General features: G+C 45.5%; 1 protein-coding gene and 1 long non-coding RNA gene across 6 annotated transcripts; one reads left to right on the top strand and one right to left on the bottom strand.

The window, feature by feature from the left end:
- Positions 1-26,121: 26,121 nt before the first annotated feature.
- Positions 26,122-60,234, top strand: FOXN2 (forkhead box N2). 5 transcript variants are annotated; one of them, XM_052805911.1, is made up of 9 exons: positions 26,168-26,257; positions 28,429-28,576; positions 40,796-41,346; positions 48,270-48,394; positions 53,264-53,328; positions 57,698-57,766; positions 58,229-58,745; positions 59,047-59,401; positions 59,948-60,234. In XM_052805911.1, coding segments are annotated over exons 3-8 (1,314 nt in total). In that variant the 5' UTR covers positions 26,168-26,257; positions 28,429-28,576; positions 40,796-40,809; the 3' UTR covers positions 59,048-59,401; positions 59,948-60,234. The 5 variants fall into 5 exon arrangements, with proteins under 5 accessions (XP_052661869.1, XP_052661873.1, XP_052661872.1 ...); XM_052805910.1 differs by having other exon boundaries at positions 58,229-59,111; positions 59,252-59,401; XM_052805912.1 differs by having other exon boundaries at positions 26,167-26,257; positions 53,267-53,328; positions 58,229-59,401.
- Positions 60,235-62,422: 2,188 nt separating this feature from the next.
- LOC128150070 (uncharacterized) lies at positions 62,423-68,722 on the bottom strand. Its single transcript, XR_008237926.1, has 2 exons — positions 67,624-68,722; positions 62,423-65,328 (listed from the first exon to the last, which is right to left on the bottom strand). It is a non-coding gene; the product is annotated as an uncharacterized LOC128150070 (long non-coding RNA).
- Between the last annotated feature and the right edge of the window lie 2,164 nt (positions 68,723-70,886).

The following is a 70,886-nucleotide window of genomic DNA, read 5'->3' as shown; positions in this document are numbered from 1 at the left end:
TGAGTGCAACTGAGCGCTGTACAACAGTAAATGTCATGAGAATAACAGAGACGTAATTCTATGCTGTCTTCCACCCAAAGTTCTCCACTAAAGTCATAGGTATGTGCAAAGTGTCTTACCTTCCTTGGTTTGGAAGGCTTTAATTTTCTTTCCATTGAAGTAAGCGAGGATCCTCACACTGGTGTCTTTAGAGTTTCCTCAGGCTTCTTCCAATCATCCTGACTGTCATTTCTCCTGAAGCCCACATATATGCCTCCTTTAAGATATACAAATGATTTCAGAATTTATTGATGAGGAAAATGCTTTTGAAGAGCAGGAGGAACCGTGTAGTGTTGGGAGTTGCTGGCTGGCTTGGTTTGGAAGGGAGCAGTGTGCTCTAAAGGAGATGTGTTCACAATGACAGATTAATAAATATGTCGAGATGTCTGAGCTTCCTCTAGGCATTCCCGGTTCACTTCTCAGCTGAACTGCAAAGACTCTTGAAAAACTTCACAGAAGTTATAAGTGGAAGGCAACGTGAAATCTGTTGAGCGGTGACCCTCTCAGCTATAGCACCAGCAGTGCTGAGGCCGTCAGGCAGCTGAAGCTCGTTGTAGCTAGTGGGACAGCAAGGGCTGGAGGATGGTGGCTTTTGCAGGAGCATCCAGTGACTTTTACCCCAGGCACTACTCGCCTGCTACTCCCTCCGTGCCCCATCCCTGAGATCTCTGTTAGCCAAAATTCCCTTGTACTGAGTCTTAAGGAGTTTGTACCTAAATATTCACTCCAGGCTGCTTTTATATTTCTGTTCCTTTTGTTTTAAATATATGAACTTTATAAAAGTATAATAAATCATGAAATCATGATTTAACCATATTGCATATCCTACAGTGAGCAGAACCTATTGCGTAGAGCACATTTATTCTGTATATATATAGCAATGTTTCTTCAGCCTTTTTTGCTGAACTTAAAAAACCGCTCCTGCTTCTGAAAAGAGGTTAAATGTAACAAATTGCTGTCTGAGTGGAACTATTTTGTCAATGCTTAGGAACCAGCAAAGTGAATGGTTATAGATGAGGCTGGAATGTAGCCTTAATAATAGGACATGCTGCCGGTATACACTGTCATACTATGAAATGGGTATATTTATACAGATATAGTTAAAACATCTCATGTGAGAAGGTGAGTTAGTGTCAGAATAAATGCTGTGATATGGTCTGAAGGCACGAATACGTCTTGTTTTGCAATATGTGATTATATATAAACACAAGGTGTTTACTGTCTCCCATATCAGAGAGTGTGATTAACGCGTATCTAGAAAACTGCATCTCTGTTTCCCACGTGGAATGATCGCCATGACAGATACATCTGTACGAGCCCGGCAGATCACATACCTTCAAAGAGCCGGGGCTAGCATTTAGAGCATGGCATGAAGCTGTGCCCCCCCCGGACGGACAAGAGCTCGTACCTTTATTTCCCACTGTTTCACAAGGCTGCCTTGGCTCAGCTCTGCTTGCTCGCGCTGCCGGCTCTGCCGGGCTGCCTTCTGGCAGATGGCTGATTACCATAAAGAGGAGCCAGCCTGTTGTGGCTGCTGTGTGCATATTCCGGCGTAACCAAGCACAAGCGCAGCTGTAGCTAAGCACGTGAAAGCGGCATTCGTCTTCCCGCCGACGCCGGGTTTGACCTTTCGAAAGGAAAACTGGTGGTGTCACTTGGAGCAGATGGTGAACAGGAGCTTGGTAAAACAGCTGTGATGTTGTTTTTAAAAAGTCCCGTCGGGCTCTTCGTGGGCTGGAGCCGTGGCACCAGGCTATCACCGATTCTCCTCGTTCAAAAGATGAGCTGCCGCTAAGGGCAGCATACACCAGATACGGGGTGGAAAATGCGACCCTGCTTCCACTTAAGTAATTGTCAGCACTGCTTTGTGATGTCCTGAGCTTAACAAATAATAGAGGTGAAATACAAACTATCATCTTCCATAACACAGTGTGCACTTTGGCGTTGTATGTGGCTGAATTATCCAGCAAAAAAGGAAATGTTCAAAGCACAGTGGTCACGGGGGGTCCTTTGTGTGTACTCAGGCAAGATGCTGTGCATGTGGATTACTCACTGACCGTGGGACAACTGCAAATGAGAGTCTGACAAACTCACACTTGTCAGGAGTTCAGTCATTCTCATGAGCCTCTTAAATCCATTGCATTGTATTTACCACTGTATTTAACAAATTCAACCTGATTGAAGAATCAAATGTGTTAGTTCTTCTACTTCATTTCCCAGAAGTAGGAGGTAAAGATGTTTAAACAGAAAACGGGTGTTGCTCTAGGATGAGTTGGGGAATCTGGCCGTAAGACTCCTGCCAGGGTATGAACCATTGCTAGGAAAATTGCTGGATCAACCGCTGTCACCTGTACATATCCAGGGACATTTCTGTGCACAGCTGAGGTGGGTCCTGGCTGCATCATGGCTTGCAAGGATAAACGGTGGCAGGGCTGATTTGGGCAGGGGATGGGACTTTCTCTACTCTGAAGGGAAGGGGCTGGGAGAGACAATGGAAACTTAGAGCAACAGAAGTGACAAGAGGAGTGTTTAGAGGGCTTTGGGGGGAAGGCTGAAACCGGTGGGAAGTTTTCATCAGTGCAGAGGGTCTCGTGTTGCTGGGGGGACTAAGCCAGGTGACAGAAAACAAGCCATGTGCTAATGGCCACCCTGCTCAACATCCCTAGACCCTGTGAATGACCAGGGACAGCATGGCCTTGCATTTAGACGTTTGTACTTCTGCTAGCGCTTCTCTGAGCTTGTGTTGGTTTTCCAGTTGTGTCATCGGGTTTGTGCGTTTGTTTGCACCTAACATACCGCTCCTGAAGCGTCAAGTCTCTTTCAGCCACCTCAGATGCTTTGGATTATCAGTTCTACCAGTAATCTTACACCCTCCAACTTTTCCTGGAAATCTGCCAGATTCCTGGAAATCTTGACTCTTAAAACAAGAGTGCCTCTTCATTTTGTGTGTGGTGAGCCCAGCATGCCTGGGCTGTGCACACTTAACATCAGTCTGTATGCACACAGCATGTGCAATTCCTTCTAAATGTACTAGGCTCTCTGTGTACACGCAGTGGGGTGCTGCTTTTCTGTCTGCAAATTTTAACAGGTATGCCTTAGGTGAGTGGCTGGAAGAGACCCCATTTCAGCTGCAGAGAGGACTTTGGGACTGGACTATCTCTAGCTGAGGAAAGTGGTGACAGACAGGCTTGTCACCAAGAAGCGTCCCGACAGGGACAGTGTTGGCAAGAGCAGTTATTCCTCCCAGCAAACCATGTGAGAGGCTGAGGAAGAGTCAACAAAAAGCACGAGGTAGCTGTCGTCACCCCTAACCATTAGCTGGTTGTTTTATTTCTCAAGGAGTGTAACAAGGCCATATTTACCTGTGATTTCTACGCAGCACCTCTGTGTGTTTCACAGTGGCAACCTAAAGTGACATAGGGATGTCCCTCTTTCTCCCTTCCCCTGGACACAAAGGGCCATCAAAGATGGCAAAGGGGTCCCAGCCACCTAACAGGTATTCCCTCCCTTCGATGGCTCCTTGGCACTGGCCCAGATCAAATAAATATAACCATGGTTGTAAAAATATGAATGAAGAGAAACATGAACAGCACATGGTGACAGTAACTCACTCAAACGCTGAATTACCTTTGTGAAGAGTAGGATAATGGATGATTGACTGTTTCGAGTACAGCACCAGTCATCTGCAGCAGTGGGAGTGGGATTGCTATGGAGTTAATTCATGGACTGAATCACACATCCCTAGAGACAGAGGTGGATCCATTCTGACGGATGGCATGAGCATCCATGACAATTTATTTGCTCCAGAGTCTCTGAGCCTTGCTTGTCTCACAGCCTTCCCTGTGCATGATGATGCTTCTGCCAGCTTCTTTAGCGGGGGACGGTTCGGGTACCCCGAGAAGCAGCAAGGTGTGCCAGGGACTTTGCCTCCCCCATGCCTTGCACACCTCCGAGCCTGCACCCAAATTGCCGTGTTCCCCTCGCAGCACCCGTCTGCCCCATATTTGCTGTTCTCTGCTCCACCTGGCACCTCTTGGCTCCTTCACAGTAGTGGGATGTCTGGCCCTTAAAACTGGGAGCATTAAAAAACTACTGGAACAGTTAAAATACAGCACCAGAACACCATGCTCACCAGACCCACTTTCGCCTATTTAGCTCTCCGTCACCAGTTCTGTTGCGTGCATTTAGGAAAGAGGTGTTTGTGTCTTCAGCATTAATTGTGGCTGTTAATCACCATTCTTATGTTACTCAATTAGCTCGACAAATTCTTGTCCTTAAAATGAGTTGGCTGTAGCAAGGTCTGCTGGAGTGCAAACCCGCCGGCAACAGGCACGGCTAGGAACTGCTGCTGCTTGAAGCGACGTAGGTAGTCAGCTCTATGTGCAATACTTGGAAGCGATCGGTTTTGCTAATCAAATATAAGGCGTTCAGGCTGATTGCTAGGTTTCACCTGATCACAAGGCAGGCTGTTATTAATCCCTTATCAATGTAGTGCTTTTGATTGAAATCTGTCTCTCTTTTTTTCTACCCCCCCCCCCCTCCCCTTTCCTGGCTGGACATAAAAGACAATGGAAGGGATAGGGCCAAACTGCTCTTCTGCAGACAAGAAGCTAATTGTCTAAAAACAACATGTCATTCAAGACCATGGGAGACTGAGGACAGTGGCAGGAGCATGAATATACAAAAGTGTCTACTGTTAAGGCCACAGCTTTAAGTGTTTAAATTCAAATCACATTCCCATTTGAGGTTCAAATTTATAGCAAGAACGTACACACAAGGGTTTCAGTGTTTTATATAAATTTCATCAGACTTCTCAGGGTATTCCTGATGGCAGCACATCAGAGCTGAGTGCAAGGGAGACTCGCTTTCCTTGCTGCATAAAGCAAAAATATTGAAGTAGGTTATTTTGGTTTGGTTTTATGTGCTCTGTGTTAGTAAATAGAGCAGCCTGTCATATCTAGGCTCTGGTTTTCTGATTGTGAGCTTAGTCCTTGGCTCGAAACGTTATTGTTCTTGGACCTTTGCCTTGAGCTGAAGAGCTCATATGTGGGGAGGAAGAGGAGGAACCAAGCTAAAAATAAAGTGAAACAAAATGCTGTTTATTGCTATGGAGTAGATAATGCTTTCCTAGATGTCTCGGCAGCCCTGTACTTGCAAGCAGTGTGGACTGGCACAGTTTGCTTTCACATGCAAGAGGTGAATATCTGTATCGCCTACCACTTTCCTAATACTTTGGTGTTTGCTCATGCCAGTCACAGCAACAGTGAGAGAAACAGGCTCCACTTTCCATTACGCGTCAAGTAAAGAACATTTGTATCGCAGATGTAAGAGGCAGGTCAAGTTCCTTTGCTCCTTCATGTCCCTCAGCGCAACCCTGCGGTGCCTGCTCCTGCCGTGGCCCTGTACCGATGGGAGATGCCGAGAGCCACATGGGCTTTTTGGTCAACCGCGGCACACGATACCTGTGCGTACACGTGAGTTCTCTGCCCAGAACAATACCTGGACTGAAAGCACTCTCTGTCTCCCTTTATTTACCCACCTCCACAACCGGGCATCCCGTGAAGCACTGAAGGCTGCAGATGTAAGGTGGTGAAGGAGGTATTTCTGCACCAAGGGCTGCAGCACTCGCCGCGACAAGACTTCGTGCACGCAGGAGCTGAGCAGATGTTAGATCGCTTATGGGAACAATGTGAATATCCCCAATTACATCAGATGAGCTGTAAACTAGATGTGAGGCAACTGCCATTAGTCAAGATTTAGAAGAAAGCTTCTTTGGGACAGGACATTCCCTCCTTATCCTTTTTTCAGGCTTTCAGTACGTGCCACTAAACCCTCTGCTATGAAACCCTGTCGGTGCTGGGTACTAGGCTAAAAGTGTAGGATTGACTCAGTGCACAAATTACCCTATTTTGAATGTAGATGCCACAGAGGCAGGTAAAATATTCAAATGTTCAAGTATTTTCCATGAAAATGACTCAGCTGAGGTTATCTTTGACCAGTATATCAACATCGACCATCACACAGTTAACAGTGGTGAAGGAAAGATCACAGAGGCCGCATCCTCTGCCTCTCCAGCCATCCTCCTCTTGCACTGATAAAATATTCCTGCAGCTTTACAAGTTCAAAGAAACAGAAAAAGAGTTTTTGTCAGTGAAGTGGTTTTAGATTGTTTTGTGTAGTTTATGCGCAGTATCAAGAGCATGAGGTGCTAAAATTTCTGAAATATTTGAACAAGCAGAACATCAGAACCACTTAATGTTTGGGTTTAGCGTCTCAGTAACGAGGCACAGTGCATTTTTAGACATTTTAGAGACCTATTAATAATAATATTCCTCTGTGTGAGTAAAACACAGAGCACTGATGATGCCTATGAGGTCCTTTCCCAACACGTACTGCTTGTGCTCATGAAGTGGGCCAGTTGCTATCTCCTGAGGAGCCAACCAGGGTATCTGCATGGAAAATTCCCAGGTCCGGCATTTGAGTTTGGGTATATTATTAGCACAATCTGTTTCTTCTTTTAGGGCAGTTAAATGAGAAGCTGCGGCAAAGCTGTCTTTTTCTGAATCCCTAAAACCTTGGAGGTCCCTTTCCCTTTGCAGGAGTAATTGATAACGTGTAGTCAGATTGCCTCTGAGAGCGGTGCGTTATTAAAAAGCAGGCACCTGAGTACTGGTTTTGTGAGCCGGAGTGCCGTTAAAGGGCAGACAGGCAAGTCCTTCGTGCAGAAACCTCAGGCTGGGCATGACTGCCCTGTTGCCAAATGCAGCCGTTTTGCATTTGTGGGTCTGCTTCAAGTATCTTACTCCTCATGACTAGGAAAAGGGCTTGTGCACCCCAAGGGGTGGATAATTTTCTTCCTGTGTGGGCGGTTGCTTTAATAAAAGATACAATCTCTTCTTACAAACTTTGTCTCGATTAGTGGAGAAAAGGCAACAGTAGTTTTCCTGTCATGCGGGTGGGTAAAGTGCAGGAATTGTCCATCTGCATCCCAGTCCTGTGTCTGTGCCTTACCTCTCTAGGAAATGGGTGGTGGAAAAAAAAGACCCCTGAAGCAACCCCTACCACCAGTTTTTTCAACAGTTAAGGCATTTTGTTTCTTTCTTCCTAGTGCATTTGGTGCCTCACTGATTACTAAACCTTAAACCACTTTCCTTCCCTTGGCTACTGTGCGTTTCATCTGTGCTGGTAGCAGCAAAGAGCTGCTGGCCAGGTGGGGTTCCCACGTCGGCTCCTTCCCCGCAGCTGCTGGAAATGCAGGTCGCAGGGATGTGTCGTTTGCATGTGACCTGGGACAACTCTCCAAAGACTTGTCTGGACTCAGGATGAAGATGCAGCTCATGCACCAGCCTTCCTCCCCACAGCCGTCAAGTTGCAGTGACTCACTCCTCCACCCCACCGCTACAAGAGAAGTGGCTTTTGGTTAGTCCTAACCTTGTCATTTGAGGGTTTTGGAAAAAAATATAAGAAAACAGCAGCAAGCCAGCCTGGCAGTGCCGTCTGTGCTGAAGGCTTGCCACCCCTCGTTGGCTGGGATCTGCGCTACAATCTGCAGCCACCAATCCAGCTCCAATCTGCTGGAGAAGCTTATGAGCTCCGGCTTCAATATTAAGGGGAGCAAATTACTATTGGAAGGCAAAATCCTGTATCAAACCAACCTGAAAACCAAAACAGGAATGAGGGTGGCACCTGGAAGCGCATGCTGAGCCTGGGGGAGCTGGACATGAGACATGCAAGCTGAACAGGTGGAATTGGCAGCGCTGCCTTCTTTGTGTGTCCTGGTTTTGGCTGAGATGCAGTTAACAGTCAGCTGAGGGTCTTGCCTTATCTGCAGAAAATGCAAGGACAGATCCATCTAGCTCAAAGTCTGCAAGATGTGACTCTTGAAAAATAACGGCAGCGGGCTTTGTTCCTTCCATGAAGTAGCTCAGTGGCTTCATTGCACCTCTGGAGGTACAGCATGGGTGAAGTTGGCTCCTTTGTTTAAAGTCTTCACCTTACCATCAAGACTATTATAAATCCCAGTGTCAAATTAAATGTTGTGATACTCTTACCCCGATTCTGTCTCCTCCAAGTGGCTGTTTATTTAAAAAAAAAAAAATCAATTCTGTCATAATTCTCCTTGCTTACCTTTCTCACAGATAATCAAATCCAGCTCCTTCCTCTGGTTTTATTACTGAGTGCTGCTACAGAAGGTGATTAAGGGTTTTTTAACTGGCAGCTACAGAAGTATCGCTTTCATTGCACAAAACGCGTGATGGATATCGAGAACACTTTCAACCAGTTGTTTGCCTTGTTTGATTTGTGTGGCACAACTAATGTAATAACATCTTTGCAAATTACATTAATTATGACTTTCCCTTGTGTTATGGAAACAGAAAGAAGAGCTTTTTTAGAATATAACAGCAGCAATCCCTCATATCCCATACTTTGCAATGTTCAAACCAATTATCACGTCAGTAAAAACATGAAAAACAGTTTCATTGTTACAGTCATTACTGAGAATACATGGTTGTAGTTGTTGAAAATGTGCTATCTGCATTAACACACATCTTAGCGAATGCCAAAAGAATTTACTTAAAAGAATCTTGTATTTTTCAAGCAACCGCAGTGTTAGTAATAACCACAGCAGTGATAAACAAGTGCACTTGCTTCTGTGGTCATGGCTTAAATTCTGCTTTCAAGATGAATATCTGAATTGGCTCCTGTTGATTGATACAGATTTAAAATCTGTATTGTCATAAATGTGAGTAAGGTTTGGCTTAGCAGCTGGGAAAACATATTTAAAGCTGGGGAGAAATTAATATGAATAAGAGGGTGTGTGAGGAGCTGTTTAATACTGCTGGAAGCAGAAAGATCAGGTTTCTTCAGTTAATACAAAGAGTACATTTGCATCCACATCTTAAGACAGGGACCGAGGATTGACTAAAGGCTACTGTATAGATGTTTTTGTTGGTAGGATTCTGTCAGCAAAGACTGCAGTAGAGAGCGAGCCTGTAATGATAAAACTAATCTTCTTCCTAGAGAGCTAAAATCCCCCAATCAATGTAACTAATACAGTAAAAAGACTCTACTGCTGCTGTGAGTTGTGCATGTGTCGGGGGCTATTCTGCCAGTGTTGCTCCACCAGTAGGAGAGCATTTTTCTTGTCCTTGTAGCTCATTGCAGAAGCCTGGCACTGCATCTGCTCAATCACACTGAGACCAGGGTGGATCTGAGTGGGCAGAGGCAAACGGCAAAGTGCTCGTGGCGAGAGTGCCGAGTGGCGTGTTAGACCGTGGGGCTCTTTGCCCTTGGTGTGATTGCTGGGGCAGGTTCTAGCCTTTTGGCCTGAAGCTCTGCCTAGTAACAAGAAAGACAAGTTCTCGGTCTGCAGTTTCACCAATACTGTAATCCGGCATCATCTGCCACCAAGAAAGGCGGTCCCGCTGCCCTGCCGCCTCTGTGCTCTTCTAACCCCTGTCTTTCACAGCGGTTGCGTCTTCAAGTCTGCATGGGGCCCCATCTAGATCAAAGACGATGACTTGCTCTCAGCCTTTAGTTAGGCTGTTTCCCATCGAGCTCTTTGCTGTGCTAAATTTATCCGAAGAAACTTCAAAACGGGGAAAGCTCCTCCAAGCAGGCTCCCGCCAAGCCCTGTTGTCCAGCGCACATGCTCCACCGAAGGCTGGTTTCCAAGTGTGGCTTTGACCATGGATGGAAATCTTCACCTGAGCAGCCTGAGGGTGGCTGGGTGGAGCGGCTGTATGGTCACGTAACTGGGAGGAAAATTTGGCTGCCTGAAGTCTGCAACATTACTTTAAATGCGATTAAGTGTTAAGCCTTGTTTTAGTTATAAAACTTAATGAAACACTGCTACAAAGGTGTTTCAGGAGTCCTGCTGGCCTCCCTTGTACTTTGTAAAGTTCCTAAACGATCCTCTGCCTTGTTTTGGTTTAATTCTCATGGGAAAAGCTTAACCTTTCAGTAAACGCTGACAGCTGGCACAATGTTGTACAAGACATGGGAAAAGAGAGCAGGAAAATTCAGAAGAAACGTAAGAGGGGATGTCCCCCCCCCCAGTAACCAGAAAGCAGCTCTAAGTGGCAAAATCATGGGACTTAACATCAACCTGATGTTTTCTGGATAACAAAATGAAGCTGATTTACACCGACGACCAAACTGTGTTTCTGCTGAGTCCGACTGTAAAGTTTCCACTTGCCATCAAATTCAGCGTCTTGGATTCGTATGTGCGATATCCCCTGAAGACGGGGGACCCAGCTAACTCACAGCAAGGTCAGCCTTATTTTTCTTTATGAACCAGCCTGTTGTTTCATGGTCACACTTACAGTGGTGCTGATACCGGTGAGGTTGTGCTGGCACAGTGATGCTGTCATCCTCCGCTGTGCTGTGACTCGAAAGCAGGCCTGATACGCGTCGATAGTGTTGACGTTGCGCCTGATTTGTCACATGCAAGTAACTCTGCCCTGCCCATCCTCGCATCAAAACGGTCTCTTGGAGTGACATTTCTGGACTCTTTATTTAATTTTGTCATCCACGGAAGGAGTCAGCAAAGGAAGGTGGGAGACAGATGTGCAACTGATACAAACACAAATCATTCTAATGAGCTGAACTAGTTACAACAGCAGAAAAAATTTCCCTTTCTTCCCAGGTCAGAAATTGAGACCTGCAGCCTGGCTCGCCTGTACCCAGCCTGACTGCTGTCATTTGCTTTCAGAAACACAATTTCTGTATTTTCAGAAAGGGACGGTGAAGGTGCTTGGCCCAAGGGAAGAGCTGGGGGCTCTTTGGCTGCCCAGCAGACGGGATCTCGAGTACCGAAGAGACGGAGGATGTTCATTACCCACCTTGCTGGCTGCTGGGTTTCTTCCCGGGCATCTGGGTGGCCCAGGGTGGCAGAGCGCGAGGCGCTGACCCGGTCTCCTTGCGTAGGGCGAGGATGCGCGTTGGTGACGCTGGGAGGTGATGTGCCCCAAAGCCAAGCGCTGCTGCAATGCTGGCGTGTGCAGACGTGGCACGGTATCAGCCAGCAAAAGCCTAGATAGGCGTAATCCCTTACATTTCATCTGCCCTCTTCTTAGCAGTCACTTTGCTTTTTTATTACATGGGGTAATAAATAAATTTATATTTTTATATAGTCAGCAACAACATAGCTTTAGGGACTTCCCGAGAATCTGAAATCTGATTGTAAAAACAGACAAAACACTCCAGTGGTTAAAAATTCAGGGCTGTTCCTTGAACTTTCACCTCATTTTTTAAACAAAGTCGTCAGCTGTGATTGCATCCAGTTTGAGATCATTGCCATAATTAATTTTAATTAAAATATATTTAATTTAAACCTTGAAAAGTTTTTTTAATGTTGCTGCATAGTGCCAGTATTCGTGTATGATAGAACATTACTCACATGCAATTTTGGAGTTCAGTGTTGACTCATACAACGCCTGCTAGCTTAGCCATGCTTTGAAAATTCAAAATACGCTCATGCAAGTAGCTTGCACCGAATGCCAATACAATGATTACATGAGACAGAGGAATCTGCTGTCATGCATAGCTGCAATTTTGTGAAATACCACATCACACGTGTCCTCACACATGCCAATAGGTTTTTATGGCATACTGTGGATTGATTTTTCTGTGCCCTTATCAGTCTATTCCCTGATCTTCTCAGTTTGAGGTGGTGACACAGGGTGGACAGGGCTTTGATCCACACTTCTGAAATCTCTGTAACACTGGCCATTTGACTGGCAGATTTTTCTCCTTCCCCAAACTGGAGCCATCCTTAAGCAGTCGCTGGCTCCCAGCAGCTTCCAGCCCTGACTGCTGCGGCATTCGCTTTTGGGAAGCTGTGAAAAACAATGAATACAGCTACAGCTGACTTGAGAGTCAGAAACATCTGGTATGGTGATAAAAATGTTCCTGGCAGACCAGTAGAGGCCAGCTTAATAGCTAATTGGCTTTATTCTCACCAAGCGGTATCTATACATTTCTTTGGAAACTGGCTGCGGGGTCCAAGCAAGTGATATTATTCCCTTCCCGCCTCATATAAAGCTGACACAGAAATCGGAAAGGAAGCAAGCGTAGAAAGGTGTGATGCTATTGATTAGCTTATGAAAATACCATTCAGATTTAGTAGAAAATGAAACAGAAGTATTTATTTTATACATTTGAAACAATCAAACAATTCTGTAGACAAAGTAAATTATTTACTCTACAAATCTCTGTATAAGCAGGTCACCGTGTCTAGGTAAGGCTGCGAATAACATTAATTGAAAAACGTATTGCGTCTCTTCCTGAAATTTTCTGCCACCTTGAATTAGTATTCTTCATGGTAACCGCTTGTCAAGCACACGGCCAATAAATAGCGCGGGTGGTGTAAACACAGTTATGTGATCGGGAAGTTAAAAAAGGTTTGGCAATGCCTTGTGGGGGGTCTTTCTGTTTCTCAGATGAAGAGTTTTTCCTATCCACAAAACTCTAAGTTATCTGTATAAGCCCGTGTTGGCTCAGCCAACAGTTCACCTCTGTTCTGCGGATTTTAGCCACATGAATCATTTCCAGTTCCGCTTTCCTATTGCCACTGATTTTCAAAAGGGAGCAAGCGCGATCAAGAATATCCAGCGTTACTATTGTTATTGCTAAACCAAATGAGAATAAAGTTGAAAAAGCTCTTGAATGGCCTCCTGGAAGCCAGTGTTTAACTCCTGGTGTTGGGATGAGAAATGCAGATTTTTCTACACCCTGGGAAGCATCCAATACTAGTCTGCATCAGAACTGCTGAACAGACTGGACTTTGAGATCGAGCCAGAAGATTAATTCCTACTTTCCTGTCACAGCCTCCTTCCTCCTGGAACTGGAAAATGAGCCAAAACCCCCTAAGCAGTGTGTCTGGCCTTTGCTGTTGGCTGCCAGGGCCCTGGGTGCATCCGCTGCCTTGCTCCTGGGACTCCCTTGCACCCCATTCCCATCCCTGGCTGCTCCTCGCTTGCTGGCCCGATATCCCCATCTGGTCATGGACCCAAGCTGCAGGGCCACCTCTCCCATCACCAAGCTGCTTCCTGGCACGGCCACCCGCCTTCATCTCTTGGGCAATTCATCCTGGCTTCCCTTTGTTAAAAAGCAAAAGTTTGGTTCGGATCATTCAGAGTACTTTATTTTTGGTATAACTGGGGAACTGGCTAGCATTTGTCATGTAGGTACAAAGAAAGATGTTGGACCTTTGTACAATGAACAGGGTGACCTTTACTCAAACGCTACCAAATTACACGTAGGTAAACAAGTAAACCAGGTTCAAGACAAAAGGAGGTGGTGCTCCATGAAAGAAGTGGTGGACTTTAGGAAGTTTTTCCTAAAGGGTACTGTTTGGATGTAAGATGTTTTTATGAGTTCAAAAGGAAGGTGGAAAAGTGCTTGGAGGAGAGACCCTTTGGTTACCAAAAGATGAAGTGCACCAGGCTCAGGAAGCCCCAGAGCTGAACGTAAGCAGAGGGTGGGAGAATATTAGGGAGCAGAAGGATCACATACGCTTGCGCTGCTCCTGCCCTCCCCTTGCTGGGTACAGAATGATGGGCCACAGGGATCCTTGGTTGAAGTGCACGTGGCTGCCTTGTCACCTCATCGGTGGCTTTCAGGAGCAAGACATAGCCTCTGGATGGTGGTTCACAGGCTGAAGTTACCCCTTGCTGAAGTCCTGCCTCTATAGAGGACAAGTTATTGCATTTCCATGCTTAATGATTTAGTCTTCAAAACAGTAAGGTCTGGGGCAACACTGCTGCTCTTCTCATGTGGAACCTGGGCAACATGAAGCAGTTTGTTGGTGATTGATTTGGATGGATTGCCTTATTGGTGCCTCAACCTTTGGGTATAGGAACAGTGAATAATAGCAAAAATAATTTTTAACTTTATTTGACTGACTCTGCTTAAACATTAAGTAAATTCATCATCTTAGTTAATTAGAAGTGATCTTTCAAAACTAACAGAGCAAGATGATTTTTTGTTGGTGGGTCTACTTGTAGATCTATGAATAAAGATCTACACAAAGGCCTAATCCTACTTCCATTGTAATTTTACTCATTTGCAATGTTTCTTTAGCTTAGAAGTTATACAAAATAAACTTGCTTTGTCTAACTTGTCTTTCATGAGTTTGCAGAATGATCAAATGAACCCTTAAGTAAGGGATCGCAGTTCCTATGCTTCCTCCCGATCCATTGGAACTCCAAAATCCAAGCTGCAGTAGAAAGAGGAAAAACAACAGCATGGTTTCACACCGCCTCAGAGATGCCAGTGGAATAACCTTCATTTGATCCACTTGATGATCTCATTCCATGTTTCCAGATCAAATCTGATTTGAGCAAGACATCATTTCAGAGAGAATTAAATACATTTTTTTTTATCATGATAATTAATTAATTAAGACTTGTATTTCTCTCAGCCAGCTGAGTTTGTCTCAGGTTTTTCTCTCTCGTGCACCAAGGGGGTCAGAGCCAGAACTGATGTCAAGTATACCAATAGAGCATGAAATGTTAACCATGATTTGCATTTTATTTTGTTTCTCATCAGGTTTCTGTCTCCCCAGTGCCTCTCTCAGGACGAGGGTGTGCTCTCCATGTGGGCTGGAGGCTTTCCTCCACTCCCAGGTTTTGGCCAAGGCAGCTGCTATGGCTGGAGGCCCAGGGCTCTCTGGAGGAAGGTGAACAATGCAATTGTTTAATGCAACATCTTTTATGTATGTATTAAACAGAAGTAGATGGGTCCTCAGCTATGGAAGAGGCTATCCCCATGCAGATGCCAGAAAGTATGAGTCCACTGGACAGCTAGAATCAGGTCCAGGCAGTGATCCCTGCCAGCTGTTGCACAGATGTGCCTGTTGGAAGCATTTATAGTTTGGGAAGGTAACAAGTACCATGTAAGAAAGTCCTCCTCTCTCTGCCCAGGGCACAGCCCTCCAGTGGGCTATAGTGCCAAACACTGTTGATTTCTAACTAACTCTCCAAATAATATAAATCTAAAAGATTTATGGCGATAAAGTGTAATGATCTATGGAGGTGCATAGCTGGTGCATGCCTCAGAGCCTGATTTTGATGTAAGTTACGCTGCTGTAAATCTGGAGTGACTTTGAAAATACTGAGGGATACGACAGAGAAAGGACGTGGAAAGCAACGCACCGAACAGGCAGAGCATGCAGGTTTGCCATCAGGATTGCTAGTAAGAGTGCAGGTGCTCTGCAGAGTGGGGTCACCATGGTGGTTGCTTCTCTGCAGATGAGTTACGATGGGTTTTATAGCAATTGTTCCTGTGCCGGGGACAAAAGACCTCTAAAAGGTTCTCCAGTAACCATGCTGGGAGCCCAGGCTCAGGCTGACTGGGAGAAAAGGTGCTGGAGCCTGAACAACCCTCTGGTCCCTTCTGCCTCCTTGGAAGGGGCAGAGAAAGCCCCCCACGTTGCGCTGGCAGAGGCAGTCCCTATCGCACATGGGGAATAGGTGTGCAGAAGGCGCTTTTGACTTTGTGCGCCCAACCGGAGATGTTCTCACAGACTCCAGAAAAGAAAGGAATTACTCTGGGGCAAATTCTGTCATCCTAAACCAAGCAAGATGCCCAGCAAAATCCTGGAAAGTTTACTCAAATGAGGATTACTGTGATTGAGCCCAGCCATTTCTCAGTACTCTTCGTCTTGCTGTACCTCAAGATACTCTAACCTGAACACAGCCCCCTCTTTTGCTGGACTCCATGCACACCTATAACAAAGTAGATTTACAGCCAATATTTAGATATAATCTTACACTTAAGTTATAGATATACAAAAATATACATATATATTCACATATAAAGTATGTGTGTACACACTGTATATAAATATATATATACACAAACATACAATAATCTAAACTTCATAAGACAAAAAAAAATTTAGGGGTGGAATACAATCAGTAACTCACAGTGTTTCTGAAAGACTTATATGAGGATACCCCTGAATATGTAGGACAGTCCAGCTCAGGAACCTCAACTCTGATATTTTGAGTGGCATATAGAGAAAATCTCTTGCAATGATTAAAGAGTTGTAAACTGCTGCCGAGTGGTAACCAATGCTACATGCAAATGTGGAAATGGCTTGTTAAGTGTAATGTTCAGTGATAAGTGTTTTGATTACAGTCGTTTTAGGGCAGTCTGATATATGGCAGCAGCGAGATCGAAGGAATGTTAATGCTACCTTGGATCATCTCAAACCTTGGGTCTGGTGGGAGATAGAGAAAACCTTTCTCTCCTGGATAGCTTTGAATTTTAGACAACTCTGAATTATTTGGGTTTTTACAGGTGAAAGAAAGGTCAGGACATCAAGGTTATTAAAGCCTGTGAAAGCCGGAGGGCAGAACCACCCCGCCGGCAGACACAGGCACAAAGGACCCACCACCAGCTCTCCAAAACTCGGTGGGCAGCCTCATTGGCTGAACTCTAGTCTTACACTAGAAAAACCAAATGAAATCCTGGTTGTAAAAAACGACTTTTTCCCAAGGATGTAGATGCAACATTTGTTGTGAAACTATTTTTTCTGAAGACACTGGAGGTGAGACGGGAAGAAATGGCACGGTGTTGGGTCTTCCTCCTCGGCACCAACTCTGTGCAAACTGGCCTCTTAAAAGTGGCTTTGCCTACAGATTGTGCACTGGAGGAAAGTCTATGTCTTATCCCACCTTGTCCCCTCTCCCACACTGGATTTGGGCTTAGGGGCCCCTTGCCAGGCATATCCCAGTTATCAGATGTGTTTGCAGTAATGATCTCTGATTCAGTCCTCTCCCCCCACCCCGCCCCCGATTCATACAAGGACGAAACACTTCATTTTTTAAAAGTACAAATGTAAAGTGAGTATCAGAATGTCAGAATGTGGGCAATATACATCACTAATTTCTGATGTTTTAATGAACTCTGCGGTCTCATCCCTGCACTGAGCAGCTCCACTCAAAGCAGCCAGCTCAGAGCAATGTCAGGCTCATAACTGAATCTCGTACAGTTTTTTCTGCTGATTCTCTCCATTGTGTGTTCAACACAGACTGTGCTCAGTGAACAGAACAAGTGGTTTAAGGACTATCTTTGACTGCTCACCAACATTTTGTCTGCCCAGAAAGAGAGCTGTCAGTAATAACCTGGGGAAGGACAGGGAGGAGGACTATGTGAAATTGTCTGAAATTGTCCCCATGTGGCTGAACGGGGAAGAGGGCTGAAGAAGCAGCTGCAGGAGGGAAGACGGATGGAGGACAAGAGGCTGGAGCTGTAGAAGCAGCAAGGGCAGATGGAGGGAGGGTGGACCATCAGGAGGGGGGTTGAGGAGTGAGATGCACAACAGCAGCATGCATGGCGCAGCTGGAGCCAAAGCCAAGCCTGGCTTTGACGTTCAGGGTTCCAAAGAACCTCTCTTTCAAAGTGTCACTGCTGTGGCTCAAACTCTGAAGTCTCTCTTTTGTTATCAGCATTTCAAGTTGAAATAAATGTGCAAAGTGAAATTCGGTAACATTGTTTTGCTTCTATTCTTCAGTTCCTGACTAAAACCAGCCTTAGATGGGGATCAGGACATTTTCTAGACGTATGTGCACAAAGACACGTGACCCTGCACGGAATTGCTTTCTGTCCTTTCCATGTTCAGCCCATCCACTATTTTAGCTGGTTTCTAACAGTTTGTAAATTCCCGTTCACATCTGGAAACATCCCTGGGGAGCTTCCATCTGCCACTCACACTGGGATGCCATGGTGATCTGTGTCTAAGAGGTGCTGTGCTGCACGCTGCTCTGCTGCATAGGGACCCGCCAGCTCTGCTCGAGCTGCTTCAGGTGCCAAGACTACCCAGCTAAAGAGTTGGAGATGCCGCCTGAGCATCGCAACGACCATTCCCCGACAGGATATATTAGCCTGCGTAGAGGTCTACACCACCGGTCCCAAAGGACGTCATTAGTAGCACAACTACCTCAGATACCCAGCAGATCCGTGATCAACAGGTTTAGTGTTGGCGGGTCAGCTGTCGGTGCTTTGATAGTGAAGTGGATTAAAACCTTGATAATCCATGAGCGATGGGCATTGTGAATGTGCCTAAAACGACTGGCTTCGAGAGAAAAGGCTTCCTGTACTCAACCAGGACCATTAGTGGCATACGGTTTGCTGGCCGCAACGAGTACACGAATATATCAACCAAACAAAATGCTGCATGATCATTATGCTGCCCTTAATCAACTGGAAGGCACCTTCCTGAATGCCACAGAGAAATGCACCAGCTGGTGTTGAATAGGCTTTCTTCTCTCCAAATAAGACCGTAATCGACAGGACATCTGAGTCCAGCTTATTTTCCAAGGCCTCATCCATCTCCTGCTCTGACTCATGAGATTATACCCAGTGTCAGTGCACTGAAGAGAACAAATTTTATTCCATAGCTGGGAGTTTCAACACAGTTGATCCTTCAGGCCAGCACAGCCTGCCCAGGCAATGAAAGGGCGAAAGAGTATGTTTTGTCTACAGAATAAAGAAGGCCATTTCAATCGCCCTCCTCTCCCATGCCTTTTATAGTCTGAGTGATAGCAAGGTCACAGGTTGATACTTTTATCTACTTGGTATGCCTTCATTTCATTTCTACACATCAGCCATGCAGAAACAGCTAGCAGGAGCCATGCCAGCTCCCAGACACATGGTGATAAGGATTTCAGTGTTCATTAGCTGAAAAAGAAAGTTTAGCGAAAATGTGGGTTTGGCTGTCGGAGGCAGTGCAGCAACAAGACACAAGGTCTTTGACCATTATCTTTCTAATATTTCCAGCCAGGGAGCCTGTTTGAAATCCTTGGCTGGAACAGGCTGTGAGTTTTCCAGCTTGGTGCTGGAATATCATCCACGTGGGAGTGACTTTTCTTAGCTTGCTTGAAAAGTTCATTGAGAATTGTTTTGCAGGTGCCAAACCAGCCATTGCTATTTGCCTCTTACAAGGACCGCGTGTCTTGAGTTTCTCTTGTATGAAGAGATTATCAAGCAACTTCATTCAGGCATGGATGTTCAGAGAGCATCTCCTAAAGCTGTCCTCCCAGCAACAGCCTTGGAAAGCTTGTGCATTCTTCTTGCTGTTGGGTTGAACATTAGGATGGCATCACCTCAGGCTCACTGGCCTCTGTAAGGCGAGTCCAAAAACATCCGACAGCAGAGCCACAGCATTTCTGCGCTGTTCCTAATTCAGCCAAAAACATGATGGCAGGATGAAAGCAAATCTCTTCAGGGATTATTTCAGAGTTGCTGAACCCCAGCCCACCACGGTGCATCAATGAGATGCTGTTCACCTCTCAGTCCCTCCCTGTATCAACCCACCTATCTGTTAGAGGAGATTGTAATACCAGCTGCCTCAGACGGTATTTTGAAGCTAAGTACTTGCAAATGCGTGAAGATATTTGGATTAAAGATAGGCTAAATAAAAGCTGATATGAGAAGTAAAGCTTATAATGTGTAGTAAGACCAGGGGCTAGATTTCAGGTTTTTCACTGGACTTTAAACCATACCTTTTCTTCTGAATAATAATGTAAAACCATAAAACCTTTGTTACTGAGAGGCACCATAATGAGCATTTTGCATGGAAATCAAAATAGTTTCTTTTAAAAATCCTCATGCTCTCTTTAAACTAAAAAGTCCTTAGTCAGATATTTAACCCTGGATTGGAACTTGAACTATTGCCATTTGCCTTAAAATTTTAAGCATCGGTATAAAAATAAACCACAAATAAATTCATTTTGAGTACTGCAGAATACATGGACACAACAAGTTGAAAGCCAATTGTTAAACAAGCAAGTACTCTCCTAATCATAACAAAAAGAGAGCGCCATAACACAAGGTGAAAATAACCAGAAAGCAAACAGAACACGCCATTGATTGAGTCCTTCATTATCTAGGATAGGTTTTAATGGAGGATCCTGCGTGTGTGTCGTTGCTCTTATCTCTCCAAAGGCAGTATGCACACACTGTAAAAATCAGTCTCTTCATTTTCTGCTTGAAAAGATCATTGTAAAAAAAAAGTGTCAGGGAGTGGAGGTCATGCTGATTTATTGGCAATTAAACCTGCGGGATTTCTGCACTCCTTTCAAAACACAGTATCTCTGGGTAATTCAGCCTGGCGGATTACATAGTGGGCTATCTACTAAAAGGCATGAATCTTTTTGTTTGTGCACAACAGAAACAATTGACTTGGTCTTATTTAGGAAATTGCTACTATTTTCTGTAAGGTATTTGTATCACCCATGAAGAGAGGGAGGTAAGTTATCTCTTAAAAATGCAAGATTCTTTCCAGTAGTAAAAATGCTGGTTTTATTCCTCATCCATTGTTGAGGATAGCAAATCTACAGATAAACTTCCTCCTGCTTAAGAGTGAATAGATGATGGTGCTAAATTTATAATCCAAATGCATTGCTGAGGAAGATCACATTTGCTTTACTCCATGGTTGATTTATCCATTCTTGAGTAGGTACTTCTGCAAGAGCTTTCAAACCAGGCTGCATTGGCCTGGTCTCTTTGTGATGATATTCCAGCTGTATCATTTAGAAGTCTGAAAAAAAGTCACCCTCAAGTGACATAGCTAAACTGGCAAAATGTTCGCTGTTCTGTTTTGGCAGAACCATCTCACACAGGTTTGGGGCTTATATCATTTACTGAGCTAGCATAAGCTATACCAAACAACCAGATGCAAGTATGATCAATATTCCCACCCAAAGTGTTTCCCAGCATAGCAATAATCTCAAGCTCTTTCTAACACAGATACCTTCTTACCTTTACAAACATTTTTGGATATCCGATATCATGGAGTCTTAATGTTTCGATGGTGATTCAATGTGTATTTCTGGTTTTGGACAGGCAACATGCAGCATGGGAGGAATACTGCAACCAGCACTGAACATCTTCCCCATCAGTGCAGTGACTTTGGTTGGGAAAGCACCTAATTATTAATTTTGCTGGATAATATTGCTCCTAAGACTTACTTTATAGTTACCTGCTTGTCTGAGCTCTGGATCTATACTGCAGAGATAGTCAGTGGGGAAGAGTGGGTCTCAGGCGATGTTCACAGACCCTCAATCTTAGGAGGAGCTGTTAAGGGGGAAAGAAAAAAGCAGGGAGCATATTCAGCATATGAGGGACTTTGGACCTGTCTGCATATAGCTATCTGAACAAGAACTTCAGCACCGGGTCTCATTCAGGACGTAGCAAGACATGACAGAGAGAGCAAATGTGGCAGGCAGCAGGATGGTGGGAGAAGAAATGCTACGAGTCATGCACTGCACCGTATCCCTCATGGCTTTGCCTAGGGCGAGGGAAGAGATCAAATGCTAGATGAGGCCGATGGTAGGAGAGAGCAAAGCGGGAGACATTCCCAGACAGAAACCGCAAGCAGAAAGTTATGGTGTGGGAGCTGAGTAGGCAGACACACCAACCTGGAGAAATAGGAAGTCCCTTTGAAGTTATTACTTCAAACAAGCTGCCAATGCAAATCGGAGATGCTGCTTGCAACAAGAAGTCCTAGAAGAAGCAGGTGTCCAACCGGTGCCAGACCGGCATTTCTCTCATGGCGTTCCTGGGCAGAAACAAAGGTTAGCCAGAGCCTGCCAACAGCACCCTGCTTTGCTCCTCCAGAGGAGACGGCGCCGTTCCTGGGTGGATTAACCTGACAAACTCTTCTTATGCCAGCTTTCCGCAGGGTGATACACCGGCAGTAGGTCACTGGAATCAAAGTGCCTGCAGTTTCATGATGCAAGGTGCTGAGGCACCGTGAAGCCCAGCCGACCGCTCACACACGTGGCAGAAATCCCAGCACAGTAACTGGGGCTCGCTGGCTCTCGTGTCACACGTCCATGCCACGGGACCCCCAGCACTTGCCCTTCTGCTTTTTTAGCAGTTCGTTTCTTGGCCTTCCCAGCTCTCCATGCTCCTAGGTCACACCGAAGAGCACTGATCACGCGTTGTGTTTTGGATGACAGGGTGGGTGAGTGGCTTGGGTGAGGAGGTGCTTTCGTGGCGCTGGGTGGCACGGGTCTGGTCCGGCTGATGTGGCCCTCGGAGAGTCCCTGCCGTGTCCTCTCCTCTCAGGAGAGGCAGACTGCAGCTGCTGGGAGGCAAGTTTCATCTTCCCAGTGTGTTTGTCCTCCACGTACCAGGTCTGGATAACCATCCTCTCTGCCTGGGGAAAGCCTTATCCCACGATGCATGTATAAATGCCGCCTACCATCAACACCTCGGATCGAAATAAGAGAGAAAGTCTGAGGATTTTGACCCTGACGTAGGGGAGGTAGAAGGGCCTATTTTCTGCCCAGAGCAGGAAAAAAACCCCAAACCACTTCTTTTTTTTTTTTTTTTTTTGCTTGCACTTCACCACCTGTGGTGAGCACAAGACAAGCAGAGCTGTGACTGTGCCCTGAAGGGGAGAGGACAGCCAGCCTCTGGCAGAAACGGTGCAGGAGCCGGGAAGGAGAGCTGCAGTGATGAGAGCGGCCTTGGCAAAGCAGGCACGGCGTGTCCTTGAGTGGGCAGTACCTTCAAGGACAGCCCTGGAGCTGGGCCAGGAGGCACCAGCAGCCTCTGCTGAGTCCGTCTTGGCTCTGAGCAGGAGGTGATAAGGGTAGGGTGGAGGGCATCTCCTGCCACCTCCTCAGCACCTGCCTCCGCCTCTGCAGCCTGCCTTCCCCGCGCTTCCCACCTTGGGGGGCTGCAGGAGATGCTGCACGGACACCCCGGGGAGCCCTGCGGAGACCCACAGCGTAGCACCGTGACTACCATCTCCCACCTATTTTAAAGGTCTGTGTTGGGAAACAGCACCACGTCCTTGTCATATTTATCGGATGAGTTCTGCTTTGCTTCATTGCCGGGTTGCTGTAGGTTTCCCTTCGGTAGCTCTGGTGCTTGTCCTGCGTGCAGCAGAAAGCCGAGATGGAGCAAGAGGGAGACCAAAGCGGCGTGTGGGCTTGGACTGCCAGCAGCCTCAGGCCTCCGTCGTGGGACAGGATAAATTGCAGGAAACAATGGTTTAATGCCTTCAGTCTGAAATTTGGGGAGCAAGCAGCTTTCAGGGATTTTGCAGAAAGCAGCCTGGCAGGGCATCCTCCACGCCGTGGGTCTCCAGCTTCTCAGGGGCGAGCAAACGCGTGGCAGGATGACACGGGTGGCATCGGCTCCGTCCGATGCCGTTGCTCCCAGCCCTCCACCACCCGCTCCCTCTTGCTCTCACAGTTCACATGCTGGATTTAGCAGGCAAACTGGATCACGGTAAGGAAGCAGGGACCAAACTGGGTGCAGACACCGGAGGACTGAGACAAACACAGGTTCCTCCATCATCCGGCAGCTGCCTGGGCACTAAGTGAAGGCATCCTCATGCTGGCTGAGGTCACTAGTCAGGAGTCAGCACGGGCAGGGACAGGCAGAGCAAGCAAACATCAGAAGAGGTGTCAGTGCCCCCATGATGACCCAAAAAGGCCGATGGTGGAGGACCATCCCTGCCTGTTCATGAAGGGCACGTACCCTTCTCTCCAGCTGCGTGTTTGGTGGGGACCAGGAGAGCCTGGAGCCCCGGCGTGCCCCAGCTCCTGCGTGAGCTCCGGGCGCAGATCCGGGCCGCTGCTGCAGGCAGGGTGGAAAAGCCCCAGGATGCAAACGGTGCTCCGGCAGGAACGCGCTGGGTTTTGTAGGGCTGCTCCTGGGGGCTGTGGCTGGTGGGAAAGCGAACACCCTTGAGAAGTGACCCTCCCACCGTTGCTGTAACACTAGGGATGCTGAATCACGTATCTGTGGCATGTGCCTGTCCCGAACCTCGTACCTGACCTGGCAATGCCCACTCAAAATGCTCTGTGCTCCAACTGAGCTGGGTCAGCTCCAGGTCCTCCAACACTGCACGGACGAGCTGCTGCAGAATTGCAACTGTACATGCACCTCTAGAAGACGTAATTCTGCCTACGGCATGTAATCGAGATGAGTATGATACGAGGCAGAAAGCTGCAGCCTTTCTAGGGATTGTGCTGGGCTTTCTTTGGCCTCCCCCGACCCCCTTCCCCAAATCCACTGCTGCAGCCGCCGGGCATTTCACAGGCAGCAGAAGAGCGAAGACAAATCTGGTTGGTGTTGGAGGTAAGGGCCTGACGCAGAAGGTGCTCCAGAAAGCTTCAACTCTTGGTTACTGCCTTTATTGATACAGAGTTGCTGGATTTTTAACAACGTAGTATGGTTTAAAGCCAAAAAACCCTAGCGCGGGCATTTTGAGTAGTAGAGAGGACCGAGGAAGATAAAGGTGACAACATTTTTTAGGAGGTGTAGAAACTTTTTATTTCTGTTGCTATGCCCTGGTTTAAATAAAATGCCCGTTCAAAGGCCAAGTTTTGTTTTCTGTTTCCGTGAGGGGGTGGTGACTTCGGGGCACTTTCAGCTTTTATTGTTTTAGGTTTTGTTTGGTTGGTTTGCTGGTTTTTTTTCTTCCACTAAAACGTAAAGGGTAAGAGGGAGTAAATTCCTGCTGAACTCAGCTTGTGTTTTTAAAGGGTAAATGGGAAAATCTGTGAGCAGCTCTGCTTTAAAGGCCAGGGTGCAAACACAATCAAGGGCTGAGAACAGGTACCACCCTCAGTGGCCCACACCGAACCTTTCACATAATAAATTGAAGCCGAAGGGCTCCCGGATTCAAACTTGCTTTCTTTCAGGTTGCCGCCCAGCCGGGCAAAAAGCAAAGCAACACACCCTGATTCCGACAGGCAAACAACGCTCTGCTCGGGCCCCCGCTTCCCCCTCCCTCTGAAGCAGCTGAGGTGCGGTAGCTATCGAGGCAAGCTGCAGCGCACGCTGTCTGGCCGGCCGAGGGACGGGAATTTAGGCAAAAGAGCCTGTTACGGGCCAAGTGTTGCTAGTACCAGCAGCGCTAAGTCTGGGTTTAATGGTTTAGGAATGGAGGGTGCTTTCAGCATTAGATGGCTTTAGTAATACATAATTAATATAAGTGCACTTCTGTTCTCCGCCAAAGGGTAGGAAGGGCCTGGGGTAACTTCTGAAGCTGTAAAAAGAAAAGGTTGAATGAATCGTAATGTATTCAATCAGTGGAAATGAGGTAGGAGCGAAATGAAAGTTGCAGAGAACAATTTATTTTGGTCAAAACTGTGCGGTTGGACTCCGTTTCTGAAGCCGGTCGTGCTTTACGGCGCAGCGGAAGGAGCCTGTACGTGCTGGGCTGAGCCTCCCTGCCGCTGGATTTGATCCTCTGCCCTTGGGAGAATATTCCGCCTGCTATAACCCTGGGCCTGATTCATCCTCGCTCTTAAAAAACCCCAAGAGGTTGTTCTCTGAAATTATTTCAGATTAAAAAAAAACAAACCAACAACTGGTTCCTGCTAACATGGGGTGGGGGAATTTCCTTGAAACCTGTTCCCGTCCTCCCTTATAAATAAAATTACTGCAATGCATCACGAGGCAGGCGAAAGCCGAGCGTCCTTCAGAAGGCAAGGAAACCTTGGAAGGGCGCACAAACTTTTTTGCAGCGGCAGATCGGCTGCAACCCAAAATTTCTCCCTGCGAGCGACCTCCCCGGGTCCTCTTTATTATGTTGTAAACCTGCAAGCGTACGCTGGACTGTAAAACCCCGCTAAGCAAACAGCAAAGTTCTCGCCCTGAAAAGCTTAAAGCCGAAGGCACGAGTGGGAGCACAATGCGCGACAAGGCAGAGCAAACACGGCGGCGGCTTCATCTTTGTTAGGAGGACAAAAAAAGGAGGAGGAGGTTTAATGTCATGGGAGAAATGAGGAAAAATGTGTGGAAAAAAGCGCGGGGCGGGGGACTAGGCAAAAATACACCGGCGCGCGGGTGAGAGAGGAAAGGGAAGTGAAACTAAAAGGAGGATTTATGTTTGAAATTTGAGGGGGGGGGGGTATGGAAACTTTTCCCGAGGATGCTCGGGGATGCGGAGACTGGAAGGTGCTGGTAGCCCCGTCGGTCCCGGGAGGGGGGGGGGGGGGCGGCGGTGCCGGAGGCACCGCCGCCCCCCCCCCCCCTCCCGGGACCGACGGGGCGGTACTGGGAGGCGGTACTGGTGCTGGGGGTGGTGATTGGGAAGAAGGGGGGGTTGTTCCCGGTTGCCATGGGGAGGCGGGGAGGGCGGTGCCGCCGCCGCTGCGCAGGGAGCAGCTGCTCCCTGACACATCCCCCCGCTGCCATATTGTGTCCGCGCTGCCGGCCGCACGGCTTCATGACCGCGGTGAGTAAAACCGCCGCCCCCCCCCTCCCCTTCCCTTCCCCACGCCTGTTTTTGTTGCTTTTTCTTCTTTGGGGGGTTTAGTTGTTGGGTTTTGCGGGGGTGGGGGGGGTGGGGTTTTTTTTGTTTTTCACGCTCTGGAAAGGGTTTGGTGGGGGAATGGGAAAGCGCGGGGAGCGAGGCGGTGGGTTCCGCTGGTGACGTGTGTGTGGTGGGGGGTGGCTGGTGCCCCCCCACCCCGGGGGGATGCTGCGCCCCACGCGTGGAGGCGGAGAAGCGACCCCCCCCCCCTTTCCCCCGCGTGGGAGCAACGCGCGGCGGCGGCGCTTCCTCTTCAACCGGTCTCGATGACGATGCGTGGGGATGGGGGTGGGCACGGTGCGTGGGGACCCCCCCCCCCCCCCCACGCCGTGGCCGTGCCGCCACCCCCCCCGGCCCGCAGCTCCTCCTCCCGGCGCGGCTCCGCCAAGCTTGCGTCTGTCTGTCCGTCTGTCCGTGCGCGGGTTTTACGCGGGTGAGCTCCCACGGCAGCGCAGGCCCGCGCTTCTTACGCGCTTCCAGCGGGGACGGGGGCCGCCCGGGGCAGGGACCCGGCAGCGCGGGCCCCGCCGTGCCCCCCCCCTAATTAAACCCTCAAGCGGCTTATTTAACTAAATAAACACCCTTTTGGGGGTTATTCGGGTGCGCCCCGTTGGCCCCCAAAACGGCGGGAAGCCCCCACGGGTGTGCAAAGGGTCTGTGGTTTGCAGAGGTGGGGGGGGGGGCGGGAGATGGCGTCACGGGGGGTCCCGCGTTTTGGGGTAAACCACTGGAAACTCGAGGCAAGGCTGGGATCCGCACGTGGCCCTTCGGAGTTTTCCGGCTTTTTCGGGGGGTTTTGGTGGAGTTGGGCGGTGAAGCGCGGCGGCGGCGGCGGAGCAGCATCTTGTTGCCCGCCTGGCTTACTGCGGCTGGGGCACACGCATATTCCTGATCTCCCAGTTTATATGGGAGCGGAAACCGGCTTTTGTTCGGAAAGGTTTGGGTTTTGACAAGGCCCGAACAAAGAGTAAAGAGGACAAAGAGTTAAACCAGAAAATAAAGTAACCTTGAGCGGGGCCCAATGAACTCACCTCCCTGCCTTGGTGCCCGCCTAGGGATGGTCGTTCTATGCAAAACGTAAAGTTAAAAATGCTGAATTACGTTGGACTTGAATGCTCTGAAGGTAACTCGATTAGGTTTGTGGCCAACCTGTGAAATCAAGATAATTTTATATATAATATACTACATATATATGTACACACACACACGCTCCGGATCTCGTTATTGGTGGACTTGCATTTAGATGGACTTTGGTAACGGTTGGGTTGTAATATGTTGACACGTGAATCATTTAACTTCTGTTGTGTTTCTTGGTTTGGCGTCTTTTTTCCCTCCTAGAAGGCTGGTGCGATGCTACATCTATGCAAGAAAAATTAAGCTGGCATTATCTTATGTCAGAAAACTTGAACTAGTTTGCAGTTGTGGCTTCTCTTTTTTTTTTTTTTTTTCCTTGGCAGGTGCCAACTCACATTTCCCAAGCTCTACAGAAGGCAGTTGGACACATCAACTCTGAACTGAAAGCTATATAGTAGCAATTAACACAGCACAGAGCTTGAGCTAATGAACTTAGCCGAGTGCCAGGGTATATTATTTCTGAGCGCGGCCGCGTGCTGCCGCAGCGGTTTGGCTTCTGCTGGGGCCCCCCTTGTGTCCAGCTGCATGCCTTGAGTTTTGTAGAAAGAGGGAGGAGATGGTAATTCTCACTTTGTATGTTTGAGTTGCCTAAAATATGGACAGGGCTTTTCTGTGCTCTTAGCTTTTTTTTTTTTCTTTTTAAACGCGCCCGTAAACGGAGCGGTGCCTCTGTACCCGGTGTTTACGCGTGCAGAGCGTGGTGGAGATGCTGCTGGCTGTAGCTCCGGCACTGCCCGTCGTGCCCCTTCAGGCGTGCGGCCCTGCGTGCTCTCGGGGATCTTGCTGGAATAAAATTGGGGTGATGTATTTGTTGGCAGTGTCTTGACCAGAGGATGAAGTTGTGAGCCCCTTTGGGTGCTGCTGCCAAAGCTGTGCTGGAGGAGCTCCGCAGGGATTGATTGCTCAGCCCAGAAGTAAGATTTTTTTTTTTTTTTTTTTTTTTTTTTAAAATCCAAAAGGGATACCAACCAAGGAGCGTGCTGCCTCAACAGCTCCAACCACCACAGGTTTTCTGCTTGAGGAATCTTCCCGTGTCCTCTGGGGAGCTCGGGATAGAAGGCACCAGCATTGCCAGCAGCTCTCTCAGTGTCAGGATGTGCCAGTCCAGTAAGTAATGGAGCAGATACAGGGACGTGTAATGGTGCCGTTGAACGAGAAAAAGGACTGCTTGGCGAGCAAGTGTAGTGCCTGGGAAAGAAGACAGAGGCTTAGGGGCAGGTCAAGCTGATTTTTACCATCTTTATTAACCACTGGCTCTGTCCGCCCAGTGCAGCAGACTTGAAAACCTGACACGTTGAGCAAAGGCAAACTCTTTCAGGGAGCGAGATAGTTTGGCACCTGAGGATCCTGTGTATGGATTTAGTTTAAACTGGTGAGAAAGCGATGCAGTTCCTGTGTGGAAATGTTGGTTCCCATAAGAACAGCAAGAGTTTATGCTGGCTTCGCTGGGGTTGTAATCCCACCTTCCTCCCCCGTCATCGCTCCTTGGCTACTCATTGCTGGGGTTAAAAGGAGCTGGTATTTATGAGAGAAAATACCACAGGCACTCAGAAGACTTCTTCCAAATGCAGGTTCACGTTACCTTATCGGAACGAGCCGGACAGCGGGATTATAGCCAACGAGGTGACAGAAAGTAGGGGCGTTGGGAGGAGTGACGGTGTGCCCACAGCCACCCCTGCTGTGCACCTCTTCTGCCGTTCCCTTCAATGGGGTACTCGTACCGCACTGCCACGGTGCAGAACGACCTGTGTGAAATACAGCTTTTCTTTCCTGGCTGTAAATCAATGAAAAGCAGCCTTTAGTCCCCGTAAGTAAAGGCTGTCAGCGGTACAGATGCATACTCACTACCTTTTAGCACAGGTGTAAATTCTGTCCGTTTTATTCCATTTGGCTCCTTGAGTTTTCTTTTTATGGCTGTTGCTCTTCCTCCCCCTCCCGTTAATGAGGTGTATTGTGTATAAGCTCGTATATAGGATGTCAGCGCATTGATGGTAACTTTTTTGAGGGAGGTAGATGGAGGCGGCGAGTGCCTCATCCTAGCGCGTGTGCCTCGCCGCTCGACAACTGAAATGGTGTTGGGCAACTTCCTGCGCCGAGACGCTGCTGTCAGCGGCACTCGGTGACTCACGTCAGCGCGCGGCTTCGTCTCTCGACGAGTGCGGGCTTGCAGGCTGCAAACCCCGTCCGCATCCCAGCGCAGCAGCTGAGAGGGTCGGCTTGGGCGCGTGTGGCGTGTCTCTTCCCAGATCCAGCAGCTTCCTTGTCTCCCAGAGGAGACACCCACAAGTAAACCAAGAAAACCCTGAGATGCTGCTTCACTTTTTTTGCTGGCTGGCCTTTGATGTGTGATGCGTGTTTATTCGTTCCCTGTCATATTACACGTGCCTTCTGACTTAGTGCGCGCTGTGTGGTGATGAATTCTCCATCCCATCCTCTTCTTGCTGGGTAAAAGCACACAGCGATGCGCCGGGATACTTGCAAAATACCATTTCAGTCAGCAAGCAAGAGATAGCTCGCCCGTGCTTTGGTAATAAATTACATTGTACAGAAGAAGTGCTGTCCGATGCCAGCCAGCATCTTATGACCCCTGGTACTCTGCCTCCTCCATGTAAAACGTTACGGCTGCGGAAGCGCGAGGGTTGGGTCACACTCAGGTTTGGGGAGTGCTGCTGGGTGCTCCTCAGTGCCCAGAGGTCTGCGTGGTTGGCAACCGGGAAGACTAGCTGTTGTGTCTGGGGTGGAAATACCCGTGTTACGGACCGGTTGCTCATGTACCAGGACTATTTTAAGAGAAGCCTGGAATTTGTGCAGATACGAAGATTTATACCGAAAGTCAATGATGTGGATTTTGACTTTTTTTTTTTTTCCTAGCGTGTTCAAATTTTTTTCTGGTATGTTCAAAGTAGACGTAGAGCTCCCTACTTTTTCCTCGAAGGTTAAGGTATGTTAGGGACTCCATTAAATTGGCTACTGCTGCTGCAGAAATTGCCCCCCACCCCTGCTCTTCTGCACCCTCTGTAATAATTAGATTATAAATTGGGAATGTTTTCACCCATTTCCCACTGGCAGAAAATCCTAATACGATTTACTCGGGTCAGCGGTACCCGTGTACGTTGGCTGCCTTGTAGGATGGCAGTCGTGGTCTAAGGTGGCTGACGCCGCTTCTCTGAACGTGCTAATGGGATGGGTTTGAAATGCAGGGCTGGGCTGAAATCAGGTCTACAGCCTCCAGCTGCAGCGATTATGGGGCCTTCCCCTACGGCCGGTGACAAACCTGGTCTCTGCATTACAGCCACAGACCCGCATGCCTCGATGTGCCTTTGAACGGCATCATTGGGTACCTTCGACTTTATCGGCGTGACCGTGTTTTCCGTCTATTAAGTGCTGGATGGGCGGTCTGCGGGTGATGCTGCTCAACCCTCGTGTTATTTTACTTACGCATCTGGGTGTCCCACCATGCCATCGTATTTTTATTGTGGTCTTCGTGATGTGTGGCTGGATGTATTCCCAAAGCCCATCTCCTGGAGCAGCTTATCTTGATACCAGGCTCAGGCTTCATTTCTTCTCTCGGATTGCTTTCAGTGCATTCCTACCTTGCAGTTTGTAGCTACTTTCAGTTTCCCGGTTCACGTGCAGTCCCCTGCTTGCTTCCTTTTTAACACTCTCACTGGATTGCATTGTGCTTAGATTTGGGGCGAGTGTATGGTTGCCTAAAAGCCAATTACTGGATGTGGAGAGAGCTCAGCACCTGGAAAACTTGCACAAAGTAGAGCTGAGTGAGTGGGAGCTGGGAAGCTTGCTGCCAAGCAGCAGCAGCAGCAGCGATCACTCATCTCTCATCCTCTGGTCTGTGAGGACCATCACCCGTTTGGTTTGGTTTAGGGATGTTGAGTCGTCAAAAGTATGAGCTACTGTGCTTTTGGGCTTTTGACCGTGCCGTATGAGAAGTGTCAGACAGCATCTTGCACTTTGATGGTCTAGTTTTGCTAGCACGGTTGCCTTTCTCCTGTGTTTAGAGAAAATTCTATCTTCTGTAGCCTTCCATCTGAAGGTGTACCTCAACATACAGACCCTGTATGATTAAACTGGGCCATTTTTCTATACAAGAAACCTGCTTGGTCCAGTCGTTCCAGTGTGGAGTCACCGTGTAGAAGAAAGGATAATTTTAGGCCACAACCATTATGAGCAGAGGGATTATTCTGATATAAAGTAATTTTGAAACAGAAAGCCAGGTTCAACAGCTGCGGAGTAAAATTAAGAGCAAGTTGGCCAGGGAGGTGAGCACGGTGAAGAGCATCGCTTTGCCGTGCCCGTGGCTCTGGAGGAAAACTCGCACTTTGGGAGCAGGAGCTGGGAAACGGCAACCAGTGACAGCTTCACGATCACAAAGTTGTACCGGTAACGTGGCGGTGGCTTTGTGTTACAGCTTCGATGATGCTTTTAAATGAAATCTTGCAGGAGGGTCACTTGGGGCGAAGCTTCAAATTGTTGTTTTTCAGCTGAAAATTGGGAGTTCTGGTACTTTAAGGCTGGATAAGGCAGAAAAGCTGGATGGAAAATATAGCTTTATGTTTTCTAGTGTTGGTAAATTGGTACTGACACCAGCTGAAATGTAGCTATATTCATTTCTATTTCCAGAGGATGGTAGAGAAACACGTGGAAGGGTTACCCTGGAAAGGGAATTAGCATCAGAATTATTTTGCAAGGCATTTGCTCAAATGGCTCACTTGTGAACGTATCAATGGCTTACATTTTTTTTGCATTTTAGTCCATTTAGCAAGCAATGTACTGAATTTAAGGAACATGACCCGAAGCCTTCTTTTGAAAAGCTACTATTGGCAGTAAAGCATTTTTCTTAAAAGCAGTTCTTTTTTTTTTCCCCCTTTCTGTGACACCAGGGGTTTTTCTTAATAGTTTAGATTTCACTGCTGGGGTTTTTTTTTCTTGTTTTTTTTTTTTTTTTCCACTTCCCAATTTCTCTGTTAGACTGTTTCCATGTGCATGTTTTAAATCTGAGGCACAGGGAACTGGGTCCAACAGTGACTGCAGCCTTTGGAAAGGCTTCACAATTGCAAAGTCTCTGCAGGCAGCACTGGAATAAATGGCCCAGAGGCTCTGGGCCATGCACAGGGTCTGGACTGGGGTCTGGGCATGTCTGAGTTTACGTATCATTTTTGTTTCAGATACTTATTTCAATCACAAACCCGCTTGTGTGTGTGTATATGTGTACTTAATAAAAAAAGGAAAACTTTTTTCAGTACAAGTTATATCTCGCATGAAATCTCTCTCTCTCACTCCCTGCCCTTCCCTGGGCTCTGATAAGGGTTTAATCCCTTCCCTTTTTAAATTTTGCAGCATTTCTTAACTTTTCCTAATATTGGACCTTTTCATTGGGTTTCGTTACCCGCCCCGCCGCCTTTAATGATATCACAGGGTGCAGGAGAATATTGACATTAAAGGGGCATTAAACTGAGAGAGGCTTGGAAGTATTTCAGCAAATACCTGGAAAACCCGTCTTCTCCTTTGAGCCCACCGATGCCAAGGTTAAAAAGAAACCCCTGAGCTTATGGCTTGTCCAGTCCTTCATTTTTTTTGTTTTCAGGCTGGCTTCGAGAAGCCTATAACTGCCTTTTTAATGGGTTTTTAAACATTTATTTTTAATTTCCCCCCCTTTACAAGCCAAGAGGAGTGGGAAGGGCCCCGCCTGCCATGGGTGCTGCCCTGGGGGAGCATCTCTGGGTGCCTTTTGTCACCCGGGGGGGTGCAGCTGCCCCCTCTTCTCCTCTGCAGACAACGGGTCCCGGCTTGCCGAAATCCATGGCCGAGAGGCGGTTTTGTCCTCGGGAGACCGTAATGCCTTTAGTTGTCTTGGATACGTGACATCATATAGTGTTGTAATCAAATATAGGCCTTTCGCAGGGCCCGGGAGGGGGGATTTCAGCTGACCTCCAGCCTGCTGTGTGAGATGGGCAGGGGATGGAGCGGGGCAGCCCGAGACAAAGGAGATGAGTGGGGGCGGAAGGTTAAATTAATGGGGGGAAAAAATGGTCTGGTGTCATGCTTTTAATGCTCCCGGTCAAGCGGATGTGGTGCTTTTTATCAATGGGTTTTCACTAGTTGTGCCAAGATTTTTTTGTTGTTGCTCTTCCCTCGTAACGTGCAAAAACTTACAGCTGGTCCTGTGCTGTGTGTGTGCTGGCTTGGAAGTTTATCCCAAACTTGCGTAGGTGAGCAGCAACAGTCATTTATTTGTGTAATTCTTGGGCTGTTTTAACAACACAATACATACATTGAGGTATTTAAGTTAGGACAAGCCCTGGTGTCGATACGCTTCCCATAAATGCAAGAGAATATGAAAAATCAATAGAATAGTTTGCTATTGGTATAGTTGTTTGCACGCAAAAGCACGTACCCATCTTTTAAAAAACTCTAGCAGAGCCTGTTTTAGTCAGTACAAAAGTTGTGTATGGAGTATGCCGATGCCTCGGCTCTGTAACTAAGGCTGCATGCCCTGAGCTTGTTGCAGAGCTGCTCTACATTAACGTAAGTGTGATATGGCTAAGAATCTCTTCTCCTGGATTAAAATTGTATTCTACGCCTCAGACAATGCATGGTAAGATTTTCTTTTTTTAATTTTATTTTTTAAATCTGGAGGGGAAATTACTGCACTGTTAGCAGGTTCCAGGTCTTCCCACTAGTAGCAGAGGTGACCTAGTTGCTCGGCTGGTCCTACAGAAATAAATAGGTACGTTTAGTTGTGGAGAAGGTTGTTCTAACCTGGGACGCTGATGTTGTGCAGGTGCCAAGCGGCACCTTTCATCTAACACCACTGGAGAGTAAAGAAGGGTCAAGCAGCAGCTCTGCTCACACGCTAACTTGGCACGGACAAGGCTGTGGCATGTTCTAACGAAAAGGCTGAATTCTTTCCTGCCAGGTCGGTGAGTCCAGGCACGGTGGCCATAGTACTAAAATGACATCTGTCCACTTTTATCTGCAACACTGCTGGTTTTGGAGAAGGTCACCTTTGGTGGGATGGAGCTGTCTACTACGGCTTTGTCTCTTGGACCCGGACTCTGCTGGAGCTGAGACTTCTTCGAGCAGACCTGCTGCAAAAAAAGCGTGCTTCCCTGCTTGCCTGAGGATATGTCCAAGTGGACTTCCAGGATTGTTAAACAGTTGGCCTATGTTAAAGCAGCTTTATATTCATAAAATGCTCACGCATCAAAGCATTCGCTTCTGTGGCAGAACACAGCGGTGCTCAAGGTCTTCCATCAAAATGAAGTTGTAGCTGGGGATGTATATGGGGGTGTGCAAACCTGGTTTAACCCCAGGTGTGTTCTGCTAGGCTGAGGACCTTGCAGTCCCCGTAACCTTTCCCAAACTTAGCTCTTCCATGAGTTTGAAAGAAGATTGCAAAAAATATCATCTTGTCTTGTGATGTTGAATCTCCTCCAATCTGTTAGGGCTTCTCTGAACCTGGCTGCTACCTGAATACACCTGCAGCCTTCATCAGCCCCTTTGGACCTGGGCTGTGCTGTTTGGGTCACGAGCGGCCTGGAAGAGCAGGGTTTCACCGGGCTTCGGGTGCTGGACTGGCATTTATTAGCAGGGAGGTCCTCTCCTGGCTTTTATGTGTGTTCTTGAGAGGTGCCAAAAATCACAAGACTGCTGGAAGGACGGTTGTCTCTCTCACTTCTTTTCTGATGCACCCTAACTTTTATTTGAGCAACCTTAGTTGACTTGGCACCCTTTTAATCTTCTTACCCTAGAATCATAGCCCTTTGTCTATAATTACCATGCAAAATAACGCGCACCTCCACTGCGATACTTTGTATTTGAGGAGCGGATGTTTTGTTGGCTTTTCTTTTGAAGGTTCTTACCAAAGATAGATGCTCGAGTTCCTTAGGGTTTAGATGGGTGATGCTCCGCTTTCAGTTGCAAGTGTTAATACTAATTAACAGCAGCGTGCTGTGTTACTGTGTACTTACTGGTAGGGCAAAGCACACGGGACAGAACATAAACTGTTGCACCTTTTTCAGAGGTGTGCTTAAAGCGCGTTATTTCTGCGTTCGCACGGCTGGAGGTTGCTTTCCGGCTCTGCTGGCGGGGCTGGGGCTGTCCCCGTGGGAATTGCAGCCAGGCTCCGGGCGTTCAACACGCCAGCCGGAGAGGTGGGTTAAATGGTTGCCATCTGCCATCCTCCTTCGGTGAGAATTGGCTCCGGGGGAGCGGGAGGAGAGGGACGGGGAGCGTGTCGCAGCAGCTGAGCGGGTGCGTGTCGTTTGGAGATGGTTTTCTTGCAAGGCTTTTGCTGCCGCTGGAGGAGCTGAAGAGGCAGGGAAGGCGGCAGGGAGGGAATAAAGGAGCGGAAGATAAATTTCACTGAGTGGCCTTGCAATGCTCCTGTGTGCTCTTAACCTTGCCTTTCTGCTAGGTTTCCCTCCCCCCTCCCTCCCTGTTTCACGTCGGTGCTGCTAATTCAGCTTGGGTGGGAGCCCTGCGGAGAGCTAGTGGCTACCTCTAACCTTGTTTGCATCAACCTTTCTAGCCGGCAAGAGTGAGAAACGTTATTAAGAAATCTGAGGGTCCAAGCGTATACGTTTTAATGTGATGTCTGCATTAGTGAGCTTCTACCATGCTCTCATCTTCTCACGGTCTGCTCTCCTTGCTCTTACTGTGGATTTCCCGCTGAGTCATCCCTGTCCGCAAGCCCCTGCTAGCTTATAGCAGAGACGGCGTTGGTGAATCGCACAACCCTTACGTAGAATATTAAACCCCAAATACTGGAAGCGATCATCTTGAAAACGATAGCTTGGAAGCTGTGTTCTCACAGTCCCATCTGCTTATGGCTGAGCAGAACAGACAGGCAGAAAAAGAAATCACGAATTACAGATGTCATTAAGGGTCTCCATGAATGAAGAGGGGCTCTGGAAAGCACGCTTGTATTAAGCGGACCGCTTGTGTGCCTTCAGATGCACTCTGGTGGCACTGCTGTCCCTCCCTACCAGGCTGCTACAGGCAGAAAGCAGTGCTGTCTTAGCTGAATAGTTAGAGATGGTCCTATGGACCACGTGGTCCTTGGGTGCTGGAGAGGTGGGGAGGTCTTGGGGTCCCCATGGCTCTTTGGTGCTGGAGAGGTGAGGAGGTCCTATGGACCACGTGGTCCTTGGGTGCTGGAGAGGTGAGGAGGTCTTGGGGTCCGCATGGCTCTTTGGTGCTGGAGAGGTGAGGAGGTCCTATGGACCACGTGGTCCTTGAGTGCTGGAGAGGTGAGGAGGTCCTATGGACCACGTGGTCCTTGGGTGCTGGAGAGGTGAGGAGGTCGTATGGACCACGTGGTCCTTGGGTGCTGGAGAGGTGAGGAGGTCCTATGGACCATGTGGTCCTTGGGTGCTGGAGTGCCGAGACAGACGTTACCACGTCTGTGAAGGAGCCCATCTGTGGGGTACACCTTGGAGCTGCCGTGGTTGATCTGTGTCTAGGGGAAGGGTGAGCTTTTGATGGTTTTGCAGTCCTTTTGCAGTAGGAAGGCTGCCAATGTTGGTTTCTTCTTCAGACTGATGAAACTGCAGGGCAGAGTGAACGGGACAGAATTAGAGATTACCATATTCTGACAACAAGAGAAGTAAGGGTAGGTTAGCGTGGTATAAAGCATGTTGTGTCGTTGGGGCTGAGGTGATGCTGGCTAGGAACAGTGGCTATCTCCAGCAAGGCAGCGCCAAAATTATCAGTTGATAGTCCTTGGTGTTACCAGCCTCATTACTGCCATCGCAATGGAGTTAAGTATTACTTCTTTAAAATAACTTTTCCTGTTGCATACTCTGCTGTTTCTATATTTAAATTACCCTTGATGAAGCGTTCAGTTTAGACCTCTGGAGAATACCTTTTGAAAACTGCAGCAGTTACAGAACTGTGATTTTTTTTTTTTCTTATTTATTAGACGATACAAGTCTAATAATGGCCTTTATAGCTTTCTAGAAAAAATATTTTAAATTTCTGCTGGTGTGTTCACGTAGAAGATGTGTGAGGTGGTGAACTAGGCACTAAGAAGGTAATACGAGACATGGATTTTTGTAACGCATCTACTAAGAGAAACGTGGCACTAGCCTATATTTACTGTAAGTATATTGCAAATTTTTTTTTTTTTTAAGTAGGGTATTAATTATTCTAATGATTCTCGTCTAACACATAATAGCATGCAAACACATAGCGCATTGACACCACAAAGCCTGCTGATTGTAAGTGCAAGTTTAATAAGTTAGTATGCTTTTTTTCCTTCTGTATTTTTGAGAAGACTGTGAGCGTGCCCAGGTCATATTTGTGTTGTAAAACAGACGTTAGTGCCCCATTTCACCAAAGGAATAAATACAGTGACCTAAAACTTGCATGTGTATGTGTGCATGTGCATGTTCTTGATCTGCTGGGCTGACTGAAGGTTTGCAAAGGGATATTTCATGCAACATGAACCAAGTGCTAAAATTACTAATACATGGCCGAGAGGTGTAAGTTAGTACGTAGCTGCCTAAAGAGGCGCTGAACGAGGAGCTAAAGTTACTTGTTATAAGGAAAACGGTGCAACTCACGTTGCAGCAGAATTGGGTTTTGTCTCACTGTATGAATTTTATCAGTAGCTCTTTGTTTGTTTTTTAATTTAGGGAAGGATTGAAAAAGTGACATAAGCATATGTATATATTGCTGTGTTTAAAGCCAGCAAGCACTGACTGCCAATATAAATCTGCTCTGATGGCTTGGGGAAGAAGTAAATTGTAGGGAGAGCAAAGCTATTTTTGACCAGCTATTTGAGGAGTTCGCTTTGCACTTTGCTTTAATTTTTTTTTTTTTTTTTTTTAATGACTGAACTGGTAGTTAATCACGCCTGTCCCTGCACTTAAATAGAAAATTTGGGGACGGTTTCCAGCACTAGTACTGGTAAGCATAGGTGCAGTTGTTACTGTCAAAACAGCTTTGCAATAGCTGGTGCAAAAGCGTATGAGCAGATGAAGAGAAGAGAAGAAATTGCTGGTGGGAAACCTGGTGCATTTTCTGGGGGAGGCACAAATTCTGCACCCTATGCCTGCCTGGCACCAGGCAGGGGCTGGCAGGGCTCTGGCTCCTGTTGGGGAGCATAAAATGGATGTATCCTGTTGCCTTTCTATGTCACCACGTCACCCCTCCATCACGCACGTGGCTCCCCTCCTCCAAAATCAGGAGGCTGAGCAAATACATCTCCAGGCGGGTTGGGCAGTGTAGTTGCATGGACACAGATGGGACAGCCAGACCGTGTACGCAAGCTGGCCAACTCCTTGCCTCCGCTTCGTAGGAGAAGATGCAAGTGCACGAAGCCACGTGCTTACTAAAAAGCGTAAGAAAACATCCAGTAACTGCATAGAACTGTCTGGTGAGATACGATATGGAAACTCTCCTAGTCTTGCAATTGAGCTCTGGCAGTAGGAGCTAGAGCATGAAACCACAATTATAGCGTGTACTGGGATAAGGAACTGGGCTGGGTTTTTTTGGGAGGGGGAGTTCGGGGGTTTTTTACAGTGAATATGAACCTCAGCTTTGCTGGTAAACTGTATCCATAATTGGAGTGTCTTACGTTTGTAGCAGGCTGGTAAAGCCCCTGCATATATGTGTGTGTGTATGTGTGTGTATATATATATATATATACCCCCCCCCCCCCCCCATCTGTAGAGTGGTTTTGTTGGTCTGTGCTTCTGGTACAGCTATGTTGGCCTAAGCTGTAGGTGCAATGAAGCTTTAACATGGTCACATCAGCAAGAAAAAACAGCTGTTGCCATAACATAGTTTGCTAGATGATGCCTTTTAAAACTCTACTAGCAAGAAGATGTTGGTTTTTTAGCATAATGCCTCTATAGCATGGGTAGCCCGTTAGACCGTGCATTATGGGTGGCAGTTTTTATAGATAATAGTTTTATGGTTGGGTTTTGGGTTTTGGTTTTTTTCATCTAGGGGAAAAATGCAAAGCAAGTGGTGTCGTGGTTTAACCCCAGCCAGCAACTAAGCAGCACACAGCTGCTCACTCACTCTCCCCCCGCTCCAGGTGGGATGGGAAGGAGAATCAGGGAAAAAAAAGAAGTAAAGCTCATGGGTTGAGATAAGAACAGTTTAATAACTAAAATAAAATATAATAATTACAATAATGAAAAAATATAATAACAGTAATAATAATTGTAATGAAAAGGAATACAGCAAAAAGAGAGAAATGAGACCCAAGAAAAAAAACAAGTGATGCACAATGCAACTGCTCATCACCCGCTGACCGATGCCCAAGCAGCAATCCACCCCTCCCGGCCAACTCCCCCCAGTTTATATACTGAGCATGACGTTCTATGGTATGGAATATCCTTTTGGCCAGTTCAGGTCAGCTGTCCCGGCCGTGCTCCCTCCCAGCTTCTTGTGCACCTGGCAGAGCATGGGAAACTGAAAAATCCTTAACTTAGGATAAGCGCTCCTTAGCAACAACTAAAACATCAGTGTGTTATCAACATTGTTCTCGCACTAAATCCAAACCACACTGTACCAGCTACTAGGAAGAAAATCAACTCTATCCCAGCCGAAACCAGGACAAGTGGTCGGTCGGCCGTTATTTCTGCGACAGGTCTGAGCTGCCGCCCCAGCGGACGGTCCCCTCCTGTCCCACCACCCTCTGCTCTGCAGGGGAGCAGGGTTAGAGCAGCAAGCCCTTGCAGGAGGGGAAAAAGAAGGTCTTTTGGACCTGGGCAGCTCTGTGGGACCCAGCTGATAAACTGGTAGGCTGGCCAGATCTTTCCCTGGTAGAAATGGGAGGCAATACTTGGGAATGATTGTGACTTGTAGGGTAAAGACTTCGTTTGCACTGAGACCACAAATTCACTTTATGCTGATTTAAGTTTTGCAACTGTTTTTTTTTACTCTTTGGGCACCAAAGGCAAAGGCTTCGAAATAGGGTCCATTTACGATATAATGAGTATAACTAAAGAGTTAATGTGAGAGCTGAATGGATTAGATCCTACCTGTTAAGGCCTTTTTCAGATTTCAGATGCTGACATCAAAAGAGCTATTATTTCTGTGTCCAAATTGGCATTTCAAGATAGATACAGCAGTTTCCAAGTGCTTACCATAAGTTCTGGTTATAACCGAGGGGAATTAACAAATGCTCGTGAGATTACTGGGGGGCTCATGTTGGACCCTAGCTCTCATCAGTGACTACCGTATTCTTGCACAGCGTGGGGATGGTACAGCCTTGCGTTTGGGTTTGGTGGGCTGCCACTGAATGTGATTTTGAAGGTTTGCATCGGCTTCTGACCATCTCCTTTGTTGCAGACCAATAAAGCTAAATGGGTCCAGTCACTGGAATGACTCCGGATAAGAAAGCTGAAACGCCAGGAGCAGAAAAAGCTGCAGGACTACGGCAGTGTCACGGGATGGGAAGCTTGCCCGACGCAGGCGATGCCGGCAGGCCGAAGGCCACCGTGGTGGACAGAGATTCGGCAGACGACGAGCTCACAAATTTGAACTGGCTGCATGAAAGTACTAACCTTCTAACAAACTTCAGCCTCGGAAGTGAGGGTCTTCCGATCGTTAGCCCCTTATATGACATTGAGGGCGACAGTGTGCCATCCTTCTCGCCATCCTGCTACCAGAACCCCGAAAAAAAATCCTCCACTTCCAAACCCCCTTACTCTTTCAGCCTTCTCATTTACATGGCGATCGAGCATTCCCCCAACAAGAGCTTGCCAGTCAAAGAAATCTACAGCTGGATCCTGGAGCGCTTCCCCTACTTCGCCACAGCACCCACCGGCTGGAAGAACTCGGTCCGACACAACCTCTCCTTGAACAAGTGTTTCCGAAAGGTGGAGAGAAGCCATGGCAAGGTGAGACCTGGTGGGAGGGAGGTGGATCAAGTTTGAAATTCAGGGGGAAGGCTCTGTTGTTCTCAAGGACTTTTTGGTTTTGGGGGTTTTGGGGTTTTTTTTTTTCCCCTCCGTGTCCTCTACACTTTATTTGCAGCTGGAGATGGTTTGGAAATGCCACTTCTGACAAATCACAGGATGACAAAAGTCACTTGGTTTTGTTATTTAGCGCTGACCTGGGTAGAGCTAGCTGTGGTGCATCCTTTGTAAAGCTGGCTAACGTGCTATTGCAAAGGACCCTGTTTCCACTTACTTATAGTTTTGTTAGCCTGCAATACCCAGCCTGAAATTTCAGACATCTGTCTTAGGATATCTTTTTGCTGAAGCTTCTTAATCTGGTGCACTCTCTATTCTCCAATGTTGAAATTTCAGGGTGTGTTCCTCCTTCCCTGCTTTTCCAGCATGGCCATGGCTACGATTGCACCGGGAAGCAGCAGAGATCATGGGATGCCAAGCAGCTTCCCCGCTTGGCTAGTACAGGTGTTTCCCATTTGGGTGCAGATGTGGTCTTCTGCAAGGCACACTTGCTTGCAGGCATGTTGTATGTACGTGGCTGAGTGTTTCTCAGTCTAAAAGTGACTCTTTTGCTTGTGATCTTCTTTTACACTTAGCAGAGCTCTAGCTTTCCAGTTACAATCTTAATTCCTGCATTTAATGTACTGTATTGCTTTAACCTCGGTCATAACCTAACAGTGTGTGTCTCTGCGTGGTGCAGGCACAAGCTTCACTTCTCAAAGTCGAGGATACGCTTTTCTGTACAAATTCTTTCTTCTTCTGAATTGCATGATTTTACTAGTGACTTCCTTCCTCCCTCTCTCATTTCCCATCCCATTCCTCAAAGAGCCATCTCTGACTCAAATAAACCAACAAACCACATACCAAAAGTCAACAAACAAATCCCGGACCCGTATGCGTGGAGGTCAGCCTAAGTGGTAACAGGCTTGTTATCAGACGTGCACGCAATGCATGGCGTGCTTGACAGCCTCTCGCTGTAGATAGAGGTCCTGGAGCCAAGTGGGCATCGGGAAGAACTGCCTTGTACTGGTAGGACTGAATGTCACCGCTTCTCAACATGCCTGCTTTTACATTAAACTGTTAGGGTGTTGTTTTCCCAAGCAGCAGCTTTGCTCTGGAAAAAAAAAAATGACTTTTTGCTGCTGTGTGGCAATCCCGTAACTCCCCCATAGCCGAGTCCTGCCGAGTGTTAGGACGGGCTTTTACTGCGGCTCATGGTGCTGTAATGGAGGAACTGAGATGCTGCAAGCTGTGCCTGCGTGAAGGACGTGGATCTGAGCAGCGACCGCGCGCTGCCGAAGGTGGCAAAGGTGCCCTTAAAGGACTGGGTGGCTCTGTCCAGAAAGGGAGACATGAGTTTTGGAAGAATTAGGGCATGGAAGGGAAATCTCCTAAATCAGTGTATGAGTTCCTGCTGTCTGTGAATCTGCCCTTTAAAGCTCAGCTGTTTCCAGCCTGGAAACCCTCACGGTTTAGGAGTTACTAGTCAAACCTCATGTCTTGGCATTTGGGCGACAGGAGCTTGAGACTGTCTGGTCCTCTGCTTACCCTGGCAACTCAACCAATATTGCTGGGCTCAGCGGACGGCTCGCTGCTAGATGTGACATCTCTAGCAGGAAAAACATAACGCATAATACCTACCACCAGTACCAATAAGGTGATGCTGATGTGCTCTGTCAGCATTTTTGCAGGGCTCCAGAGGCTGCACCACTCTCTAATTCTTAAGAACAGAAACTGCATTTACCAAAAAAACCCGCCCCCCAAAAAGCCCCACCTGAAACTTTGTCGAAGCTTCCCCATTTCCAACAAACATAGTTAAATCTTTACTCTCTGCCCTGCTTAGAAAAGGACCCGATGAGGGTACTGCTCCAAATTCTTCCTGCAAAATAGGTCCGTGGTGCGCAGCGTCACGCGCAGACTCCACGGGAGTTGTTCTGGCAGATGACGGGAACGCTGCGGACCCCTTCGGGTGAGCTCCTCAGGTGTCACTTCTTGGAGCAAGCAGCGGTAGCTTACAAGCTCATTTTTCTGATCGTGTTGCCTGTAACCATGTGCTAGCCATGCCTCTCGGCGCTTCTCTGAGAAGGCAAGATAATTTTGTATTTTCTTCCATTTTTTTTGTTGTTAATGGCATCTTAATTGTGTCTCGAAGGGAGCACGTAGCCAGCTCTCGTCTATCCCAAGTGCCTGTGGAAGCAGAGAGGCCCATGGCACATTGCATCAGAGGAGCATGGTTTATTTTGTAACGTCAGGGTAAGAAGGGTTTTAAAGCCTTTCAAATGAATCTGGGCTCTTGTATTGGAAGAGCGTAAATGTCTGATGGGAGGGGAGGGTCTGTGCCCCCGCATCCTGGGGCAGGCTGCTTTCTGACACCTCCCGGGCTATTGCCGTCGGCTGTCAGCTACGAAATCATCGCCTGGAGCTCTGGCAGCAAAAGTAGGAAAAGTGTCCTCACGTTTGCCATAATGCTGGTATTTTGGTTTGGACTGGGAGCGCACTTCAAAGTGAATCTTCTGATTTTTCCCCACTTATCCCACATGAGCTGGCACTGCAGGGCAGTTTTGGGACACGTGAACTGCATTTGTTTTGGCTGGTGCTAACCTGGAAGAGGTGCTGCAGGAGTGTGCTTGCTGTGCCATGATTGCTCCTGGACATTGTCCACAAGACCCTGCTAGAGCAGATCTGAGTAAAACATCCAAGGCACGTGCGGGTGACCCCTCAGCACCAACTTTCTCACTTCGCAGAGCTGTTTCTACCGAGCTGCACCACATCTTGTTGCAGATGTAGCTGTGGATGGTCATTCTCTTTGCACATATATTTGTATCAGCCAGCTAAATACCTTTACCCTGCCTGTCACAGCCGGCTGTGGCCGTTCGGGGGTCTAGGACAGCATTCAGCAGAGTTTGGGGGAAGGCCGTCCTTGCTTGGATTGCTGAAAAATATTGTGTGTTATGGTTTTCTTTTAATGAGTTGAAGGGCACTGAAGGGAAAGTAACTGCCTTGAGATGCCTTATGAGCCAGCACTGCAGTCAACAGGAGGAACTTCTCCTGCCATGGAAACAGGATGTATGTACGTCACATCTCTGCTAAAATATACATTACCCTTTCTGTATGCACATATTGTGATGCTGCTGTTATCTAAGTGGTTTGTCAAGGTTTACCCCAGGTGATAGACTTACGAGCTGAAATACCCTTTCTTATTACAGTTGCAGTTGAGCTCATGTCTGTGGTCATCCAGACAGATGAGATTTCTATGATTCTATGATTCTGTTTCCAGTGGTTCTCTGGTAATGGTGGTTGGGAACTGGAGCTGATGAACAGCAAGGGGATGATGCTGGAGCCTGTCCCTGGGACACCTTGCTGTGGCCCTGCTGCCCCTGAAGATGTGGAGGTGTGATTGTGGGCCAGCGATCCTCAGAAGATATAGCTAATGCTCTTTGCATCTTAAGCACTGTCATGCAGCCTTGGGGTTGGGGGGAAAGAGGTCTGTAGTGGGAAATTGCTTTTTTTGAGGGAGCAGTGTCTGATATTGATATACAGCACAGGAGGACCCGAAATGAAAAGCGGTTTGGAGTTGGAAGCCCTGAAGGGTCTCCCTGCTCTTTGCTAGACTTTTTTTTACAATCGTGGGTTTGGGGATTTTTTATTAATCGATACCACTGGGGAGAAAAGATGCGAGGAGGCAGGAGCGGCATCCGCATCAAGCATCAATTTGGCATGCCACTGCTTCCTCCGGAGGTTGGGGGGGGACAGGGCTTGAATATCTTCAACAGATCTCCCTTTCTTCTTGGTAGATATGTGTTTTAGGGGTTTTTTTTCTTCTTTTAGGGTTTGTCTGTCTGTTTTTTTTTTTTTTTTGACAAGAGATGGTGGTAAACAATTTGTGTGGCCGTTCAAATATTCAGGCAAAGAGCAGGTCCCATCTATAAGGCTGTAAAGATAGGAGAGAGATGTCTATTATCTGATAAACCTCTTGGTGAATATACAATATACCTCCACGCACACCCACAGTGTTTTCCAGCGGTTCCCCTAGCTGAAGTGGAAGCAGCTGGTGAGAACTGCCCATACCCGACGGAGCCGGGGCTGCTGCCCAGGGCTGAAGCTCGTGGAGGGCTTTCTGCAGTGCAGGGATGGGTGTCCGCCTCTGCAGTGAGCCCAAGCCACCGGTGCCGGCTGAGTTGCTCTATTTCGGGCTCTCCTTGCTGGACTGGCCATACCCACTGGTCGTACTTCACTGCTAGCTGGGGAGGGACCGCGCGGGGTGGTGGTAAAGTTAAAGGACAAAGCTGCACCATGGGGGGCATCTCGTTTCCAACCCATGTTGCTATAATCAAGCCCCAAAATGCTGGGGGCTGGAAACTTACTGTCTTTACGAAATAGCCCCAATGCTTCAAAATGCAGGAATTATTTTCCTTCCTTTATTTGCCTAGATAAAATCCTACAAGTCAAATTAGAAATGTTAGAAAGATGCAGAAAAGATGATAGACCAAAAAATAATCTCAGAACAATATAACTGCCCCCCTCGTTTTGAGATGGAGAATCAAAACGGTCTGGTGGCTGCTCTGTGCTGACTCTGGAGGAATGTTTCCCCTGATGTTAAATAAAAGTTACACCTACATTTCAGCTAGCACATCAACAGTTGCCCCACTGTTGATGAGAAATAGTAACCTCCAAAGCCAGTTTAGCATTTTAGATCATCTTAGGCTTAGTCTTTGCTAGGAGAAATGGCACAGTCTTTTTGTTGCCTGTGGTTAGACCACTGGTTTGTTTTAAAGCTGGATGTATCTGTGTTCTATAGGATTTCCAGCTCCAGTTGTGCATGGCTTGTCCCCTAAAGCATGACACTAACTTCAGACCTGTGTTGGATTTCCACTGCGTGTCTTTGCCAAGCAGCAGAGGCGAGTGGAACGGTGCACAGGAGCAGCCTCGTGGGCATCATCTCTTTTGTTCGATGTCTGCTTTTAGTAGAAATAATGGTGGGTGGAAGCGTGGTTTCACATTACATCTAACCCAATCTAACTACCCAGAGAAGTCGTCACCCTGTTTATTGCCTCTTGCGTTGGAGTGTCTGTACGGCTTCAGGATGTGCCCCAGTTGGGCTTGCTGTTGCAATCCCTGTGTTAGGTTGTCAGGGCAGCCAGCTGGTGGGAATACATGGCTGGGAAGATGAAGGAGGGAAACTAGCCCCATTCTGGCTGCAGGCCCCAGCTGAACTGAATTAGGTGTCAAGTGGAAGTCCTGGCCTAAAGTAGCAGTTAAAACAGTGTAAAGTGGTGGTTTGCTGGTCAAGGAAGTTCTTGCTGCTCCCTGAGGGCACAGCCTCAAAGCTGCCAAAGGGAGAACAAATTTAAAAAAAAAGCCAGACTTAGGCAGGGTTGGGATGCTGGGGAAAGGGTCTGGGTCCGGGAGAGGTGCAGGAAAGGGATCAGGGTGTTAGTCTGTCACTGAGATGAGGGATGAAGCCAGTTGGGAGGATAACCCCTGGTAGTACCTAGCCGGCTAAATCATCCTGCCAGCCACCATGGCTGTTTAATTAAAGGTAAGCTTCTTGATAGGTATCTTACAGAATGTCCTCAGTTTTAGCATGAAAAGATGAGTATAAGAAAGATTCAGGTTAAAAAAACAAACAAACAAACTCTGAGAGATGCTGCAGCTCAGAGATCTTTATGAAAGGCAGTGGCTTCAACTAAAATGATGGAGCCACATCTCTCTTTCTCAGCTGGAGCTCTCCCTGATTTTGAATTTTCACTATTGATAGCAAAATATTTTCTCTTTTCAGGAAATGCCCTATGACTTAAACAGGACCACAGACTTACATGCTTTGTGGGTCCTTTTCAGTCTTAAGTAAGTCATGGAGCATCCATCCCTAAAATGGTATTAATACCCCCTCGATACTGGCAGGAGGAGGCCAGCTGGCCTCTGTGGGCTCACAGGAGGTGCCCCACGAAGCTTGGGTTTCTGCTCTGAGACTTCTCCCCCCAGATCCTCTAGAAAGATCTTTCTGTTCAGGTGTAGAGCTGCCCCGTCCTTCTGCCACATGCATGACCGCTCCTGTAACATCTGTTTTACCCCCCAAAACCTGGTGCTGCTACCTGTAGGGCTGTCAGCTGACCTATCAGGTCAGTGATTAGAGAATTGTTTTAACTTTTCCTGTTTAATTTTCGTCTTTATGTTGCAAGAATTAGCAGGCTCAAACCCCAGTTGTTTTCTTTATTTAGTAAATATGTGAAGAAGTACTTGAGAGGAGCAGGATGTGCTTCATCTTGCTTAACTTTCAGCATATCAAATTTAATATCAAGAATGACTAGCGCAGTGGTGCTTACATTGTTAGGTGCATCAAAAATACATTAATTAGGTTTTCAGGTTTTTGTAGCTGTGCATCCGGCAAGATGCTTTTACAGGATGGTGTAAAGTCAAATGAGTATGTGGCCATATCTAAGCAAAGGGAAAGGTGCTTTGGTTTCTTAGAAACCTGTTAATCAAAAGACTGCTAATCAATTCACTGATGCCTGGGCAGATCCTTAAACTCACAGCTGTATTTACCAAGTGTTAAAATAAGGTTTACAGCTTTCAGTGGACAAACGTGAATGGAAATGGGGCTTTAGAGAAGGGGCTTCAGAGATGCTATCCCAAGCTGCCAGATGGGTGCTTCCATACTGTATAACGAGGGTCTCGGGACCATACGCTTAGTTTGGGAGCATCTGCTTTCCATGCAGGCGATGGAGCTGCCTGAGGACGATGTACATCGGCTGTGCAGTGATGGATGCCTACGTCATTGTGCTGTGCTGCTTCTTGGGAATATTAAATTAGAAATGACTGTAACAGCCTGGCCCTTGGATCTTCTAATTTGCAGTACTTCTTTCTTGCAGGTGAACGGAAAAGGTTCGTTATGGTGTGTTGACCCAGAATATAAACCTAATCTTGTCCAAGCACTGAAAAAGCAGCCTTTTCCCTCAGCACTTGCATTTTATACTCCGCCAGCGTCACCACCAAGGTAGGTGAATTTTCTCATCCACGTAGGGCGTGCGGTTACGTTACTCCACCTAGCAGAGGAAATGCCCACGCAGGCGTTGATGTGTTGTTACCGGCTGCCACCTAAGAGAAGAATTTGAGTGGGTCCGATGAGGCGGGGAGGTGTAATGAGCTCAGGCTTCCCAGATAGCAGATCTGGGGTTCGTGTCCAAGTCGTCTCCATAACTGTGGGAGAGTTTAAAAGAAGAAGGTTGGGGCTGTGCTGGGTGCTTGTGGGTGAGCCCAATTTCTCTGGGGGACAGGCAGTCCCGGGAACTGGAGCAAAATCCTCCTTCAAGCACAGTTCACCAGGACTGATCTAGGGTGCCTGGTGCTGCTAGCTTGTAAGGAGGTGTGTATCTTCTCCTCTAAGTCACTCGTCTGGATATAAAATGTATATATTCTATGCTGTTGTCAAAAACAATCAACTTTTCTACAATCTGAAGTGCTTAGAGGGGCTTGTCGAAGAGATGGGTGGTTTTCTCTGAGGCTGTTAAAAGCATTTTGCAGCAGGGATTGGAAGAATAGCCTTTACCATAAACATACTCTGAGGTGGAGCATGCAAGACTGCTGAAATCAGGGCTTCCTCATCTGACACAGTTTAAGATTAGGCAATAGATTTTGGAGAATTTGAAGTCAGTGTCATGTGGTCTCAGTAGAGGAAGAGGAACGGCAGCTGGGTCAGCCTATAGAGGTGGGACGGAGAGGAGGAGGACAGAAAGCAGAGGAACATGTTGTCGGTGAGCTCAGTTCTTAGGTAGGCACGTGGCCGGTTTATCTAGTTCAGCAAAGAATTTGGGTGAGATAAGAGATAACTAAGGTCTCTCTACATTGCCCTATGCCTTAACCTTACTGCGAGGAGTTTCCTTAACAAACAGGAGGAACTGGGATTACTGGAGCAGGATGTAAAACTGATAACATTGAGCAGACCTTTCTAAGGGTCCAACGGGACATTGACCCTGGGAGCTGGCACCCCTGTGCAAGCCTTAGCTGTCTGGCAGCGGCTGAAGATTTTGTGGCATGGGCTTTTCCAGTTGGGCTTGTAACCTACAGGACGTAACAGTGGTCTCTGACCTTCCAGCCGTCTTGGGCTGTAAAGGGTCATCTTGGGTTTGAACAAGCCAGGCAAAAGTGTCCTGTTTTCCAGCTTTCTGCTGGAACGGAAGCATTACTAAAGTAACCCTGGAAGTGTTTAAATATTAAGAAATAGTCAAATTGGAAAGTATGAGATGGCTGGTGGTATTGTCAGGCTTTGTTTTATGGGAGCAAAGATTACTGAAACTACTGTAACCGGACTCTAGATGATGCTTTTACAGGCTTTAATGTTTCTACATAAGGGCATGGACTTCTGTTTTTCGGTACAACTCGAGTGAAGGTTTGGTCCTTGAAAGCTTTGTTAACACCGTGTCTATGTTAACGTGGTCAAACTTTAAAATTAGAATAATACAGATGGGAAGGCACCTGTGGATGTTGTCTATCCAGCGAGAGGAACAGAGGATCAAGACAGACTCAGCCTAGGGCAGGTCGTTCAGAGCCTTGACCAGTTAAGCTTTTAGCATCTCCAAGGTCTTCAAGATTAGTCCGATGATACAAGCATTGAAGTATGATTTACCTAGCTTGTATAAATACAACGTACTGATATTGGGTGTAGGGAAGGAGAGATTTTATCTGAATGCTGAAGTACTTGCAAGATCAGGATTTTAATTTGAAGTTGTTGTTTTCGGTAACCTTTTTTCCTTCACTGAAGGACTAGCCACACTTGCCAACAATCACAATTACAAGGAAATTCTGGTCCTAATGAAGCCACATGGCAAAATTCCCACTGACTTCAATATGTGAAGGGTTTTACAGTGCTTGTATTTATAAGGACAACAAAACAAAAGCAACATTTTAAGATACTAAACTTCTCCCTAATGAAAGCTGGTTTATTTTCCTTTAATAATAAAAAACGTTTGTATGACTTTCAGTCATGCACAGAAAAACAGATCTGTCTTTTTCCCCTTCCACATTTGAAAATTCTTGGATTAGATTTAAATTCTGGCCTAATTTTGGGCAATGGCCCTGAAGGGGCTGCCTTGTGTGTGGAAAGAAAGAGAAAGCCCAGAGGTACAGCTGGAGAGAGGCTGGCAGGACTGTCCAAATTTAACTACAGGGTGATGCTAGAATTCGGCTGCAAGAGTCTCTGAATTTTTCTGTGGGAGGGCTAGTGTTCATAATTATTTTACAGTGTGTTCACAGGGAATATAGCTATCATTCAGCAGGATTTTAAAATAAAATTTAAGGTGTTAGTTGGAGCAGAAGCTTTCCAAAACTGTAATCTGTGTCTAGGTACACTGAATTTTCTATTATCATAGATGATTAGCGTCACTGGTGCATTTTATTTCTGCACAGCTTGTTCAACAAGTCAGTGCAAGGCCCCTAGCTGCATTCTCTTTCTAGTACTACATGTATTATATCCCAGGGCTCTGGGGATGGCCAGGGTCCTCATCTTGCAAATACCTTATGCATATGCATAGCTTGTCTTAATCAATACTAAGCATTAATTTGCTCTAGGAAAGCTCTATGTGGATATGATTCTTGAAGGATCTGAGCTCAGACAAAAGGATGAAGGTGTTTGGCATCTCTTTGTACAATTTACCTGCAGACTGCAGAGCCAACCGTGTTGGGGTGGGTCCACGGCTGGCCTTATGACATTTTTTTTTTTTAATAATTATTTTTAAATTTTTTCCCCCCAGTTTTGGATCTGTTCCCTTTGCACTGCATCACCCTTACAAGAAAACATACTAGACAGTGAACTCGAGTTTTGCACATGTTCATGTTCAGCTGCGCTGGATCTTTTTCCCTTCGGTTACCATATTGGGAGATGCTTAAATATTACTCTCCTTTTCAGTAGCTTTGGTTACCTGTGCCAGGCAGGCTGCAGTGCTGCAAGAGCTCCTTACATAGTTTGGATGATGCATTTCAAGCCACCTTGCTAGTATTTTTTTCCTCCTGCATTGTACCAACCTTTAGAGCTGTTACCAATGGCCAGCCGAGTTTGGAAAAGATGATGGCAAGTTGGAGCAGTGAGAGTATTAAACGGGCATCCCTCATTAACAGCTGTGCAAAGTAGCTGATCTCAGGGTTGTTGAGATGTGTGCAGCCACAGCACCGGCCAGTAACCAGTGAAAAATATTTTCTTCAAAATTCAACTTAAAAGAATGAAGATTTTAGTTTTAAAAAGGTATTTTAAAAACTGAAGTCATTGTTTGGGTTTTAATTAATGATCTAGACAAGTAATTTAAAAAATGTTAAGTACTTAGCAGCTTTGTGATTTTGGGGGGATTTGTGGCTGTACTTTATTTTGGAAAATAGAGCTGCCTAAATATGATAAATATAAAAGGTAAACACACCTTAATGATAGAAATCACCCTATTAATCCCATGAGGTTGCTGTTACAGGTTGCGCTTGAAAAGTCTGCTCATCACTCTTCGAATTCTTCCAGTGATACTATAAAAGATGCATGTTGCTATGTTTCATGCTATTTTAACAGTGGTGTACTATTTCTGTTGTATTTATTTCTAACTGTTTGCTAGTATATTTATAATGAACTGAATATTTAGGACTGGGAGTGTAGCAGAAAACCATGTGAAAACTTTAACTTGCCCTTTATTCTGTAAGGTATTAAGCGGTACTATGCCAGGTGCAAAGCTGGTCTGATAACGCAAAAAAGCAGACAGCATCACCAAAACATCCCAGCTTCAGATAACTTTAAAATCAGCAGATTATCTTGGTTTGGGCTTTTTTGTTCTTCCGCAGCTTTTTGCACAACACTACCTTTTGTTATTGTTAAACTCCAACCACTGTTTCGAAGAGCAGACGGACACAACTGGTCCTTACCTATTCTGTTGCTCCTGGGCCCTTAAGCATCCCTGTATAAGCTACTGTTTTGTTCACATGTAGGTTTTATTTACTAAAAATACATATCTTTATTTAAAATCCAGCCTTTAGGCAGTGTCCTGGTATTGGCTGGGACAGAGTTAATTTTCTTTATAGTAGCTGGTATAGTGGAATGTTTTGGATTTAGTATGAGAAGAACGTTGGTAACACACTGATGGTTTCAGTTGTTGCTAAGTAGTGTTTATAGGAAGGTAAGGATTTTTCAGCTTCTCATGCCCAGCCAGCGAGAAGGCTGGAGGGACACAAGGAGTTGGGAGGGGACACAGCCAGGACAGCTGACCCCAACTGGCCAAAGGGGTATTCCATACCATGTGGCATCATGCCCAGTATATAAACTGGGGGGAGTTGTCCTGGGAGGGATCGCTGCTTGGGAATTAGCTGGGCATCGGTCAGCAGGTGGTGAGCAATTGCATTGTGCATCACTTGTTTTGTATATTCCAATTCTTCTATTATTATAATTATTATTTTCTTCCTTTCTGTTCTATTAAACTGTCTTTATCTCAACCCACGAGTTTTACTTTTTTTTCCCCGATTCTCTCCCCCATCCCACTGTGTGTGGGGGAAGTGAGTGAGCGGCTGCGTGGTGCTTAGCTGCTGGCTGGGGTTAAACCACGACAGGCAGCTACATAAAATCTGTAGAAGTTAGGCTCACTTGACAAAAAGACTTTTGCTTTGTGTGCGTGTTTGGAGGTGTTTTCCAAGTGCTGATGGTGGCTTATAGTGCTACATAAACCATCAACCAATGTGTCAAGCCATTTACTGAGGGCAATAGAAATTGCTTGCCCACCAAACTGTGGTGATTGGGTTGGGTTTGTTTTTACCTTTCTATGATCATTGTATTGTGTCTGCTATACTTTGTACAAATCATTTGGCTAATTAGGGCTTCGCTTTGACCTGTTGAATTTCTTTTCAGTAGGTCAGCGTCCCCTCACTACCTAACTTCAGTCCTTCAGCAGAATCATGGCCGATCTCTCAAAGGTAAACATTTAATTTTCTTTCGCTCTGCTCCCCTGGTTTTAGTTGCAAGCATGTCCTGAAGCCCAGCTAATGTTGTGTATGGACCTGGTCTGAAGGGTCTGCTAGATTATGAAAAAAACTGATGTAGTAGAATGCATGTGTATTATATTAGCCGTTTGTGTATTGAATTTAAATCCATAAGATGAATTTCAAGATGTAATAGGGGCCATCTTGTTCTGCCAGCAAGGTATTTAGCAGACACATCACTCCCAAATATGACCTACTTTAAGAAAGAATAGTTAAGTAGGAAACAAATCTGAAAGCTACATATCTCTACACTAGTTTTATTGCTTACCAGGAGCTGAGAACAAAAGGCAGCAAATTTTAATGTATAAAGCTTGTGGGATATGGCCACAGAAGTCCCTTAAAGTTGGTTCTTTGATACAGGTGGGTGGGAGAGCATGACAGGATTTGCAGGGCAACGTGGAACGAGTATCCTTCAGAGGAGTATTTCACAGCTGTGTGGTACTTTTCACTCACTTGCCAAAAAGTTGGGCGCAAGCTGGTGTTATTGCCAGTGTAGTTATGCAGGAAGACCTAAGTTCTGGATATTAACCCAGTTAACAGAATAGCCTCCTGATGTCTGTTTAGTTTAAGGTTCTCACCTTAAAAATTGCAAAATGTTGATTTTAACTCTTGGGAGTGGGGAATAGGGTGGGTTTAATACATGGACTCTGAATACAGGCCTTGATACTGTAGGCTGCAGTGCTGCTCCTCCGTCAAGTTTACATCCCTCTGTGTTTCCTACACTAGCAATGAAGTAAGCGCCGGAGAAAACAAATCGCGTCCACAGCCAAAAGCTTTTATGTTGTATAAATGTTATTTTAACAACAGTCACCAAAACTTGGTGGAGAAAGATTGGATAGGACCGAGTCATGCTCAGGATATTACTGTGGATGAGTGATCTCTCCTAGCCATGGCAGGAACTCAGCAGCACGACACATTTCCCCGTCTAACGAGTTAAACACAGTTGTCTGTAGATGACGTTTCAGAAGGTGCCCATCCCTCCTGGTTGTCCCCGCGGTGGCTGGCAGTGCTGTTAGGGCAGTTGTTTGGCACTTGCAGACCTGCCCGAGGGTGGGCTAGGCACCGGCAGCAGCGTGCAAGCTGAGCAGGGGATGTCGACGTTAGCTACACCTGCACTTCTGTAGCACGGACAAACCCAAAATGGTATTGCTACTGAGAAAAAATGCAGGGTTTGGGTTTTCTTTTTTTTTTTTTTTTCTGTTTATTTTCAGGGAATCCTTGCTGAAGTGCAACATTGCTTGTCTTGCTGGTGTCCCCTTTCTCAGCCCCCTGGGATCTACTTACTCTTACAGGTTTTAACAAGCGTTAGAGTAACAAGGACTTTACCATAGTTCTGTCCTAGGGATTTCTACTTTTGCTTTCTACAAGGGAAAATAGCCAGCCAGATTCAGATTTAAAAAAAAACCAAAAAAACCAACACCTGAATTTAAGATGGAAATCTGTTTTTCATCAACAGTCAAATGCAAATAGAAGTAGCAACAGCTGTTGAACAGAAGATGGTTACTTCCTTTTCCCATACGTACTTTTTTAGAAGTTTTCTTCATTTTAAAACATTTTAGTGGGCCTTGGTACCAGGAGGGAGCTAGATAGCATGCTGGGTATCGCAGCATTTCTTTTGAAGAAGCCTGTTGAGCACAGGTCTTGCACCTCACTACTAAAACTTAATACATTGAAGGCTTCTCCTTGTCAAAAATAATAATTTTTTTTTAAAAGTGCTGAAAAGTGAATTGTGCTCAATTTTTAAAAGGCTGTTTCCAAGAAAAAGTGAGCATGTGTTAATTTGTTGTAAAGGTGTGTTGTTAAAGCTCTTTCAAAAGGATAATGAAAGGCCACCGACAAAGTAGGACTCGAGCAGCATAGCAGACATCCAGCACTCTGGTTTTGCTAGCACGGTAGGCTTTGAGGTGAGAAGGTTGCTTTTAGTTTTTGGCCACAAACCAGAAACATTGGTTAGGCAGCAAAGCCAAGGTTTTTTAGAGACCAAGCAGCTGCCTGGTCCACAGATGATAACTACCATGCATCCAGACAGAGGTTTTATGGTGGTACCTGGGTGGCGAGGAAGCATCCTTGGGTGGCTGGCTGCTGCAGGGCTGCTAGATCGGGGATTCTCAGGGCTTGTTAGAGAATACACGAAATCCCCCTCCTCTTAATGATTTTGCTGGTGTGTCCTGTGACAGGTTTGGAGATTGCCAGTCTGATGGTAACTATTCCAATTTGCTACACCGGAGGTGCCACAATGATGACGTATATCTCCTCTCATTTAATTTCTGCATCTCGGTGAACCTGTTCAGCGTCTCCCTGGCATTAGAGACAACCCATTAATGTTCCCGGGGTTGCATAGGGCAGCTGCTGTGCATATGAAAGAATTCCTTGTAATAAGGTGCTTCCTCAGCCATTCTGCTGGGGAAGCATAAATTTGGGAAATACTCCTCTGTCGAGGAGAGCAATCACAAATGAAGCCAAAGCACATCAGCGGTGACACAGAGTTCTGCAAAGAAGTCGCTGCAGAGGCATCTCTCCTCTTTCTTTGGGGGTACTAAGATACAGAAATGCTCTTTGCAGGTAGTAATTCTCTGTTGCATTAATGCCTCTGCTTGTCATTTCAACAAGGCAGTGCTTATATACCAACATCAGATGTTAAAATAAAATGTCTGTGATAGCAAGCAAGGAATGGGAATATTTCACTTTCTGATTATGGTAATGGAGGAAAGTAACTCTTCATGCTTTTTTTATTTCTTTTTGTCAGTTGGATGCATATGACTTGTAAATTCAGGGGCTCTATTGCTGCCAAAGAAAGACAAAACAGAATAATAAAAAATAATCTCATGAGTGCAATGGGATAGACCTTAAAGTATGCTGGTTTTAAAATGAGACAGTGAAAACAAGGGGGGGAATGTGTATGTTTTATAACCTGTGTTGGAAACAGCAGCTCAGTCCCCTTCCCATGTTGGTCCAACATTCCCAAGGTGTCATGTTATTCAAATTTCTCCTTGACCAGGGATGAAGTTAGGGACAATTATTTAAGATAAGGAAGCCAAACTGACAATTCTGCAGTCCCTCTCCTAATACTAACTGTCCCCTCAAATTCAGTAATATAGTTAATGCATATAATGGGGTGGGGGGAGAAACAAATGCCATCAAAAATTGCTGATGTTTCACTTCAACAGTTCCCACCCAAGTTCCAGTTCAGCAGGACTGAGAGCCCGTTCTGCTCGCTGCCGGTACCTTCCAGCACGTTGTCTTCCAGCCATGCGTCTCCACTCACTGCTCATGTGTACATACATACATACAAACATACATACATATGTACACCTTGGATGTGGTCTTTTGCTCTGAGACACCAAGGCTCTTGTGAGAGCTGACTGTCTCTTTGCTCCTCTTTTGCCTGGTTAGTCCACCATATCTATTTCTTATATATTTCTCTCCTGTATAAGGAGTATTCATCATCCATAGTTGAAGTGAGTGAAGGAAGACCTTGGATTTCCTCTTTTTTTTTTTTTTTTTTTTTTTTAAAGTGCATGAGCGTGTTCTGAAATGAGTGGGAAAGGTGTGCTTGTTTCTTTTCCTTATCACCTGATTCTGGCTAGAGTTGTCACTCTTTGCCATAATATCCTTAAGGTGCCCTTTTTGAGATGTAAGCAATCCACTCTGGCCAGTGAAGGATGGCATTTTACAGCAGCGCTTGTCACCGTAGCTAAAAGCACCACAGTTTACCTAAATCTTTTTAAGTGCCTATTTATTATTTAGATCCCCATGCTTTCTAGATCGAGCAGTTCAGTGCCCTTTCCCCCCTCGTCTTCTCAATGTCTTCCGTTTGACTTGTCGTTAGTGTGAAAAATACTGCTGGAGGAGAGAGGTGTGCTGAATTAGGGCTGCGTTAACGGGCACGTTCGTTCTCAGCCTTGCATATTCACATAACCAGGGTATGAAGCTGCTGAGATGCTTTGCTGTGCCATATGCATCATCTTTCTTAACCAGTACAAACAAAAGCCACTTGTTGATAAGTATAGCAACAGCATCGTCATATTGAATGTCTAATTAATGTCACTGATTCTTGGCTTCAGCTTTGGTAAGTGCAATGTGAGAATTCAACTTTTGAATATCATAGTTAAGGTATGAGACTGTTCTATAACTGTACTGCACTGTACAAGAGTCATGCTGTGTCTGAATTCGTACGTTTCCCACCCTCCCCTGCTCTTTATTGTAGGCCAATATATGCAGATATATATTCTCTGTATGTTCTAGGGACCTCATTTTGTCAGGCTTACCCGAGATCTAATGTTTTGCTGCTTCTCCTTCACAGAATCCGATATTGATGCTGCTACTGCAATGATGCTGTTAAATACTTCCATTCAACAAGGGATGTTGGACTGTAAGCATAAGCCATTTTACCCTGTTTTTCTTCTGTACCCAGCAGCTAAATGTTTTCTCCATAAAGTTTCAGGAAATGAGTATGGTCTAGTTTTCAGATAGTAAAAGCAGTCAAGAAGAAATTCTAGTTTGATTATTCTTTCTGCTAGCATTACAGAGTTTTATAGAACCACCTTCTTTTTTTTTCCCAGTTAATTTTGTTTTTTTCTGCAAAGTTCTTCCCCTGCCCTCTTTGTGCTAGATGGTAAGAAGAGTTTCTTAGCTACTTCTCTGTTTCTCCAGCTCTTAGTTGTGATTAGTTGAAGATTGTTGTCCTCTGTGGATGACAGTAAATGTGCACAAGATATTACAACTCTTAAATCCTCACGTTCAGCTTACTTTACAGTCAACCAGCCATAGTGTGCTCATTTTGCAGGTGATCTCACTGGAGTATTTGCTTACTGACAAATCTCATTTTTAATAGGTGAGAAACCTCAGCCTCTGAAGACACCTAAGAAGAGGAGTTATGGCAGTGCGTTCAATCCTCCCAGTTCCATAAATTTGCAGGAAAGTGATTCCGCGGCCACCAATATCGATCCGAAGGAGGATCACAACTACAGTGCCAGCAGCATGGGTTCCCAGCGCTGCGCATCTAGGTCCAGCGTGTCTTCCTTGTCCTCCCTTGACGAGGTGTATGAATTTATCTCCAAGACCAGCCATGATGGAAGCGATGGCAGCGAAGGATTTCACAGTGAAGTGGATACAGACGTTGACTATGAAGATGATCCTCTTGGAGACAGTGGCTATGCATCACAACCTTGTGTAGATACCTCTGAGGAAAGTCAGCCTAGCAACAAAGCACTCAAGGAGTTATGTCAAGAAATCGATGAGGAGTTGAAAGAAGCAGCGGGGTCTCTGCTCCACCTCGCTGGCATCCAAACATGCTTGAGTTCCTTAATAAGTACTGCAAAGACCCACTGTCACAAGCAAAGGAAAAAATAGTATGTTTGTCAGTGTTGAATATATACATATATATTTTTTTTAATTGTGGCAATACTCTTCTACTTTTACCCTTCACAAGGGAGATCAAAGCCATAAGAGGACTCATTGCTTTTTTATTTTTGGCGCTAACTATAATTTAGCCATTTATTTTTAAATCACTGCCTAAAAAGAAAAAAAAAATATTTAATCTTCTCAAATTAGAAGAGATGCATGACTTGTGAAAACCTGAAAGCATACTTCTTAATGATCACTTTTTAATTTTTTTTTCCTTTTTAATAGTTGATTATTTTTTTTTTCCAGAGATATGTTTGTTCAGATGCACATTGTGGATCATATTTACATCTCTGCTGGCCCCATCTGCAGAGGTGAATTTTGCCCTAAGGGCTCTGACTTCCATGTAAAGGATTAAAAGGGAGGACAAAAAAAAAAAAAAAGCAGGGGCGGGGGAAGGTCCTGGCCTCAGTTGCCTCCTCCCACTCGTCCTCTCTTCCCTCTTCTGAGACAGGTCCCAGTGGAAACGCTGGGGAGGCGACTCCGAGTGGCTGCAGTTTTCAGCCCATCTGACACAGTGGCTGAAAACCCGTAGCGCTCCAGGAGCTGCTTTCAGCAAGATGCCAAGTACCTCCTGGAATAGTGGGGATAAGGGGGAGCTGAGGTGGGTACCACCCGCAGTTTTCTTTTTTTTTTTTTTTTCCTCCTTCCCCTAAATCTGTTGTGTGCAGGTCAGATACCTGAAGGCAAACAGGTTGGGGTTTTTTTCATCTTAAGACAAATTGTCTCTTTTTCTGTGGGGGTGTGTGTCCTTTTCATGCAGATGCATGCACACATACATATGTGCACCTTGGATGTAGCCAACAGCGAAAGCTGCCACTTGCCAAGTTTAATGTTGTCCTCGTGTTATCACCGCTGTTGAATATGTAGTAGCTGCGTAGTCCTGCAACATCTACCCTTCTGCTCCCCTGTACCAATTCGGGGGGAAAAAAGAGCCCAACAGTTGATGGTGGTGACAACGTGGACGAGGTGGAGGCTTTAGGTGGCGAACAGCTGCTGAAAAGGGAACGTCTTACCCCCTAAACTGAGACAAAATAGAATAGCTGCCTTTTGGATCGGTGAACCCTGAATTGTTTTGGGGGTTTTTGCCCCTTCCCCTCAATGTTCATTGTTTTTGTCACATGGGCTGTCCTTACCTTGTGTTTCCCAGATCACTGTGCCTTGTGCTGTGTGAACCCTATCAGCCTGCTGCCGCATATGGGGCATCTAACGGCTTTAGCCTTTGGATGTACATCATAGCTCAGGAGGACCTATCTGTTTTGGGAAGAAATTCCTCCACAATTCATTTTTGCAATAAGAGAATCTCTTTATAGTTCCCAGACATCCTTCAGCCAAAAATGTTTTAGTGGTATGGTGAACTTTTTTCCTCTTTTTTTTTTCTTTCTTTTAAAATCAGTGGTGATTGCTTATATCTTCCTGTAGATGATGGCTTTTTTTTTTTTTTTTTTTTAAATTTTCTGTTAAAAAATGGGTAAGCAGTTCTGTTGGAGTGGGTTTTAACAGTACTGTATGTATAAGGATGCCTTAAGTCTGTTGCAGAATTGTATACAACTATCAAAGGTCATCTTTCCTGCTTCTGAAAGGTAGCATGATGTGCCATAAACGTTCTCGCTAACACGTGAAGCTATTGCTTCCAGCCGGTGTTGGGCAAGCTGGTTGAAAATTAGGAGCAGAGCTACCTAGGAAGCCAGTGTCCACTGTTTTGGTTGTTGAAGACAGTGCTGGATTCAGCCAAAAGTTAACCTTTCCCTAACGGGGTATTTTTCTGGCTATTTGGAGGCCTTTCTTAGATCAGTGTGGTTGGGGGTTTTTGGTTTTTGTTTCTTTTTTCTTATTTGTCAGTCTCTTCGTGAATACTGCCATAAACTCTCTACTTTAAATATGAACACAGCCATGCTGCTGAAGGTCTGTTGCTCTGAGGGCCTCTTCCAGTGCCTCTTGAAGACAACGGTGGTGCTCCCGCTGACTCAATGGCTGTTGGATCAAGCCTGAAATATTTGAGGTTCTTTGTGTTTTGGAATTTAAAGCCAATTATGTTTTTTCTTTAAAGCACAAACACTAGGAAAAAAAAGTGGTTTGGGTTTTTTTTCCCAGTTTTTTTCCAGTACTTCAGTTTTTAAGAATATTTTTCTTCCCTTTCAAGAAATAAATCACTCTGCTGCATTCCTGCTTTGTGTGAACACCCGTTAGCCTACACCCGTAACAGGGCAACATGTGTGCAGATGTGTATGTCTTCTGGATATCACAAGTGGTGCATTAGCCAATTAGATCTGATATCGTATGTGTTACTGATGGATAGTAGGGGTAAAACTCGCTATTTAAAGGAAATTTAAGTACCAATGCAGTGGTTCTTAGGATTTTGAGATGTGGAGATGTGAATGCTCAGTGAAACTGCTTTTTGCTCGCGGGTTGCTTTTGTACCTTGGTGGAAAACTGCAAAGAAAACTGCAGAGTTTGTGTCCATGCGAAAATGAGGATTCAGCTACACAGAAGTGTTGTTAGCAGTCTGGGATTTTGCTCAGTGCCATGATTTCAGTTGCACGCTGTTAAGAGGGGTGCTGCCTGGCTCTCGCTGATGGTGGTTGCAGCCGTTCTGTAGCTTCCAGTGGAAGCTGGATCAAGGTCCAAGTATTCTGGAGACTGCGGTCATAGTCGGCTCCGTGGTTTGGTTTGGTTCTGAATTATTTTTTTGCCTCAGATAAAATTTGAGAAGGTTAATACTTACTAGGAGTGTGGCTGTGCCGCTGTTAACCCTGAAGTTGGTGATAATGACTTCAGCATTTCTGAAGGGATGGGGTTGGGATGCTAACAATGCACTTAATTACCACGTGCAACGAGCAATAAAGCCATACTAATCAGAAGTTAGCGGTGAAAGCTGCATCCATCCTTACAGCTTTCAGCCTGGGAGAACTGGAATTGTGGAAAGGGGGAAGCAATTGCAGCCTTTCCCCAGGACACAGAGTGGTGCGGCAGGGCCATGCTCGTCAAGCTTTGCTGGCTTCCCTCTCTCCTTCCGAAGGAGAAGGCAGCCGATCAGGGCCCCTGACCTATTCCACCACGTTGTTCCACGCCTCTGCCCGCGTGTTTTGGCAGGTAAAGGCCGCCAGCTCAGTTGCAGAGCACCCCTCTTGGTAGCGGGAGAATAGCTGCCCTTCCTTTCGCTTACTTATCTAGCATTGGGTTTGGGTTTGTTTGCCACCTCAGTTAGAGACCCTGGTGTATATAGTATAAATGGAATATAATTAAAAGTTATTTTGATTGTTGTTTTTTTTTTTTTTTCTTTGTGACATATGTAAAATGTTCATGCCAATGGTTGACTCGGATATATTTTGGCAAGAAAAGTATTAATGAACCACGTTCAATTCTTTAAATACAGTGAATAAGTGTATGAGACTCATGTATAAGAGAGGCTGCTCTGTTCAGGATAAATCTAATGTGAATACTGTACGAACCTGTATTGGCCTTTCAGGTTCCAATACTAAATTACTGCTTTTGCAAAAGTCACACACATCAAACATTTTCAAATCCGACTGTAAAATGGAAGTTGTATGGTTTGCAACTTTTCATCAGCCTGAAAAGTAAGTAGAAGCTTTGGTTTAAAGCAAAGTACACTCATACACGTTAGTAATGGTGTAGTCAAAATATTTATTGAAAAGAAAAAGTAGAATATTTTAAATGTTGCACCTGCCATTATATCTTAAAGCACATTCTTCACACCTAACTGCCAGTGCCATTATCAAAGTCTGTTTTATAAATGTACATTTCTTCAAACTAAAAAGTGCATAATTAAAAGTATTATGTTACTGCCATATAGTGATATAAAACATTTTATAATTGCCAATTCATTGTAACTATTATTTATTTAAAAGTGAATTGTAAGAATGCTTTCTGATCAAATGAACCAGAGTTGTTTTTAAACCGTTCCCATTAGCTTGTTTCTAATGTAGCATAAGCAATGTCCTTGGGTTTGTTTAGAATAATTTTGCCAGTAGGTGACCAACTCTAACCCTTTTTCCTCCAGTTTAGTCCTTTACCCGTTTTAAAGACGATTTACAGAAGTTTAGTTTTTTGTATGCTAATCTCTGTTAATTAAAACGTTTATAAAGTTTATTTTTACCAAAGAGATGCAATTCATTATGACAAAATATTGCAGAATAAACTTTGTTTTATAACATTTGTGACTTTTCTGCCCACATTTTTCATTCAGATGATCAAAGGGGCTTTTCTAAAATAAACAGCATTGCAAACAGAAAGCGCTGTGTTCTCTCTTTATCTACAGACCCTGGTTCTGGTCTCAGACGGTGCTCCGAGTGCACCACCTTCCCATGTAAACCCCTTCCATGAGACGGGACTGGTGTAAAAAGCCAAATGTGTAATTCATTGTAGGTTGGTTAAGACGGTTGCGTGCATGAGGAAGTCGCCTGTAAAATACTCTATCAATCCATAGTAAGATTTGCTTACAGTTAGGTTCATCCATAGCTGGCCCATAATATTTGAAGAGCATCTTATTAAGGCCAAGATTTCACCCTTTAACCTGGAACTCGAGGAATGTTTTGACATCTTGGAAATTGCTGAAATACTACTGCATACCTTTTGCCCTCCTGTGCAAAGCATTTGTTTAAATAGAAATAACTCACATCTTTTTCTGATGAAACATCTGTGATTATTTACAGTTCTGTATCCATATCGCTGCGGCCAAGTTGCTTGTATGATATTCAGAGATCAACAGCGTAACACAAGACAGGTAATTTAAAAAACGTGTCCCTGGATAAAGCTGCATAGGTCTTGTTTGGTGTTTTTTTTAGTGTTTACTTTCTTTAGGTATGATTTACAGTTCTGTTGGGTCTTTATACATAAGGCCGTATGGAAGGTGGGACCAACCCCCTCTTCACTAGCGGGAACGAAATACTCCCCATCCCACTTTCTACTTGCCTCGGCTTGCTGCTCCCGGGCCAGCTTTCCCCTCGAGTGCACGCACACACGTGTGCCCTTCCAGTGCCTGAGAGGGAGAAGTACCGCAGGAGGGAAAGAGGATGTGACATGATGCTTATCTCTCTTAAAAGCAGACATTGGTCCATCTCTTCTATTTTTGTTTTTTTAACCTACTAGTAGCACCGAGTTAAGTTTCCGCTGTAGGAGCTGATGTAAATACAACAGTTCCTTTTGCAATACTTGAAGTGATACGGTAGTTTTTAACAAAGACTTGCCTTCATCACCGTATCAAATAAAATTTAAATCACAAATTACAGAATATATATGCACTATTAATATCTTTGATTTAGTGTTCATCCTAATATTACTGATAACAACTGCTCTAATTAGTTTGGACAAAATCACAGCTATGTATCATATGTTAATGATATCTTTCTAATTGTTATTCACTATATTATGCTAAGAGAGCCTTAAGTTCGTTGTTAAATTTCCCAAGAGTGTTTTCCTCTGTTACGACTTTGCTGGAAATTACCCTCTGTATGGAGCCACAACTCTCGAAATAAAGCATTAACTGAAGCAATTACCCACTTATACCAGCTGTATTTTAAGGACATTTGTTGAGGAAATGCTTAATAGATTAGATTTATTTTGAAAAACTGGCTGTCTAAATTTGACACGCAATAGGGTTATACTTTCACAGATCTTGAGCTTCCAGATACCTGTAAGTGTTCTTAGTTTGAGTAGTCTGAGTAAATACATGTAGCTGTGAACATCTGGTGTGCTTAGAGGTAATCACACAGGAGTATTAGTCCAGCAACGTTATTGTGAACTTTCCCAGCATATTTGGACATAGAAACTCTCTTCCCTGTTTATACCCGCGAGAGTTGTTCTTGCACCCGAGATGGCAAAGCAATATTGCCTCTGCTTGAATTTTCAGTCTTTGGATCAGTTGGGTTTCTTGTTCTCCTTTTTTTTCCAGCAGGCTCTCCTGAAAGCTGCCTGCTCTTACAGTTATAAACTGCTTACAGCTAACGTAAGATTATTAACTGCCCTCTGCCAGTGTTAGTTTAAACAGCTCTTCGTTAAACATCAGTGTTTATTTTCCTATTGCATCAGTACAAGAGCAATCATTTCCCTCCTTAGGCTCTTGACTTATTAAACAAACCAAGACTATTTGGTTTCCGTTTGGAAGACATGATCTTCATTCCTCTTAACCACTTTTCTGTACACCAATTCCAGTCTGAATTCAACCTGCTGGCACATGCATGAGAAGAGCTACTGACACTCTTCTAGAGTGCTGGTGCTTTTTGTAACCTGGCCTTAATATTTCCCTGACTTTGCAGCACCCGTCTTGCCTGCTATGTCCTAGGCTTGCCATGGCCTTTACCAGTCACATACAGTCATCTAATCCTGTTATCAACTAATATGTCCATGTCTTTGTTCTCCTCCATCACTGCCAAACAGTGAGGCCCCAGTCGGCAGAAAAAGTTGGTAGTTCATGACCTGGAACATGATTTAATGAGATCTGTTCTGATCCTGAGTCTTCGTGATCTCTCCTGGTAGCCTTCCTGCTCACCAGGAACTCCTTTTTGGTGCAGCCTGCTGCAATAAAGGAGGGACAAGATTTGTCAGCCGTGATATGTATTTCATCAACGCATGTTGCCATTCAGCTCGTTTTGCAGTTATCTACAGGGTTGGGTTTTTTTGTTTAAAACAGTGGGGACAGATCAAAGGTGTCTCTGCCTCATGTCTTAATAGGAGATGCTACATCTGCCATTGTCACACTTAATTTGAGTCATTGGAACGACTACCCTCAATCAAGTGCTTGTCTGTGCTCTTTCGACGTTCAGAGAAGGACATCCAGTTTCTTAAAACTAGGTATGTCTACCCGAGTGTTGCTTTTATGCTGGTTGCCATAATCTCCATTTCCATAGTATCTTGACTTTCCAAGCCCTAATGGGCAGCATACTAGATTGGACTGAATACCTAATTTCTGTATCCATTCCAAAGATGGTGGTAGCAGTTAAGCACTTGGGTATTTTCCTGCCTAGAAATGCAGGTTGGTCCCTATCACACCAACCTCAGAAGCTGATGTGCTTATGTGCTTTGCAGTTGGCAGGCAGGTGTTCAGAAAAATCTCTGTAGGTGCCTCTATCAACCTTCACACAGCATCACTTTTAAAAATAGATTTCATGCCTCAAAGGCTTTTTTTGATTTAATTAACTTGGTATCCTGGTTTCTTACTAACATCCAGTAGGTTCCCAGTTGTTTTAGATCCTAAAATTAGCTCAGCAAACTAAATTATCAGTTAGTTTCAGTAAGGGTACATTTTATTCTCTCTCATAAGCTTTGTGCATGTTTTCAGAACTGCTGGTGGAGGTTTCCATGCTCTGAATACACAGCCAGACCTCCACAAATTACAGGCATTTTGCTTTTCTTTTGGCTCTGAGTAATTTGAAAAGATTAAAAATCCACCTGTGGAGTTTGACTACGGTGTGCTGGCTGAAATGACCTGCTGTTTCGCGCAGACTCTGCGAGCCCTTCTGCGGGGCTGGTAAGGTGTAGGCAGAGCTGAGCCATTTCAAAAGAAAAGATGTTTCCTTACATCTCTGAGTGGCTACACAAATCTGGGTATTAACTTGAGTGTGATCGTGTTGTATGCTACCTTAAAAAAACGATGCCGCTGTGCTGCATGATGTCACCTTGACCCAATCATAACCCATTTTCACCGAGCATAATGTTAACTCCCCAGAGAAGCATCCGCTGAGTGACAGCAGCATCCCATGCAGCCGTTGCTAAGCGACAAGATTCGGCTTTCAGCAGGATCTAATTTTAAAGTATTTAACCCTAGATCTGTCAAGGTTCATTATTTCCAATGTGGTTGTTAATCCCTACTTGTTGGTGTCCACCTTCACAAATACCGCGGTCCTGGCAGTGTTGCTGTTTTACTTATCATATATAGTGGCTCATAACGAAGAGAAGCGTAAGCACCCTGGGTAGATCTTGATACCAAATTTCATTTTAGTGCTGATCTATACACAGAAATAGGGGATGCAATCAGAGGTGGAAAATAGTGCATTGTCATTCTGTGAATCTTCCTTTCTTTGGTGGCTCGCGCAAGTGGCTTGCACCCACTTTCTTTCTAAGGAATGATGGTTTTCAAATGAATGAGTGCCTGTGGATGGGTAGCTGGCAATAACAATTAAACTTCAATTTTTAGTAATATTATGTGTCCTCTTACTTCTAGATGAATTTCCTCTAGGTTAAGCAGCTTGTCTTCTTATCTAAAACCATTCCAAAAAAGCTGCTGTCATTTTGAAATTTAGGGGTTTTTTAATCCTGGAAAACTTTAACTCTTAAATCATTACATAGAATATTTACAGATCATGCTGAAGTTCTGCAGAGGTTGGGGTTTTTTTTGTAAATAGTTTTCTATATTTTATTTCTTTCTAAAGAGTAGAGGCCTGGAAACCTACTCCCATATTTTACAAAAAAAAAAAAAAAAATTTCTGACCAACTGTGTCATTCCTTGATTAATTATTACACACATCCCTGTAAGTGCACTCACGCTCACTGCTAGCTTCTTAAAGGTATGTGGTATTTCACTCAGCTGAAATAATGCTGCTTTTACTGGTCAGTATCATAACCATAAAAAAAAAAAAAAAAAAGAAAAACACTGAGAACTGCACAACCCCCACCTATAAAATGTAGTAAAATACAAGGAACAAAAAATTAGATGGTTCACATTTTTTAAAACTGGTAATACAGTTCATCTCAGCCTCGTAATCCCCCCTAAGATTCTTCCTCCTCCCATTGTTAGGGTTCAAACCCAGCACTGTGTTGCTCCTCACGCTGTTTCTCCTTTCCAGTTCATACTAATTCGCAAAGACAAACCTGTGTCCACCAAGGCACTTTTTCCAGCAGTCAATTTGATCGTAACACTCCCCTGCTGCCTTTCGATTCTCCCAGGGCATCCCCCCTTCCACTGCTTCAAGTTCATGTTTCCCATCGCTGGGCTTGCGATGTACAAACAACTGTTCATCGCTTTCTCCGTCTGCATGGTGTGTCGTGTCTTCTCCCCGTGCTCTGGAAGTGATGAACCCTGCCCCATGTCTCCTCCATCCCTCTTCTTTTTCCATGACAGTCTTTATGCATGAAAGACCTGGCTTTAGCTCATTCCAAAAGTCCAAATTATTTTTGGAGGTGCCACAATCTTTTTAAAAATAAAAAATAATTTTAAAAAATCTTCATTAACAGGAACAATTCTGATTCAAATGTTTCCAAAACTACTGGTAAACCTTCCAGATCTCTGTCCTTTCTCTTCTCATGTGTCTGTCTCTGGAGATTTGAGAAAATTAAGACAAACCCATGCCATCTTTGCTGCAGGTAACAGCTCCTGGTTGTCGATGTTGCCCACATGGGCGAATCAGGACTTCTTTCAAAGGCTTGCAGGTCTGTGTCCACAACTGGTGTATGTGAAAGGGCATCTATTGCTCACTGTACAAGCTTCATAACGCTCCTTCTCAATTCAGTCTTTTATCTTTCTCTATGAAATTGGACAATTTGTCTCTCGGGCTTTAATGTACATTGCTTTTTTTTTTCTTTCTCCAGCAAACATGCAAGACTGTAGAATGTGAGTGCAGGCAGTCTTAGCTGGGCCAACGTTTCTCAGCTATGGCCCCTGCAAGCGTGAAGAGAAGAAAAGCAGGAAACGAGGCTGTAGAAGATGTGCAGACCTTCAACAAAACATGGCAGAGCTAGGGAAGAGGTTTCATTTTCCTGGAAGAGTGGGAATTCTGCATTCAAAAAAAAAGGAAGAAACATAAACTTTTTCAGCTGTTACTAACTTCTGTGGTTTTATGGAGCAAGTATCAGTAAGGATTTGCTGTGAAGATACGGAAGTTGCTGCTGTTGCACAAAGGGCTGGTATGTGTTTTACCCGAGTGGAACGTGAGCTGCAGAGTGAACTCTGAATTATCACAGGCAGCTGCCTGCTCAGTTTTTCCATCTTCTCGTTCTCAGCAATTTCTTTTTACACAAAGGCACCACTCCCCCGGCCATGCACACACCCTATAGATGACTCAAGCTATTTATCCTATGGGCTGGGAAGGGACACGAGAGACAGGCTTGTTTTCATTTCTATTTTTAAATGCTACGGCAACACTGAAAATAAGATAATGAAGACTAGAAATAATTAAAAGAAACTGTTCTGTGAAGTGCATATCTGTACATGCATATACATTTTTTTTTGAGTACTTGGCTTTTTTTTTGTTTTATCAGAACAATCAGATTTAGAAAGAGGTGAAAGGTTATGTATAACAAACGGTTTGTTACAGAGTCACCATGAGAAATAACGAGCGCATATCGTGAGCACATATCCTGCTGTTCATACTTGCCGTTGCTAAGATAACAGAAACAAAACACCAGTTTAGGGTGTTTGCAGCTTCCGAGGATGTGGTTTATGCATTGCTTGTGATAGTCTGATGACTGAATATGGCTCCCTTCCAATCATTTTTGAATTTTTTCCGGATCTTAGAAACCCTTTTGTTGTGAGTACTTGTAAGCATATAAGTGATGACAATGAATTTTATTTTCCCAAAGCACAGAAAACATCCTGGATGATTCAAAATATATTATTTGTTTATTTCTCTACCTGCACCTATTCACAGGGTATCTAAGTACAAGTTCTGACTAATTGGACAGAGGGGAAGGCACTGTTTGAGCAGAGAAGGGAGGATAAACGAGCTTGAAAATAGAACATATGGAAACAATCACTGTAATTCTTAAATAAATTATTTGCCTTGAGACAGCATCTAAAATTCAACACCCATTATACTAGCTGCTGAGCACAGACATCAGAAAAGGACAGCCTCTGTTCCACTGTGTATCCTTTGCTCTCCATTCTCCCCCATGAAAGCCAACAAGACAAGCAAAAATGCTGTGACCCTTGTAAGGGATTTCTTTGCTCAACACGTCATGTTTTAGCTTGCATTAAGTTCTGCTGCTGTAATGTGTACTTATGTTCATGTGGGTGGATTTGCAGAAGGTAGTATTTTTGGGGGTCCTGTGGCAACCACCCCACGCTGCTTGGCATTCCACTCACTTGACCTCTCTCGCTCTGAACTCCTGATGACAGGATCAGTCCTCTGCAATTACATACTGTCACTGACAAGGAAGCATTACGACACCATGCTGCAGCAACACGCATTGTGCGCCTCTCCGGTGCAGTGGTTGGACAACCTTGCTCTCTAGGGAGAGATGAGTATTAAGAAAGTGCTTGCGAGGAAACAGCACAATAAAGACTTTTTTTCACAGCTGAAAGTAGGGGAAGTAGCACTGTGGCAGTGACAAATCAAAAGGATGAATCTGAGAATTTCCTATGAAAAAGTAAAAAAAAACCCCACCAAAACAAACCCCAAGCCACATAACTTTTGTTACCTGTATATTTGGGGAACTTTGACTCAAGCTGTTCACCAAGTACCACCATGGAATGGCGATAAATTATAACATTATATGTTCCTAACATTATAGGGACTCCAGGATCCATGAGAAACTGGGTAAAAGACAGGACCACTTTAAGAGGCTGGCCTGATGCTTAAAATACACTGAAGTAGAGCTGTTCTGATGAGCCTAAAAATCATGCAGCCAGCTCTCAGCCTTACAGCCTTTAAGCAGTAAAAGCACCCATCTTTTGATTCACTCCGTCCCCTTGTGTTTTAAGAAACTGGTATTACCCCTCATGATAAATGCCCTATATAATGTACATTTGGATCTTGCCATTCTGGATGGATGCAGGCAAATAAATCCTGTGTTCCTCCACCCTGAATGCTAGCTGCCCAGTCAGAAACACTGTTGTTGTCAGTGGAAAAGCAATTCATTCTGCTACAACTAGGCACTGTAATTCCCTCAGCTCCCTTTCCCAGCTTTCAGCTGTGAAACCTCTCTGCCAGCATTTACTGCACCAGATGATACAAGAAGAAAATTTTATCACAAAAGCATCTTTGAATGCAGCGCAAACCGGGAGTTCTGTGTTTTGCAAAGTATGTTCAAAGCATTTCAATCTAACATTTCATGAAAGACATATCCTAGAAAATGGAAACCTAAAAATGCAGGCTTAGAATCAATTGTAAATGTTTTTAGTAATTTCCCAGTATAAA

The sequence above is a fragment of the Harpia harpyja genome, chromosome 13 (genome assembly GCF_026419915.1).
Source record: "Harpia harpyja isolate bHarHar1 chromosome 13, bHarHar1 primary haplotype, whole genome shotgun sequence".
NCBI classification, from domain to species: domain Eukaryota; kingdom Metazoa; phylum Chordata; class Aves; order Accipitriformes; family Accipitridae; genus Harpia; species Harpia harpyja.
This window is presented reverse-complemented; position numbering and strand designations above follow the sequence as displayed.

Bases quoted from the DNA above. Each gene is read 5' to 3' on its own strand.
- FOXN2 (XM_052805909.1), top strand. From the start codon at position 40,810: ATGGGTCCAGTCACTGGAATGACTCCGGATAAGAAAGCTGAAACGCCA. The intron at 41,347-48,269 runs GTGAGACCTGGT...TCTTTCTTGCAG, and splicing joins TGGAGAGAAGCCATGGCAAG to GTGAACGGAAAAGGTTCGTT. The intron at 53,329-57,697 runs GTAAACATTTAA...TCTCCTTCACAG, and splicing joins TCATGGCCGATCTCTCAAAG to AATCCGATATTGATGCTGCT.